At 35.9% G+C, this 72,089-nt stretch overlaps 2 protein-coding genes across 2 annotated transcripts; both read left to right on the top strand.

The window, feature by feature from the left end:
- Window positions 1-19,474: 19,474 nt before the first annotated feature.
- LOC104884450 (probable linoleate 9S-lipoxygenase 5) lies at window positions 19,475-40,514 on the top strand. The gene is made up of 9 exons (XM_010669098.4): window positions 19,475-20,034; window positions 29,722-30,008; window positions 37,447-37,687; window positions 37,832-38,167; window positions 38,299-38,384; window positions 38,485-38,592; window positions 38,698-39,002; window positions 39,108-39,371; window positions 39,472-40,514. Exons 1-9 carry the CDS (start codon window positions 19,743-19,745, stop codon window positions 40,067-40,069), a joined length of 2,517 nt encoding a protein of 838 aa, XP_010667400.2. The 5' UTR covers window positions 19,475-19,742; the 3' UTR covers window positions 40,070-40,514.
- Window positions 40,515-40,637: 123 nt separating this feature from the next.
- On the top strand, window positions 40,638-41,926 carry LOC109134327 (uncharacterized). The gene is made up of 2 exons (XM_048640344.1): window positions 40,638-40,808; window positions 40,880-41,926. Exons 1-2 carry the CDS (start codon window positions 40,638-40,640, stop codon window positions 41,924-41,926), a joined length of 1,218 nt encoding a protein of 405 aa, XP_048496301.1.
- Window positions 41,927-72,089: the final 30,163 nt, after the last annotated feature.

Here is a 72,089-nt window from a genome sequence, read left to right as displayed (position 1 = left end):
TCGTTTAATTCCTCTCGATATATACTTTCAAAATATCAAATCTTTATAAATTCTACATGTAAAAAAATAGAGATATCAATAGATAAAGTTATGCATTGGCAAACGAACATGGAGAAGTCTGTTAAGTGTTTTGAAACGGAGGAAGTATATCATATGCATGCATGCCTATATGTTTTATTGCTTTCTCACCTCATATGTTTATTTTTGCTAATCAAAGACCTAATCAAATGTCCCAACATAATATCATATAATTTGGACAACTTGTTAGATTCCTAGTAATTTGATTGCTTAATGAACATATCACAAAAATCAGTCTTTAGCTTGTTTAATAAACTAAAATAGCTTAATTTTCAGAATGCATGAACATATTGTTTGATTTTTTAATTGCATAAAACTATAACATGAATCGATTAAGTAGAGGCCAGCAACGGGGGAATGTGATTCCTGATCATGTTCGTACACTAACCGTCGAACTCCATATTGGCTAACCAATTATGAAGTTGTGACGGGAAAATCTACATTGGATAAGTCCCTAAGTAAGGATGGCAATGGATCCTGAACCCATTCTAAATTTGTGGATCCTCATCTATTATAACATATCACCCTAAGAGAACGGATCTAGGTAAGATTCGAATCTAGGGTTTGGGGGGTCGTAATGGGATCTGAATCTCAATTTTGAGATCCATATTCGACCCGTACGTGGATCCTTTTTTATTTTATAATTACAACATATGAAATGAACTAAGTGATTGATAATTATAATAGCCAACATACACTTAATTAATAACGTATTTTATGATACTTATTATAGCCAAGTTAATGGTATTGTGTTGTAAAATGTAAAATGGATTAATGATTGATAATTATATTTACAATGATAATGTTTTAGGTGCTTTTTTTTTTTCTTAAGTAAAAATTATATAATTCACGTGGATTCCTATATAGATATGTGGATCCACGGATTAATAGATCCGAATCTGAATTTTTTAGATCCAGAGGATTCGGATCCATGTATGAACATGTGGATCTAGATATGGATCCACTAGAATCCAGTAAGATACAATATATTGTCATCCTTAGCCATAAGATGTCCATATGGTTTCCCAAATATCCAATTAGATTTATGACTGTTGGCGACTTCTTTTTCAAAACTTAAAAAACCTTTATAATGGGTTAGTCAAATCCGCGCTCATACCGCATATGCCAGAAAAATGCTTATAAGTTCCAGCTTACGAATTTCAATTGTTCTTGAAATTTTCATTAAGAACTTCCTTCTTGGCCATGCTTATTAATATATGAACCTTAAACACATAAAGTTCAAAACCATGTCATTCATTACTTTAGGGGGCGTTTGGTTGTCATGGGGTAAAGGAAATAGAATCAAGAAAGGGGGTCGGGGGAAGGTAAACAAAACCCTTGATTTAAAGTATTGTTTGGTTGGTGCAACATCATTCCTCTTGCTTCCTCCTGTGAGTGCAAGTGACACTCAAGAGGGGGGGGGGTGAATTGAGTGTTTGTCCGAATGTTGTAAATTTTTCGATTATAGTAAGAACTAGTAAAGGAACATTTCTCTAGCAGCAGAAATAAAAGCAATGAATAAACAACACAAGGATTTAACGAGGTTCGACTTCTAATAAGTCTACGTCCTCCACTCACTCACTCTTTTATTAATCAACTCAGAATAACAAAAGAATTACACTCAATCACTTATGCACCTATGCACAAGATGATTCCCCAACTTCCACCTATGGAAGTTCGACCCAACCACCAACTATGATGGTTCAAATGAAGTTGATCCTCGATCAACTTCCCCAGCAAACTGAACTCACAATTTGCTCACTTACAACAAGTTTTCTCTCAAGAACAAACAGCCTAACACGCTTAGAATGAGAGTAGTTTAAGATCTATGTGGTATTAGGGTTTGTGCTAGGTTTGAGAGCTTGAGAGAGAGAATGCTTTTGCTTAGAGTATATGAAAATATGCGTGCAAAAGCCCCACCGTTTGTGTGCTAGCAGAACTCCTTAAATAAGCCTTTGGTAAGTAAATGCTACATGATATTATGAGAGTACATTTTCCTCGGAAGTATGGAAATTATTCCAAGGAAAATATACTCACTTATTTTATTTGATATCAAATAAAATCAGTATAATATCATAACATACTTACCATACTTAAGAAATCTTTCTCACACAACAAACCATGCATTCGTGTATTTTGAAAATCAATTTTGCGCGGAAAGAAAAATTTCCTAAAATATGAATGCATGAAATAAACCCTAGAGGACTGGTTCAGATCTGTTCCCAGACTGTTCCAATCAACCAAGTTTACTTGTAGTTGTGTATGACAAGTAACCGAGGTTTCTTGTCATCCACAACTAACTCATCTCTCTAGTTTCAAACCTTTATAGTGCATCAACACCTTTATACCACTTACATTGCATCTAAGACCTAAATGCTACAACATGATCTTGGTCTTCATGCAATTCTTCAAGACTTGGCTTCACAAGCTTCGTCTTTCTATCCATTAAACTCGTACTTTGGCACCTACACATGTAAACAGAAACATGCATGCAATATGATAGTTCAATGTGGTTTGTCATCACTCAAAACTCAAAACAGGGAACTCAACACCTCCTCTTAGCATTTGTTCCACCATAGCGCCACTATATCCTCCTTTTCTTGCTACGCCCCACCACCCCTTCCCACTCTAATATCACTCTACCCTAGTACCATGTTGCTACACACATTCCAATCTCGTTGCGCCGTCTCCCCTCAACCTCCCTTTCCCCTTCAATTTCCACATCGTTATTGTCTCCCCCCCTTCCCCTTGTGTCGTTGTCCTGTCCCCTCCTCATCCCACTGTTGCCACCTTTTCTCGTCATCTACCTTCATCTCTATTATTCCATTTTTTTTTCTCGGGTTGTGGTTAAATGGTGGTTTATGTGGTGGATGGTAGTGGTGATGTTCAAGTGGTGGGTGGGTGGATTGGTTGAGTTGTCGATGGTTGGGTCACTTAGGTGGGTGGTTCTGGTGGATGATTGAGCGGTGTGTGCTGGTTGTTGTGGCCAGAGGGTCAGGTGGTGGATGGTGGTTGAGTCAGATTGCGGGTGGTGGTTAAGTGCTGCTAATTGAGGGTAAGGTGGTGGTACGTGATTAGGTGGTGGTCGAGTGGTTGGGTCAGGTGGTGGTTAGATCGTCAAGTAGATGGTCAATTATGAGTCAAAGAAAGGGTAAGTTAAATCTTGGGGGTGGGAGAATTAGAGTAGAGGTATTTGGGAGTAAGAAGAGGGTAAAAGAAACATTAAAGTGTGCAAATGAACAACATGTAAGGGAAAGAAGTAAATCAATTCTCTTACACTTTCAAATAAACCCCCAACCAAACGTCTTTTTAGATTGTCATCGTCAAGGCCATTTGGGTCAACATCTTTCAACAAGTACTCACTAAAGCGGTTATATCACAATTGTCAAAATTCAGGAAGTGATAATGTATACGGACTCCTAATGTAATAAGTACGTTAGTAAGTAACCAACGGGGTTGAGAACTGAGAACAACTCATATATCTAATCCACAACTAGATATCTGAAATTGTGAATATGATGTTCGTATCCAATAATTTTTTTTGGACCGTAACATTAAATATCCAATATTCAATTTTTATCGTTTTTAAATGAAAAATATAATAATTTTTTTTCCAAAAAGGTAAAGTTCAAGACAATGCGATACATATATCCATTATTTTGGATATTAGATTCGAAATCTGCTACCCATTATCCGTTCATATGTCATATATATTTTAGATATTAGATACTTCCTCCGTTTTCTTTTACATGTCACACTTTTAAAATCACGAACTTATAAGCAATTTTTGGACATGAGGGAGATAGAGAGAGAAAGAAAAAAAAAAAAGGTCTCATGTATGTGAACATGTGATAAGAGACAGATAGAGATAAGTTATTACCCCAAATGAAAGTGTAAAATCAAACTTTAAAATTACTAAAATAGAAAGTGTAAAAAAAAACGGAGGAAGTAAATGAATATCCAAAAAACAATATTTGAATCGATATTAGGTATCCGAAATTTCGAATCAGATTTTCGATGAAAAATACTTTTTTGATAGAATATCCAAAAAACTGAATTTGATCCCGATCGAATCCGGATCGGATTATCGGATTATTCATATAGTATTACTTAGCCCTAGTTATATGTTGAGGTAATGATTAGTGTTACTTTGTAAGAATAAATTCATGTAAACGTATACATTAATGACTAATGAGCATTAAACTCCGAATACTTCCTCCGGTTTTTTTTATATGTTACACTTTTCAAATCACGGCCTCCTAGGCAATTTTTGGAGAGGAGAGAGAGAAAGAAAGAAAACAAAAGGGTTCCATGTGAACATGTGATAGGAGAGAGATAGAGAGAAGTTATTACTCAAAATAAAAGTGTAACATCTAATTTGAAAGTTTCTAAAATAGAAAGTGTAACATGTAAGAGGAAGTATATGTTTTTCATCAATTTCAAATATATTGAAGTAAGGGTGCGTTCTCTTCAACTTATTGATCCTGAACTTATCTGAACTGAAATTGAACCTGAACTGAACTTATTGGAACTTATTAAACCTGATTGGACCTGATTCATCTTATAGGACCTGATTGAACCTAATTGGAGATTATTGGACCTTATGGGAACTTATTGACCTGATTGAAACTTATTAGACCTTATTAGCCCTGATTGAAACTTATTGGACCTAATTGAAACTTATTAGACCTTATTGGACCTGATTGAAACTTATTTGACCTTATTAGACAAAAAAAATTGACTATTAATAACATAAATATTACCCCTAACGTAAATACTACCCCTTAAAATTTATTATGAAGTAATAATTATTAAAATTCGTCCTTTAAAAACTAATGATTATTAATTATTAATTATCTCTTATGATAATTAATTTAACAAAAAAAATTACTATTTATATATTTGCCTATATATAACTTTCACCACTAATATATCTTATAGTCTTGTTTTGATTTTATAAAGCAGTAGTAGAAAATCAAAAGTTGATTAACCTTAATTATTTGACCATGATTATAATATTATTTAATAATAATATAATCAGCTAATAATAATATTAATTATCAAATACTAGACAATAATACAAGTATAATACTATACATTATGGTGCTTTAATAAAAAAAATTCTAATAATAACATAATCAGCTAATAGTAATATGAATAATAAAATAATAGACATAATGCAAATATTTAATAAAATAATAGACATTAATACAAGTATAATACTATATAATCATTGCCGTAATTGAATTAAAATTCTAATAATAACATAATCAACTAATAGTGATATGAAATTATGAAAAATAAAATAATGGATAATAATACAAATGTTTATTGAACATTGACTATTTGGACCTTATTGGAGCTTATTAGACTTGATTGGAACTTATTGGACCTTATTGCACCTGATTGGAACTTATTGCACCTGATTGGAACTTATTGGACCTTATTAGACCTTATTGGAACTTATTGCCCTTATTAGACCTTATCGCAACTTACCTGAACTTATTGGACCTAAAACTTTTTTAAGTTGAGGAGAACGTAACCTAAGTGGAACTAAAAGTTGGTAAGGAAATCACTTGCATGGAGATGGGATTTCATTACCAATTTACCATTGTATTGAATAGAGATTTTGCTTCTAAAACTTATTATAATTTCATTATCCTACCTCATACCAGCTAGGCAGCTACCACACCAGACTAGAACCCTTAGAGTAAGTAATACTATAGAAAGCGACAAATGATATTTGGTACAGTTGATTGACAATTCAAAGGTTGATTACAAAAATATTATACAAATAAGAAGATAAGAGGTACAGCCGTACAGCTAGATAAAGCAAGCTGTATAGGATTTTAGGAAGCAGGCCTTGATTTTAAAAAAATAATCTTTTAGGATTGAGCTGGATCGACATAAGAGATATGGGTAAAAAAAAGTCCTTGTTTTCGAAATAGAAATATTAATTATGATTTACTTTTTCTCGTCTTTATTAGTTTACCTCTTTCTTTTGCATAGTAAAAAAAACTAATATGAATCCAATGTACATTAACTTAGTGTACACCTTATCCATCTCACGTGAGTTTTAATGATTACAACTTTCCGTTTTTGCCGCATTTAATGTTGCATGTTATAGTGTATTTTAAAATGATAATAGCGTATTTTAAAATTATACTGTTTTGTTGAGTTTTTTGGCATGATAGTGTTGCATGTTATAGTGTATATTGACATGATATAGTGTATTTTGAAATGATAGGGTGTATTTTGACATGATAGTGTTTTGCTGTGTTTTTTGACATGATAGTGTTGCATGATATAGTGTATTTTGACATAACATAGTGTAATTTGAAATGTTATAGTGTAGTTTATTTGTATATTACACAAAATTATCATAATCGATCGTTATAGTGTTTGACATGATAGTGTATTGTGACATGATATAGTGTATTTTAAAATGATATAATGTATGTTTGTTCTGAACAACTGTTTTTGTTAAAATTTTAGGGCGAGAGAATCTTATTGAAGAGAGAGAAAACCGCACAGATTTTGGAAAGCGGGAGTGACTAGTTTGTAGTGGGGCACGTGTCTGGGCCTGGTCCACACTATTTTTAATGTGAACCGGGTCCACACAAGACGAATTGTTTGCATAGAGTTTTAGGAGAAATAATATTGTGAGTCATTGAAAGAAAGAAAAATTATTATTTTATATTAAAATTGAATGTATGTGTGATGAAAAATTATTGGTCCCATTAGAAAAACAAAAACAAAAAAGAAGGATAAACTAATAATGAACATCCCAAAAAGAAATAAGGATAAACTAATAAAAATCGAAGGAAATAGATTACTGAATTCAACGTTTATGTCATTATATGCCTTTTGGAATTTTGTGCCATGCATATTAGCATAGTTAAGTCATTGTTTTTTGGAAATTTTACACGATGGTCTTTTACTTTGGGTTTTTTTACTTGGTGATAACCAAAAAAAATTTCATACAAAGTGACCTAGATTTTACTTTGACTAATTATACTTAATGATCTTAATTCACTTAAAATATAACTAATCTATCATTAAATTTACTAACTTAACCCACAGTTAATTAATCTAATTCCAACAATATCAAACAATCAAATGTCCAACTATAAGACCCTAAACAATTATCATCATCACAACTTCACAAGTATAAAGCAATAAAGCAATAAACCCATTAGCAAGGCTTCATCTCCCTCCTTCAAAGTTCACAATATCATTAAGATCAAGTCTGGCCGTCGGATTATCATCATCAAATGATTGACGCATATAAAATCAGGCATCAAACCCTCCCCTTTTTGTTTCAACTTCTTCACTACTAACCAATGAACTCAGTAGCCCCTGTTATTGATACATCATACAACCGTGCGATTGTCCTATGAAGAAACAGTGAAACAACAAGAATAAGTACTAACATAACCAAAAATCATACAAAGTGTCGTCTAAATAAAATTACTAACTTGTAATTGAAGATTTATGAGAAATGCAGCACATTATAAGAAGGGTCTGACCCAATAATAGACTGAATTTTCTGGTATCAAAACCATGTAATAATTGGACAAAAATTAAAAAAAAGAAAAGGCTAGAAATTGTATGAATTTTAGAGAGAGTAAAAAAAATTAAACCTGAGAATTGGGGGAGAATTGAAATGAAGGGGGCTTAGTGAAGGAAGTAGTCCAAGACAAAGGATTAGTTGCTCTAAAAACCTCCATTCATGAATCTTCAACAGCGAAGAATTAAAGCTTGAAACTTTTTATTTTTTATTTTTTGGGTTCCTTATACTATAGAATTTGTGCGATTATCAAAACGATGCAGGTTCTTTGTTTGAATCGGTGTTCCTCATGTAAGAATTTGAGTCAACAACTTTTGCTAGTTCTATCTTTTTGTTGTGCCTTGCCTCTTTTGCATCCTAAATTAAAAACAAAACAGTTGATCTTGTAAAGGCTGGAGTTTTAAGAGAGAATAGGGGAATTTTTTAAAAATTATAACAATCCGTTTGCATGGACCCGATTCACATTAAAAATAGTGTGGGCCAGGCCCAAGCACGTGACCAATTAAGAAGTACTCACTTATACACTATATCAAAAATAGATACACTATATCAAAAATAGATACATAGGTACACTATATCAAAAATAGATACACTATATTATAACTACGTACACTATATCATAACTAGGTACACTATATCCTATAGGAACACTATATCATAACTAGGTACACTATATCCTATAGGAAAATATTTACTTAAACGTATTACAGATTCATACACTATATCAAAAATAAATATACTATATCAAAAATAGATATATTATATTATACATAGGTACACTATATCATTTTAACATACACTATATCATATCAATATACACTATCCTAAACTCACGTGATATGGATCGGGTGCAAACTAATTAGTGTGGACCGGGTTTATATTAGTTTTTTTAAAATTATAATTAACTAGAGGGGTAGGTTAGTAAATTTACTTTAGATATGAGTTCTTCTCAAAGGTAATGCATGGATAAAAATATCAATCAGAAATAATACGGGTCTGGTCAAGCTAATACAGAAGAAGAAAGTTTGGTCCATCTACAAGCCTAAATGAGGTTTCATACTAAACTAATTGGTAATAGTAGAAGTACATCCTTTAACTTATATTTTAGTACTTTATCTCCTTCTTCTCCAATTTGGCATACTTCACCTGTGTATAACACATATGAAGTCAGGTTCGGCCCTGAACAGATCCAAAATGAGACGTTGAATAGAGCCTTATTTTGTAAGATAGAGATCTCAAATTTATAAATTGTAAATGAGAATTGTATCTCTGAGGTAGAAAATAGCTCAGCGGTCAAGAGGGTGAGATAAAGACCTTGTGTTGATGGTGGTTGGAGTTTGAATCCTGAAGCCATTTTTCTCCTGCTCTCTTTTCCCTTCCTTTATCTTTTATTATTACTATACTACAACAACAATTTTTTTTTATGAGGGGATACAACAGCATAATACTGCATACCTGTTAGAAACTTAGAACTTAAAATCCTTGGACGAGTTTTTTTTCTCATTGTCTTCTATTTTCTTTTCTTGTTTTTTCCCCTCCTTTCATCTACTCTCGTTGTATTGCTTTCTTTTATAGATGGAAGCTTATTTGTTATTTCTAGTTCTTCTTTTCCCTTATATTTATCCTTCCTTTTCTTTATCTCTTCTTTTTATGACTGTATTTTATTGACTAAAACCAAAGTATTATGTTAGGTTTCTTATTTTGGTTTGTTTACTTGTGTTTTTTATATTTTCATATACTTTGAAATCCATACTGCTTTGCCTAGTTCACTTATAGGCGAATTTCTTTTGAATTATAAATATTTTTTTAGGGGGATCCATTTTTTAACGTCGGATTGTGCATGTCTACATAAGTTATGATGATGATAAACAATATATTTTATAATATGTATGACTGTAATAGTGGTTCGAGAAAGTGTATCAAGCTTCGAAGTCAATGAAAGGATGAATACTTTGAAGAAATAAATACTCAAGATTTTGTTACATGTTTAGTTACGATATGCAAATGTAATATATTAGAACTTTGTGATATATTTTGTGTGCCAAAGATAGAAATGTGAAATTAGGATGATTATTATTTTCTTAGAGTTAAGGAAATAAATAATCATATTAATTTCATATATCTATATTCAAAAGAAAAAAAATAATTCGAAATTTAAGATTATCAAAGAAAACGGTTTTGATAATGTTTTGATGAAAACCGATTTATGAGAGGATTTAAAAAAAAACCAAGCTTAAATAGTTATTGTAAAAATAACGGATTTAAGAAAACTATTTTGAAAAGAATTTCGAAAATAAAAGGAGTTTGAGTAAAGATAAATAGAAAACTAATTTTGCATTAAAGTTTTAGATAAACATTGATTTGAGAAAAAACTTATCTTCTTAGAATTAAAGATAAAGATGAAGAAGATAAAGATAGTTTTCCTAAAGCAAAAAGTTTTATCCCTTAATCTTAGGAGTAAAAGATAATTATCACTTGGAGAATAATTTTCGTTCAGAAAATAGACTATATAAAGGATAGAAACTCGGTTTCACAACGCACGTTTTTAGAGAAAAAAAATCAGAGATTTCAAGAGTTGAAAACAGCTTCCTAAGGCACAAGTATAACACAAAGTTCTAGTCAGTTTTGGTAACTAGTCAACATTTGTAATTGTCCTATAATTTGCTTGAATAAAAAGCACGATTTTGAGGATTTACTCTTTCTGTAATTTCATTATTATAGAGAGTGGCAACACTTAGAGTTAACTGTTGGGGGCACTACTTGGGTTAGTAGTGGGGGAATCTTATTGTATTAAGAGTTTGATATATTAGGATTCAATTAATAAAAGAGTTTTTTGTGTGGACGTAGATCTCAAACGTGATATTGAACCACGTTATTTCTGGTGTTTGATATTTGATTTTATATTGAGTTACGTTTTAGTTTTCTCAAAATACAAATCGGAGAATTGCGAGCGAAAAACACTGTGTTAGGCACAATGCTATAACGAAGTTTGTGCGAAAAGCAATTAGATTTAGTCACTCAATTCAACCTCCCCTTTCTTGAGTGTCACCTTGTACTCCAACAAGTGGTATCGGAGCAAGTTATTCTCGAAAGACTAATCTCTAGATAATAGAAATCATGAATATGCAAGATGACTCTCTCGAGAGACACTCAAAGTGTCCAATTTTCGATGGAAAAGACTACGGATGGTGCAAGGCAAGGATGAGGATCTACATTCAAGGATCAGACTATGAATGCTAGAAAACCATAAGGAAAGGCCCGATCCTCATCCAAGCCAAAAATGCTGAAGGAAACATGATTGACAAGGATGAAGACAACTATGACTCACTCGACTACGTAAAGGCCGAGAAAAATTACAAGGAAATAAGCATTCTTCATTTCAGAATTGGACCTGATGAATACTCAAGAATCTCGGCTTGCACTACTATAAAAGAAATATGGGACACACTGGAGTTGGCCCATGAAGATACAAATGAGGTAAAACAATCTAGAATAGATTTGCTTGTCCAACAATATGAATTGTTTACTATGAATAAGGACGAATCTATTAAAGAGATGTTCACTAGATGTTCACTAATCATTAATGAATTGCGTTCTCTAGGCAAAACCTATTCTTCTGAAGATCTTGTAAGAAAAGTATTAAGAAGTTTAACTAATCGCTCTTCCTAAAATAACTATCCAAGAGGCTAAAGATTTGACTAAACTCTCATTAGAACAACTAATTGGCTCATTAATGACTCATGAATTGGTTTTAGCTTCCAAAACTAATGAACCAAAAAAATAAAGGTCTAGCCTTGAAAACTTAATTGGAAATTAAAGATAGTGATAGCAATAGTTATGATGATGTTGCGCTTCTCACTAGAAGATTTCAGAATTTTCTCAAGAAGAAAAGAAACAATAAGGCACAGTGCTAGGATGACTCTCACCTATGCCTGATGGAAAAAGGTTCGAGCTCTCTAGAAGAAAGCGAAGAAAGTGAGGTAAGCTTACTATCCCTGAAACCCTCAATTCACCTTCTCACAAAGAATCAACTTGTTACCCTGCTTGGAAATGTTATAAATGAATTTTCAAGATATGAATAATAACTTTTCTATCATGAAAAAGGATATAAAGAACTTTACCAAGCAAAAGAATGGGTTAGAACTTGAATTTAAAGATCTCTTAAAAGAACATAAAATGCCGATGAAAAAGATTGATGAACAAGAGAAAATCATGAAGAGAAAGATAATGAAATAAACGTACTAAAAGATACGAAAAGTCTCTTGCTAACGAAATCGTAAATGACATAGTGCCATACATGCACGTGTTAGAAGCTGAAAATTGAATCGCTAAATCATGAATTAGTTGAACTTAAGAATTCTAGACATAAATCAAAAATTGTTCCACTAATGTTGGCTAGTGATGCTAAAGTAAGTGTAGAACTTGATAAAGAAAAGAGAGAATTAAAAATTTCGAGAAAAAGAATTAGTGATTTAAATACCTCAGTAGAATTCTTAGAATCACAATTGTCTATTGCTCGAAAAATGTATGAAAAATGGACTAATAGACTGAAGGCTTTCATTCACTTGACTAGCACAACAAATAATGTAAATAGAACTGGTTTAGGATATATGGGTCAGCAAACAGTGTACATTGCCAAAACCTTTGAAAGAGACTTTCGTAAAAGAAAATACGTTGATCTTCCTGAATATTTGATTTGCAACTTCTATGGGAAAAATGGCCACTTAATAAATGACTGTAATATCAAGAAAAAAAGTATTGCAAAGAATGTGAAATATGTAAGTCAAATATGGGTAAGGAAAGATCTATTAGAAGCTCAACAAAAGAAAAAGGGATCCAAGCAAATATGGGTTCCTAAAACTAACAAGTGTTCTTTTTGCAGGCAAACGTGAGAGCAAGCAGCCTATGGTACCTCGACAGTGGCTGCTCAAGACACATGACTGACAATAAATCTCAATTCCTCTCACTAGTAGCCCATAATGGAGGATGCGTTACATTTGGCGACAACAAAAAGGGAGAAATAATTGGAATTGGAAAGTAAATCCATAACACACTTCATCGAGAATGTAATGCTAGTAAATGGTTTAAAAACACAATTTGTTAAGTATCTAACAACTGTGCGATCGAGGTAATATTGTTGAGTTTCAAGCGAATATCTGTAAAATCATTAAGAAGGACACTCAGGAATTGGTCTTGGAAGGTAAGAGGTTAAATAACGTCTACTTAACGCATCTAAACACCTTACCTAACAATACAGTTTCATGCATGAGTGCACTACAAGATAACCCTCTACTTTGGCATAAAAGACTTGGACATGTTAGCTCTAGACTGTTTGACAAATGAGAAAAATGGATTCAGTTAATGGCTTACCATCTATACACTTTGACTGGGAAGCACTTTGTAACGCATGTGCAAAGTTTGACTGGGAAGCAATTTGTAATGCATGTGCTAGATACAAACATGTTCGATCCTCTTTTAAGTCAAAAACTTTTCTTAGCACCTCTAAACCCTTGAATTTAATTCATATGGATCTTTGTGGTCCAATGCGAATAAGGAGTAGAGGTGGTAGGAAATATGTATTAGTTCGTGTTGATGATTTTTCTAGATTTGTATGGACTTTATTTATTGGTGGAAAATATGAAACTTTTGATATTTTTCTAGTCCACATTCGAAAAGTCCAAAATCAAACGAATTGCAAATTGTTATCTGACTGATCATGACACTGAGTTTGAAAATACAGATTTCAAAAAGTTTTGCAATGACAACGGAATTGATCATAACTTCTCTGCTCCAATGACTCCACAATAGAATGGAGTTGTAGAAAGGATGAAGTGCACTTTAGAAGACATGTCACGAACCATGCTATTACATACTGGGTTGCTTAGAAATTTTTTGGTTGAGTTAGTAAGTACTGCATGTTACATATATGACAGGACTAAAGTACGATCCATTTTGAATAAAACTCCATATGAACTTGCCAAAGGTAGGAAACCAAATATATCTCACTTAAGATGCTTTGGATGTACTTGTTATGTTCACAACAATGGCAAAGATAATTTGGGTAAGTTTGATCCAAGAAGTGATGAAGCAGTTTTTGTTGGATACTCTCCTCATAGCAAGGAATATAAAGTTTATAACAAGAGAACGATGCGTATGGAGGAGAGTGTTCATGTTATATTTAATGCAACTACAAAAATTCTCAAGAAGTGCAGGTAGATGATGATGAATATTTCTCTATTATATAGAGAAACATTGGATGCACTAGAAGATCGTAATGCTGAAAAATGGCCAGAGACACCTTCTGGATCACAGAGCTTGGCACAGTCTGAAGAACAAAATAACAACTCAGACGAGCAGGAACAACACACAGACGAAGTGACCGAAGTGGCTGAAGAGCAACCTATTGAGGAACTCATATAGGTTGAAGGCATGTCAAGAATTGAGAAAAATAGTACCAGCTCAGAGCATGGCACTATGCCATCGAACGCGTTTTTCAATCCAAGGAAGTGGAAACATCAAAGCTCACATCCTACTGATCTAATACTCACGTACATTGCCAAGGGAGTTCAAACTTGTTCATCTCTTCATAACTTTTGTGTTTTCAATGCTTTTATATCTGAAATTGAACCTACAAATTATAAAATTGCATTGACTGACCCTGATTGGATTCTTTCCATGCAGGATGAACTTAATCAGTTTAAAAGAAATGAAGTTTGGCATTTGGAACCACGTCCCACTAATCAGTCCGTTATTGGAACAAAATGGGTTTTTCTAAACAAATTGGATGATAGGAGGATGACAGTTCGAAATAAAGCCAGACTAGTGTGTCAAGGATTCAATCAACAAGAAGGAATTGACTATGATGAAACGTTTGCTCCTGTGGCTCGTTTGGAAGCCATTAGAATTCTGATAGCCTTTACTGCCTTTAAGAACATTAAGCTATTTCAGATGGATGTCAAAACTGCCTTCCTAAATGGCTACTTGAAGGAAACTGTGTATGTTAAACAAACTATTCGCTTCATTGGTCCAAATTTTCCTAACCATGTTTTCAAACTTGATAAAGCTCTTTATGGTTTCAAACAAGCTCCTAGAACTTGGTATGAACGCTTATCTATCTTTTAAATGGAAAATGGATTTAAACAAGGCTCAGTAGATAGAGCACTGTTTCTGAAAATTAAGGGGGAAAAATTGTTGATTGTCCAAATTTATGCTGATAATATTATTTTTGGGGCAACAACAAAACTATTGTGTCATTATTTTGCTGAACTAATGAAAAGTGAATTTTAAATGTCTATGATGGGAGAATTGTGTTTCTTCCTAGGTTTACAAATTAAACAACATGAGACAGGAATAATGATACATCAATAGAAATATGTGAAGAAGCTCTTGAAAAAATATGGTATGAAGGACTCCAAAATTCATTCTACACCTATACCTACAGCAATCAAGTTAGATCTTGATGAAAACGGTAAAAAAGTATATGAGACAATCTACAGAGGTATGATCGGCTCCCTTCTTTACGTAACTTCAAGTAGACCGGATATCCTACATAGTGTATGTCTCTGTGCCAGATTTCAGCCATGTCCAAAAGAATCACATTCCAAGGCTGTAAAACGCATACTTAGATATTTATGAGGCACAAATAACTTGTATCTATGGTATCCCAAAGGAGGAACTTTTGACTTGATTGGTTTTTCTGATGCAGATTATGCCGGATTTATGGTGGATAGAAAGGGCACTTATGATACAACTACTTTCTTAGGTCCTTGCTTAATTTCATGGGCTTCGAAGAAACATAATTATGCGGCTCTCTTAACTGCCGAAGCTGAATACGTTGTAGCTGCTTCATGTTGTGCACAGGTATTGTGGGTAAGACAACAACTTCGAGAATTCGGAGTTATGATTGATATTGTGAGAATTATGTGTGATAATACAAGTGTTATAAACATCTCAAAGAATCCAGTTTAACATTCACGCACTAAACACATAGAAATAAGATATCACTTTTTGCATGATCATGTCGAAAAAGGTAACATAGCCCTTAAATTTATTTGTACTGATGATCAAATAACTGATACTTTCACCAAACCACTTGCTCGTGAATGATTTGAAAAACTTAGAGTAGCATTGGAATTGATTTCTGGAACTTAGTTGAATCATATGTTTCGTTGACCTCTTTTCATATACTCATTTAAAGTTAAAAAGATTATGATTAAACTTAGTCAGAAATTATCTCTCTAATAAGCTAAGACTCACAAAAAGGCTATGGATGCTTTTTTGATAGTTAACACCTAAATTACTTCATGAAATTCCCTGAAAAATCACATACGTGTCACAATTTTTTTAAAACTTACAGCGATGTTGCTTTGACTAAAAACACAAAAACTTCTTTCGAAAACTTTTACAAAATTTTTTTAAAAAAATTTTGAAGGCCCGTCTATGATTCAATGTGTAGCCTTTACCCTAACCCTCCGTCCCTAAACAGAAAAACCCACGCCCAACCCAACATAAAAATTCCGGCCCAAACACAAAACCCACACCCCTCCCATTCTCCCTCATTTCAAACTATCCTCTCCTTCTCCCTCTAATTCTCTCTCCCTTACCAAACCCTAAACATGGTGAAAGTAAAAATCAAATGCCATCGTTCAAGAAAACCGCCACCTCCACACCGGCGACACCCCCATCTTCTTCCTCTTCTGCCACACATCCGTCCTCTTCCAAAAACAAAACCACCACCACTCCTCCTCCTCCTCAACCCTTCGTCTCCAAACCTTCCACTAGACCATCTCCAAACCTCCTCCAAAGAAACCTTATGTCTGGAAACCCTCCACTCGAAAAACTCCGGCTCCCACTCCACCACCTTCCACACCTCCTTCCTCTCACATTCCGCCGCCATCTACATCTACTGCTGCGCCTACTGTTTCGCCATCCACTCAAAAATGTCACGCCTCTGCCGCCGCTGGTAAGTCTGCCTCCGCCCCTTATACGTCTAAGAGGCCAACATTTTCCGCCTCCACGTCTGGCGTGAAAGTCTTGCCCGGCCGTATCTTTCCGGATACTTGGGTTTCCTGGCCCGAATTTAAGTTTTTGTCGAACTATCTCACTTCACAGGGTTGGTTAAATTTTAATGATGCTATATTTGAGGTAGAAGTTAGGGAGTTCTATCAATGGTTGGTTTTTGATGACAATTTGGAAATTACTTCCACTGTTAATGAGATTGAAATAAGGTTGTTAGTTGAGAATTTGGCCCAAATTTTGGGAGTTCCCTATGTGGGTTTTATGGACTACACTTATCAGAGTTGGTCGTTTGTTCCTGGAGTGGACAACGCCACCATCTGCCGTACCTTGTCCGACCAGCCCCTTCCTTACGCCTAAATGTTTCCGGCCTCCATGCTTTCGGCCAAGAACAAACTCCTTCGCAACTTGATTACTATAACCCTCATTCCCCGTATTGAAAACCGCAGGGATTGCCTGATCATGGATCAGGTTCTCCTTTTGTTGCTTTCTTAAGGCAACCCTATTAGCCTTCCTCATCTTATGCTTCTCCATATGCGCCATCTTCCCTCCTCTCCCAGTTTCTATCCCTATGGTTTGTGGCTCACTAGAGTATTTCGAGCCTATGATGTGTTGACCCCTGCCTCCAAGAGCGTGAGTTGCAAAGATATCATGGGGGATGGAGTTTTATGTAAGATGGAACTCTGTGTTATGGGTGGAGAGCTGTTGAAGAAGGATTTCTTGGGATTTCAACCCAAGGAAGCATGTGATGGGTGTTTAAAAATGCAAGATCATGTGGCTCAGGTTAACAAGCAACTCTAGCAGCTTTTGGCACGTGATCGTGCACGGAACCAAATGGTGGGCCAGGAGCACCGACAGATCATGTCAGCCCTCTCCGTGCTCCTCAAGCCTCCAGCTCATTGATCCCTTGTTGTATTTTGTTTTGATGATGGGCCTTGGTTTTTTTTTTGAACTTGTTGTTTTTATAACTGTTTTTATGGTGATATTGTATGGTTTATTTTGGATATTTTTGTGTTGATTGTGAATTCGTGTTTCCTTTAGCACCAATTAACATCCTGATTGTTTGAGGTATTAGTATTGTTTTCGATATTTCTAACTTTGTGCAATTTTTTTTGTCTTTTTGCTTCTTTTTGAAGATGTCAAAAGGGGGAAATTCAACATATAATATTTGACTTTTGACACTAAGAAACTATGTCAATGATTTGCTAGGTTGTTTGAATATAATATGAAATTATAGTATGAAAGCATGATAGGTGCTTATTTTGAGGGGGAATAATTGAATAATTGATTATATTATATTGGTTATTTGTCATCATCAAAAAGGGGGAATTCATTGTGCATGTCTACATAAGTTTTGATGATGATAAACAATATATTTTATAATATGTATGATTATAACAGTGGTTCAAGAAAGTTTATCAAGTTTTGAAGTCAATGAAAGGATAAAGACTTTGAAGAAATGAATACGCAAGATTTTGTTACATGTTTAGTTACGATACGCAAATGTAATATATTAGAACATTGTGATATATTTTTTGTGCCATGTATAGAAATGTGAAATTAGGATGATTATTATTTTCTTAGGGTTAAGGAAATAAATAATCATATTAATTTCATAAATCTATATTAAAATGAAATAATAATTCGAAATTTAGGATTATCAAAGGAAACGGGTTTGATAAAGACTGATTTATGAACGGATTTTAGAAAAACCGAGCTGAAATAGTTTTTGTAAAAAAAGTCGGATTTAAGAAAACTATTTTGAAAATGAATTTCGAAAATAAAAGGAGTATGTGTAAAGATAAACAGAAAATTAAGTTTGTTATCAAAGTTCTAGATAAACATTGATTTGAGAAAAACCTATCTTCTTAGACTTAAAGATAAAGATGAAAAAGATAAATATTATTTTCTTAAAGCAAAAGGTTTTATCCGTTAATCTTAGGAGTAAAAGATAATTATCATTTGGAGAAGGATTTTTGTTCAGAAAATAGACTATATAAGGGATAGGAACTCAGTTTCATAACTCACGTTTTCAGAGAAAAATAGTCGGAGATTTCGAGAGCTGAAAATAGTTTCCTAAGGCACAGAGTATAGCACAGAGTTCTAATCAGTTTTGGTAACTATTCAACATTTGTAATTGTCCTATAATTTGCTTAGATAAGAAGCACGCTTTTGAGGATTTACTCTTTCTGTAATTTTATTATTATAGAGAGTGATAACACTTAGTGTTAATTGTTGGAGAGCACTACTAGGGTTAATAGTGGGGAAATTTTATTGTATCAAGAGTTTGATATTTTAGGATTCAATTAATAAAAGAGTTTGTTTGTGTGGACGTAGATCTTAGAGGTGAGATTGAACCACGTTATTTTTGGTGTTTGATATTTGATTTTATATTGAGTTACGTTTTAGTATTCGCAAAAATACAAATCGGAATATTACTAGCGAAAAACACTTTGTTAGACACAATGCTATATCGAAGTTTTTACAAAAAGCGATTAGATTTAGTCACTCAATTTAATCCCCTTTCTTGAGTGTCACCTTGTACTCCAACACGTCGGCTCGGAGCCTTTATATTATTTGGACCGGCACGGTATGAAGTTCAGCACATGAAGATAGAGTATATTATATTGTGGAAGCCATTTACGTTAAGGAGAAAATAGAAAGAAGTTGTACAGATGAACAGATAAAGCAAGAATCAGGTGCTTTAATTTGCTCTTAATAAAGAGATAAAGACTAAAGGCCGCTATTCCTAATGACCCCACAAATCAACATCCATCGTGTTACACACTTAAAACACATAGATGTGACCAAATCCCATCCATCGTCCAATAATCACCAGATCTCACTCATATTTCTATCACTAATTTCTTTACTACTAGCTGTCTAGCTCCCCCAGAATAAGGAGAGAATAAAATAGCAATGCATTTATAATGTCCTATTAAATAAATGCTCCTAAAATCAAGGCAAGTATATTTCATATTGGCATAAAAAACATTATATCAGTGTCGCTGCAACAAATAAGCAAATTGCGTTTTTTAGTTCTCTCTGGCAGCTCAATAAATGGGGTATTTGCCCTACTATGAACATAATAAAAAAGGCAGCGGAGACCATGATTTGCGGCCGAAAAAGTGCTTACAAGCAGGTGGCGGAAAATGGCGTTGGTAGCAAACAGCTTTACAACGACGGTGGTGAGAACAAAGAAGGAGACACGTATTGTGAGAAGATGATAATAAAAGGGACAATAGTTTTGATGAAAAAGAATGTTTTAGACATGACTGATGTCTCGGCTTCTATTCTTGATAAAATCCATGAACTTGGGGGTAAAGGCGTTTCTCTTCAGCTCATTAGCGCAGATCAGTCTAATGAACCAGGTATGGACTCATGTGCAATATACTCACTCCGATCTTTATTAATTTATCTATTTCTTTTGCATAAAATTTTAGTAGAAACAATAGTGTGGAATATAAAAATAAAGCGAAACTATTATTTTATGTTAAAGTTAAATGTATGTGTTATGAAAAGTTAATGGTGTCATTGAAATGGCTAAACTAACAAAGACGGAGGCAGTATCTCTTTATCTATCCTCCACAACTTTGTTTGATTCACGAGTTCAAAAGTTAAATAAAGTGGCGTTATGTAGATATATTGATCATTTATAAAGCTTTATGTTTCGCCAATATATATTAGTATTTACTGAGCCTGTTCTTTTCGGCATAAAACAACTTTAACTGAATTGAATTGAACTGAACTAAATTGAACTGATATGAATAATAATATGTGAGAGTAAAAGTATTGTCCAAAGCTGAACTGAATTAAACTGAACTGAATTGAACTGAAAATAAGCTGGAGAGAACAGACCCTGTGTACCATTTCTCTTTTTAATGGTGGAGAATATGCCTATACAAGTATATAAACCCAGATTCCATCAAACTTTTGGCCATGATGTATCATGTGCATAGTAGAAGCAAGACAATTTGGTTGTTTGAAGTTGCTGAGCCAAATTAAAAAACTTGTGCTAGGTGTACTATGTTCCTGTATATACGGATGCATGTACTGATGTACAATAGAAATGGCTAGATCGTATAGGAATTTAGTAATTTTAGTATAGTATACTATTTCATGTTGAGGTGACCAAGGCAGATTTGGGTGGGTTGGGTCGCGGGCTGGCCCAACTCGCCATCACCTAAGAACAAACCATGAGGGCAGGCTGGTTTGGTTGGCCAGTTTGATTGGCCCACGATGGTTTGATCTGGGTTTGGCGGGCGATGATTTAGATTTGTTGGACCCAATTAGTTGGGGTTTTTAGAAAATAATTTTTTTAAAACAAATTAATTAAGCATAAATAAGTCAACGAGCATTGTTAATGATATATTTATAATTTTTGTTACCAAATATTAAAGGAAATATATTACTTGAAATAAATAAGGATGTGTAACTTTTATGATTAATACTCCTTCCGTTTCAAAATATAGTTCCTACTTCAATTTTTTCACGAGAATTAAGGTAGGTAGAATCTAGGAGGGATAATTAAGATTTTTTATTCATTTAAATATATGTTGTATGTGAAAAGATGATTTTAGGAGAGAAAATAGAGAATAATTGGTGAAAGACCATTAAATGTAACCATTGGGTTGTATAATCAAAGCAATAAACTAAATTTTAGGCAAATAAGTGATTTTTTTTTTTTTTGGAAGGAAGGAACAACTAATCATTAAATAGAAATAAGGTTCGATACATCCGATTGTGGGTCACTAGTGTGCCCTATCGGGTTAGAAAACCTGTTTAAAGCGAAAGTTTTGTCATCCAAGTAAATATTATTACAAACCGAGGGGGGGGGGGTACACAAAATACAAAAGCTATTGAAACCATCAGTTTTTCCCTTGGCATTCCTAGCCACGCTATCAGCTAACTTGTTTGTTCCTCTTCCTTCGAATATCAGCCTAATATCTCCTCGCTCTTGGAGCAACTCCCTGCACATAGCAATATCATTTGATTCCCTGTTATTAAAAATTTTTCCTTGTAAAATGATCATAGTAGCTCTAAGACAATCTGTGGAGACTATCACATTTTTCCATCGATTCGATGTAATCCAACGCAAAGCTAGTAGGATAGCTCTGACTTCGGCTTCAAAAGCAGAAATGGTAAAGGTAGATGCTTGAAACCCCTCGACCCAAGTGGCGTTATTATCCCGACAGACTGCCCCCATGTAGGCTTGCTTTGAGGCGAAGACGAATGATGCATCAGTGTTGACTTTTAGATGGTTTATGGGTGGGGGAAGCCAAGTGTGGGTTTGGCTATTGTTTTGTAAAGTGTTAGGTGCTTTTCCCACTTTAGGTTGGTTCTGGGTAAAGAACCATTCAGTGGCGGCCCAACTTGATGATTTAAAGAGGACATCAGAAGTGATGTTAATTTTTTTTAAAAGTCCAAGAATTCCTTCTAAGCCAAAGGTGCCAAGATGTAAACACAAAGATTGCGCCTAGGGGCACGGTAGATATTGGGTGAGCGGTGGTGGAGGTGATGTTCTTTTTTAGCCAAGTTTTAAAAGGGGTTTGGGGTTCAATGTCAATTTTTGCCAGGTCCCAGACCTCACGAGCCCTTGGGCAGTTTCTAAGGATGTGGTTCATATCTTCAATAGCCATGGGGCAGAAGGTGCATGTTTTTGGGAGGTCTTTTACTCTAAAGTTCAAGTTAGCATTATTAGGCATTCTCTCCCACCAAACCTGCCACACGAAAAAATTTTGTTTCGGGTGACCAGCAGCTTGCCAGATCCAGTCCCAATCCCCTGAGATAGTCTCATGGTTACCTGCTATTTCCTTAGTTGCTAGTTTAGAATTGAAGCTATTAATGTTGGTCCAGGTTGAATAGGTATGATCATCACTATTTGTGAAGGAAACAACATTGAATCTTTGTATTAAATTGTCTGGGATATGAAAGGTTAGAGTTTGGGTAAGATCCTTATTCATGATGTCGCTCAGGTGAAGATTATTCTCAGTTATTGTTGGCGGACCTATTAATAAGGATCTAAGGCTCTCACCATTCAACCATTTATCGTCCCAAATTTTTATACTAGAACCATTCCCAATTTTCCAAGCTAAACTTCTACTATAAGTCTCCCACCCGTAACCAACGCTTTTCCATAAGTGAGAGCCCATCTTAAAACTAGTGGGTTGAAATTTTTTATTAATATATTTTTCAAATAAAATTTGAGCAGCCCACATGGTATGGTTATCAAGCTTCCAACACAATCTTGCAAGGCCCGTCTTATTGATATCCTCATTTAGGGTACAACCTATTCCGCCGTTGTTCTTAGGTTTACACAAATGCTTCCAAGCAATCCAAGTAATTTTTTTCTCATTATTATTCCCATTCCAAAAGAAATTACTACAAATGGAATCTAGCTTGTTAGTGATGGATTTAGGAAAGTGAATAAGGTGCATGTAATATCTCGGGATCGCTTGAAGGGTGGAGTTTATTAAAATCATACGCCCAGCTTTAGAAAGGGCTTTGGCCTTCCAAGAGGCCAGTTTGTTAGACATCTTATCAATGATGAAGGATAACTTATTTTTTGAGGGTTTCCTGTGGCAGAGAGGAAAACCAAGGTAAGTACCAAGATCATGAGTACTCATAATGTTCATTTCCTGTTCAAATTCATCCCTGATTTCGATAGAGGTATTAGGAGAGAAATAGAGCATGCTTTTGGCATCATTAGCTTTTTGGCCAGAAATGGAATAGAAGTTATCCAGGATAATCTTCATAGTAGACAAAGTTTTTTGGTTTGCTTCCCCAAAAAGGAGAATGTCGTCGGCAAAAAGTAGGTGTGAAATTTCAGTACTCCCTCCTCTGATTTTGAATGGATTCCAGGCTTTACAATTACAAGCTTCATGAATTTTCCTTGACAGGTACTCAAGGCAGAGGATGAAGAGATAGGGGGAGAGAGGGTCCCCCTGGCGGATTCCTCTAGAGGGTAGGAAGGAGTCCGTTCTTTGACCATTAACTTGGATAGAGGTATTGTGGGAGGAAACACAGCTCATTATAATCCTAGTGGTGGCTTCGTCAAAGTTATACATCTTAAGGCAATGTCCAATGAACGACCATTCTAGCATATCATAGGCTTTTTCCAAATCTAGCTTAAGAGCAAACAACCCCTTTTTTCCTTTTTTCTTATTCATGGAATGTAGGATCTCAGTAGCTATGATGACATTTACCTCCGTACCCCTACCCGGGATGAAACTACTTTGGTTTGGGGAGATGATATCATGGAGATGGGGCCTTATACGATGGACAAGGATTTTTGCTACTGTCTTGTAGGTAGTATTGACCAAGCTAATTGGTCTAAAGTTTTGCACTCTCAGGGGGTTACTGATTTTTGGAATGAGAGAGATCAAAGTCGTGTTTATGTTCTGAGGAACTACATTGTCATGAAAAATGTTTTTAATTAATTCAAAGAACTCCAAATTAATATCCTCCCAAAACTGATGGAAAAATATTGCATGGTACCCATCATCACCCGGAGCCTTAGTACCACCAATAGAGAAAAGGGCGTCCTTGGTTTCGACTAGGGAAGGAATTTGTCCACAGTTAATGGTTTGAAGGGACAGAAAGCTCTGAGAGATGGGAAGGTTACTAGAAGTAAACAATGTTTTATAGTAACTTAGGAACATTTCTTCAATGTCAATTTGGTTAGTCAATTGATTACCAACGTCATCTTTTAGCATGTTCACCCTATTAGAGTTGCGTCTAATTATAGTGGATATGTGAAAGAAATGAGTGTTCCGGTCCCCTTCAAGCAACCAATTTGATCGGGCTCTAACCTGCCAAAAACTCTCTTCTTGATCCAGTAGAGTTTCAAGGTCCTTGTTGATTTTTGCTTCAAGATCGAAAAGGAAAGGGTTTAAAGGGTCATCTTGAAGCGCTAGTTGGGTTCCACTAAGGCGGGCCATGATTTTCCTTTTATTTTTGAAAAGATTGCAGTTTTTATCAACCCACATTTGGATATCCTTACCAAGGTCCACTAGTTTGGAGGTGAAAGTATTATTTTTTCCAGCCCATTTCCCTTTAACCCACGGTTGAAACCCCGGTTCAGCTAGCCAAAATGGTTCAAACTTAAAGTGACGGTTTTTTTTTACCTGGGTGCAGGGCTTTAAAGAAAGCAAAATTGGGTTATGGTCTGAAGTGAGTCTAGGGAGATTATTAGCCACGGCTAAGGGGTAGTCAAGCATCCAATCTGTATTAGCCCAACAACGATCCAATCTCTCAAAAATGGGATTTTTCTTTCTCTTGTTAAACCACGTGAACTTGCTCCCAATAAAACCAAGATCCTTTAGATGACAATTATCCATAGTCTCCCTGTAGATTCTCATTTTATTTTCTTTAGGTTTATTACCCCCAATTTTTTCATGAGCATAGGTGATTTCATTGAAATCACCCAAAACTAGCCAAGGTAAGTCAACGGTTCTAGCAAAGTCTTCCAGATTTTTCCACATTTCAAGTCTACCATTAAACTTCGTATTTGCATAAATAATAGAAATAATAAAAGGGTTATTATTGTTTACCTGGATGACTCCATGGATTGCACGGGGTTCCTTAGATATAGTGGTGAAGGAGTGGAGTCCTTTGTTCCACAAAATAAGAATGCCACCGGTGTACCCCATTGGCTCCACGGTTTCAAATGAGTTGAACGGCAAAGTCTCTGCTAACCCCTCAATATTTGGACGGCTGACTTTAGTTTCAGTAATAATGACCATCATGGGGTCATGATCTCTAATCAGTTGGTTGATGTTTCGGCGGAAGCTAGGCCTCGCCACACCTCTTGCGTTCCAGAGCAGAATAGACATACCCGGGTTAATGGGGGGCATCCTCAGAATTTCTTCCGCCACTGCTGCCGGGGTGCGAGCAGTGAGGTTGATCATCTCTTGGGCCAAGCTGCTGTATACAATGTCCGAGTTTATCTTGACTTTTATGCCCGACATCCGTCCCATTTTCTTTGAGTGGCCCCAAGCACATTTGAGAGTCATTTGGTTGCATGGTTTGGTGAGGCGAATCCATTTGACGTTGTCGGTTCCGCTTAGAGCTTGAACCATGAGCCAATTCTTTGTAATTGACAGTGCTTTTCGCTCTTGTGGAAGAACGGGTGCCGGGTCGCAAAGGAATTCCAAGTCCCATGGAACCGGGTGGAAGTTGAATTCTTTTGCCAGTTGGTGAGTCCACCACTTCAGTATAATCCCCACTATTGTGGAGAAACTCCCTACATCCGATAAGTCCGGCACGTGGGCTGGTACCAGGCTCATCGGGTCTTCCGGAACTATCATCCTCAAGCTGCAGAATTGAGGGGGTACTGCATGGGGTTGAAGAAGGATGTCCCGAAGTAGCCATGGGCTTACTCTGCCCCATTCTCCCAAAGTATCCTGGTAAAAGTAACTGAATTTGTTGATCCACACTTCCGGGAATGTCAAATGAGGGCGGGTTTTTGTAATGATAGATGTTGCTTGGGATAATATTACATGAACTGGTTTCGGGTGTGGTGTTGGTGGCATCAAGAATCCTCGGTTGTAAGTTGGGTCGGATAGGTATCGAGGGAGTTCCTTTTCTTGCGAAGGAAACGGAGAGGCCATGGTTTTGTTTTCCTGGAGATTGGTTTTTTGTTTTTTGAATTGTAAAAGTAAAATGTGACAAGTTTGTGTTTAAAGGGGTAAAGCTGTTGAGAGTTTTCGGGCATATTGCAGAGGATTTGACAAGTTGGGTGTCTTCAGAACTCTCCAAAGCAGTAAGTAAAATCTTAGAGGAAGGATTTGCGTCAGTCCTAGGTTGAGAGGAGTAGGCTGCAGTACTATTGTCTTTTCCCATAAAGTTTGTAGAGCTGGAATCACAAAGGGCAATGAATTTGTTTTGATGTAATGTCAACGTGTTCAAATTTTTTTTCAAAGTCTCAGGATTGGGGGCCTTTCCTCCCCCCTCTCCCTTTTCAAGTTGGGCTTTTATGTGTTTGGGTTGGACAACCGTCCAATTGGTTTCTTTTTGACCTTTGGAGTTTATTGAAACGGTTTTTTGTAATGTTCCTGAATTGGGGACCGGGTTTTCTTTTGGCTCAGGGTGGTTTTTTGTTTTTTGTGGGAGCTGGATATTTGTAAACGGTTTCAAGGTACATTCCTTTCCATGGTTGTTAATCAACAAACATTCTCTACAGAAGGAGGGCCATTCATGGTATACCAAAGGTTGTTTTATACTACCCAACCAGACATTCTCTTTTTTTTTTCCAGGGATATATCAATTAAAACTAAAATCCGAGCAAACCTGAATTTGTTTTCCGAGATGGATTTCATATCCGCTTTGATGAACGTTCCCAGGCTATCCCCTATTTTTCTTAGCACCTGTTCAACAAGAAATTCCACAGGAATTTCCGGTAAGTCGATCCATATTGGTAGGAGTGAGACCTTAGCATCAGAGGCTCGGAAACCCGGCTTCCATTTTTGGACTAAGATAAACGTTCCATTGAGGAACCACGGGCCAGATGAGAGAATTCTTGCTACTTCCTCACTAGAGGAAATCTTGGAAATAAAGAACCCTTTCCCGATGGAGGAAGTGGTATTTGGGGATTGAAGCTTCCAAATTTTGGAAATTGACTTTGCGTAGTAATCGGAAGAGAAAGAACCACCATTAGGTTTTGAAATAATGGCATTTACCCATGGAGAGCAAAGAGATTTGTATGTGTCCTCCGAAAGGGGAATGAAGGTATCATGGATTTTATTAAAAGCCGGCGGTGGGTTAATGGCAGAGGGGGTTGGACCAGAAAAGGGAGAAACAGAACCTAGGGATTCTTTGAATGATTTCGACGGGGTTAGCGGAGCTTGCTCCGCAGACTCAATCTTGCCGTTCGACGCCGACGGGGTACCTGCAATCACAATAGAGTTAGAAAATCCAGGGGTTGGGTTTGTGGGAGGGGGGTCTGGAGGTTTATTTAGTGGGATTTGGGTGGTTTCTGTGTTTGGGTTTTGGGGTGGGGGAGGGAGAGAGAGCATTTTCTCTCTCTAGAATACTTTGTCTATTAGGCAAATAAGTGATGGGGACATGGTTTTTCTAGGCAAATTACGAAAAAATGTGGAACTAAATTTCGAAACCAAGAACTATATTTCGAGACACCTAAAATGAAAATAGTAACAATATTTTGGGACTAACGGAGTAATATTTATATTTCTTATCATCACATCTTACTCAATCATGACAATCTGCACTTTTATAGTAATCTCTATTATATAAGGGAAGGGGGGGGGGGAGCTATGGTATCTCCGAATGAATAGACTATTTTACCCCTCTTTCCTTTCTAAATTACAAATCAAAGAGGGCATTCAAACAAAAATATTAATACTAGAAATAAAATAATAACAGTCACTCACAAGTCAAATAAAATCATAGAATTGCATAATTTAAATTTTATAAATCACTCAAATGAGGAAACTTTACAAAAAAAACTAAACAATTCACTTACAAACTGCAACCATTACACTACAACTTCAATACATACTCACAAAAATATTGACAAAAACTTGACTTGAAATCAAAGTTTTCACTTTCTTCCCAATCTATAAATTCAATAAAATTTTTGTTTTGTTGGTAGAATTTAACTATGAAAAGTAAAAAAAAAAAAAAAAGACTAGTGAGAAATTAACTTAAGTGACTTGGGTTGTCTCAAACAAATTTTGACCAAACAAATTTTGCAACTAAAAAAAATTATACTTCGTATGTCTCAAATTTTGACTATTACTTATGTTGAAGAGTTTATGTCTCGAAAAAAAGCCAAGAACGAAAAACTGCTAGTTTAAATTAAAATGAAGAGAAATATCAATGGTTTTGGGGTTTGGACTGACTTGGGTTGTTTTGCTAGTGGGCTTTCATCGACTGGGCTAAAAACAAACAGATTCGTGGCCCATCCAACAATTTCATGGTTTTGGATCGAGTTCGTAATAGGACTGGCCTCACAGCCTACGAGACAGGTTGAGTTGGCTGGATTGATCCACGCCGTTGGCCACCTCTGATTTCATGTTAACAAGCCTTTCCCCATCATTGATTGAACAAGTCTAATAGCATTTGGATTTACTTGAAGAAAAGTTAGACTTGTATATATTGAAACGACTTATTTGATATATTATCGTAGTGGGAACGATTTCAATACATAATTTATCTAATAAGTTACAATAATGTTTTCAAAGTATGTATTTTTCTTTATTATTCTCGATAACATTCATGACTATGTAAGACCATAATATTCTATATTAAGCAGAATTTAAGAGAAAAGTACACGTAAAATGTATCTCATGCATTTTAGTTGATCAATTACCTTACATGAGTTTTCATACACGTATTTTAATCAATATTTTACACTATTGCTTTTAATTATCGTTGTCCTTAATTTCTATATATTCCGGGAAGAAACTTGTCAACTAAAAAGATCAATATTCTATTTTATGTAGTTGTTGATCATTGAAACAAAATATTATGAATAAATACAAAAATATAAGACATAAAATTTGTATAGTCATTCATATACTGTCCAGAATCAATAAATAAACTTGTTTTTATAAACATTAGAAACTCATAATCAATGATTCAAAACATTTTTAAAAAAAGCTGGCTGGTGAGAAATTAAAAACAAATCTTATAAAAGATAGTCAACAATTAGATTGTCTATTAATTATTTTTTTAAAAAACTAAAAGTCGCTAAATATTATTTAAACGGTTAATAGTTGCGAAAATCGTTTTAAAAAATTCAATAGCTACAAGATAAATACTCAAAAATTAAAACAAAAAATAAAATCAATACGGTACTGTCTAATTAAGGAAGACGATCTCGATAACAACTCAGCTGTATTTTTGTTTCATGTTTGTACGTACGTTATATATATCTTACTCCAACGACATGATTCTAAGATATAGTCTATTTGTCCAACGATGCACCATAACAAAATATTCTCTAATGAATGTTAGTGAACTAAATTTTCGACTAGTACATACTACGTAGTACTTATTCTCTGACAAATTATGTCCTATTGTCATGTTTTATGCAGCAAGGATTTCACGTGGAAAGTTGGGGAAGGCATCTTACGTAGAGAAATGGGTTTCAACCATAACCCCACTAACTGCTGGAGAAACAACATTCAATATAACATTTGACTGGCATGAAAGCATGGATGTGCCAGGTGCTTTTATCATAAAAAATTATCATCGTAGTCAGTTTTACCTCAAAACTGTAACGCTAGATGTTCCTGGACATGGTGGAGTTCATTTTGTCTGCAATTCGTGGGTTTACCCAACCCATCGTTACAGATACAATCGAGTCTTCTTCTCTAACAAGGTATTGATCGTTAGTGAAAATAAGATACTTACAAATATCTCATTCCAACGGGTAGATATATCTAATATATATAATTTTTCGTATAACAAATATTATTTGTGTTTCATTTAACAAATAAGGAAAAAAACACGAATAATATTTGTGAGTACACAAAAAATATTTGTTATATACACATATACAATGTATCTAATATTCGTTAGAGTATGAAACCTCTGTTTCTTTTACCTATTTTTTACCGTTTTTATTATCATGAGTGTTCATTTTGGGAAAAAAGATATTGGGTATTGCCTTGTGACATATTGACATTAATGGCAAGAACTGATAAGTGAGAAAGTGTGGAAGTTTTCAAGTTGCCACCTTAGGTTTAACTTATTGAATGGCACAAAGATTGTTGCCACCTATAATTAGGTCATCAACATACACTAGGATCACTGAAAGATTACATCCATGATGCTTGGTGAAGAGAGAATAGTCTGATTTGGATTGTAGGAAGTCATTAGCTTTGAGGGCTTGACTCAATTTAGAGAACAACTGCTTGGGTGCCTATTTCAACCCATAAAGTAATTTCAACAGCTTGCGAACAAAAGGTGATGAGTTAGGATATATCTCCCCCTCAAGTGATGCTTGAATTCTGTGCCCTGAACCATGATATCCAGTTGGTAGCTTCATGTAAATAGTCTCCTGCAACTCACCACGAAGAAAAGCATTTTTAACATCCATTTTGAATAGAAGCAACACCAAGTAGGGATCTAACAGTGGTCATTTTGGCCACAAGAGCAAATGTCTCCTCATAATCTACCCCATATGTTTGTCTATTGCCCAAAACAACAAGTCTGGACTTGTGTTTGTTAATGGTTCCATCTGTGTTGTACTTGTTTTTGTAAAATTCACTTGTAGCCTATGGCATGTTTGTCAGGGGGTACATGAGTGATTTCCCATGTGTGATTGTCTTCAGGGAAGACAATTCATCATTCATAGATGCAACCCACTCAGGATGTTTAACAACTTCTTTGAAAGAGGATGGTTCAGGTATTTTTGTGGTTTGAGAGAGGAAACAAGTGAATGCATAAGTACATGAGGCTGTTGTGGTGTTGTGGATGTTTTTGATGTTATGCTGGTAACATAGTCATCAAGCCATGTAGGTGCTTTATGGGTTCTGGAAGACTTCCTAACTGCTAGGACAGGCTCAGGCTCATGTTGAGGTTGAGTTGGAGGTTGAGGGCCAGTTGGAGCAGTAGGATTATCATCAGGTAGGGTAATTATAGGTTCTTCAGAAGGAAGTAAGTCACTGTTGGAAGTCACTTGAATAGGAGAGGAAGGAAGGCTAGCAGATGGTGTACGAAAGATTTTGTAAGGATGTATGCTTTCATAGAACGTCACATCTCTACTGACAGATAGGCTATTAGTGATAGGATTTAGCGGTCTATAGCCTTTTTGGATTTGTGGATACCCTAAGAACACACATGGGACTCCTCTGGCATCAAATTTATCTCTACTTCTACTAGGATTACTGACCATGGCAAGAAAACCAAAGATTTTCTAATGATTATACACAGGATCAATTTTAAAGAATACCTCATAGGTTGTCTTATTATGCATACGAGGGATTGGAAGCCTATTTGTGATGTGTACTTCACACAACACACAGTCACCCCAGTACTGAATTTGAAGCCTTGCTTGAAATCTAAGAGCCCTAGCCGTCTCAAGAATATTTTTGTGCTTTCTTTAGCCCTTCCATTTTGTTGGGGCCTATCAACACATGAGGTTCGCAATTTCCAAATTCTTAAAGAAAGGTTTACAATTTTTGTCATCAAATTCAAAGAGCATTGTCAGACCTCACTATCTTCACTTCTTTCCCATATTGAGTCTTTCCCATCTTCACGAATCCTTTTATTGCATATATGCATCAAACACATCATATTTATGCTTTAACAGTTGTACCCATGTCATTCTTAAGTGATCATCAACCAAGGTAACGAAGTATCTATGATTATGCCTTGTTTTGACCCTATATGGTCTCAACACATTAATGTGAATAAGTTGAAGGATATTTTCTGCTCTAGATTCACTCAGTTGACATGGAATGTTGGTGAATTTAGCTAGTGGGCAAGGGAGGCATCTTCTCTACAATCTTCCTTGAAATCTTTCAAACCCTTGATTCTGCCTATTTTCTTGAGTGGGCATGACCCAATCTGCTATGCCATAAGGCACTTCCTGTCAGAGTTGTAGTACTTTCAACTCTTGAAGAGATAGTAAGATCAGTTGTTGTGTTCATGGCTTTGAGTTTTGGTGATGCATCTTCTCCTGTTACTTGTTTCATGTATTCATGGATTATGTTTTAGAGTGGCTGGTTACAAGATAGTAAATTCCATTCCTGGCCTTACCAACACCTTGAACCTCTCTTGTTATAGCATTATGTATGACACAGAAACCTCGGTGAAAGTTCACCTTGCAGTTAGCATCTTTAGCCAACTTTTGCACAGAGAGAAGGTTGTGATTAAAAGCTGGCACATAGAACATTCCTTCAGCACCACTTGGTTAGCTAAAGTCACAATACCACTATGAGTAGTGAGGGAAGTCTGCCCAGTTGGAAGATTAATTTGTTGCTTTTCCCCCAAAGATTAACATCTTGATTCAATAGCTCAAGGCTCCCAGTCATATGATTTGAGGCCCCTGAGTCTACTATTCATTCCATTTTTTCAACATCAGCCAAGTTGCAACTCACCATACCCGAGTAATTGGTGTCCATTTCTTCTTCAATGTCTGACCCTCCTTACTTGGATGGCAGAGGGAGCAACTTCATAAGTTGTTGTGATGTAATTGCACTGGAACCAATATTACTTGTGTTTTGCCCATTTGTCGCAGTTTTGCCTCCTCTGTTACCTCCATCAACTTTGTCCCATCTCCCCCCTCTACTACTACTTCCAATATCCCTTGTTCTCATCTTTCCATCTTTAGGTTTTCCTGGTGGAAAACCAACTATGTACAAACCAACAAGCATCCTTGATGTGACAAGGTTTTATTACACACACTACAAACATTCACATCCTTACACTTGCTATACATAGCAACTGACTCAACTTCTTCCTTTACAAGCTTAAGAATTTCTCTTTGATTTTCTTCTTGCTGAAGGGTACTACATGCTATTTCCACAGTTGGAAGACTTGCCATCATGAGCAAGTTACTTCTCTGAGGTCCATAGATGTCATGAAGACCATTTAGGAATTGAAATAATTTTTGTTCTTCCTGCTGCTGGTTTAGAGCTTCTACAAAGGTTGTCACTTCATTTGTTACACTTGTTATAGGAGGAAGAGAGTTCAGAGTGTCCACTTCTTCCCACAACACTTTCATCTCTGTATAGTAATCACTAATGGTCTTGCCATCTTGCTTTGTCTCATAGATATTCCTATTCAACTTATACTTCCTTAAGTCATTGCTCACTATATACCTAGCTTCCTACTGCCTCCAGATTTAGGATGAGTTATTTACAACCATAACTGACCTTTTTATAGAGTCATATACATTTGAGATTATCTAGGAGATTACTATGCTATTGCAGGTATCCCATGCTTCCTGTTTCACATTATCACTTGCATCTCTATTAACTAGCCCTGTCAAAAAGCCTAGTTTTCTTTTAGTTGCCAAGCTAATTCTAGGGATTGTTTCCATGATCTATATTTGGATGAACCTTCCAATTTCCCAACATTTATGGAGGTGCTACCACCTGAGAGGTGCAAGTAAAGGGGACTAGTTGTATCTATAGTGGTTAGCATTTTTATCACTTTCATAAACAACGAGAAGAGAAACAACATGAAACTTTTAAGCTGACATTTTTAACTCAGAACATGACATAGAACCGTAAAGAAAGAAGTTTTCGAGCAGATTTAAACATGGATGCTCTAGTACCATATTGACATTTATGGCATGAACTAATAAGTGAGGAAGTGTGAATGTTTCCAAGTTGACACCTTCGGTTTTTTAATTAGCTATTACATGCTATTTAAGGATTGACGGCTAAGGGTCACAATCCCTAGGTCACTAACCTTAACCTGTAGGAACATGCCACCTAGGCTAGGGAATAGAAGACTGAAAAACCAAGTTAAAGTACTCCCTCCGTCCCATAATATAGTGCTTACTTCTCATTTTTCACGGGAATTAAGGAAAAAGGAATGAGTGGTAGGATTTCCAATAAAATATATTTAATAAAGTGCTTTTTTTGATACTTTTGTATTGAAACTAGTTATTTATTTTCTTTTTTCTTTAAATAAAATCAAAAGGCAATAAATATTTCTGGGAATGGTGTAAAGCAATAAATGGGGTCACATGTTTTGAGAAAAAAGTAGGGGTATTTTGGAAAGTTTGTGTAGAAATTAAGGATAATTTAGTCCAAATAAAGTGACAAAAAAGAAAATAGGCACAACATTTTGGGACACCAAAAAAGGAATGTAAGCACTATATTATGGGACGGAGGGAGTATTACAAAGCCGTTTATAAGTAGTATGACCATTATGAGCCTTTGGAGCTTAGGACATGAACCTATAAACATGGGCCTATTTTCAACATGACATCATGATCATTTTACCAATCCACATTTATAATTTCTAGTGAATTTACTTGATTAGCTTTAAGATGAGTTTATGATTCTTCACACTATTGCACAGGAAATTCTTTGAACAATGAATTGTACGTAAACATAAAAGATGTTTTGTTAATCGATAATGTATTGTGAGCAACAAATTAAATTGGTTAATTGAAGAATAATAATATTTCTCCTGTTGAACGTTTGCTTTTTCACGCAATCAAATGCGCTTCTTTAATCATTAATATTTTTAGTTGTGTACAAGTTAAAAAAAATTATAATTTTATAGTATGCATCGAGACGAATCTAACAAGATGCCACTTGCCTATGTTTTTATTTATATAATGGCGATAAATTGGAATCAAAATTGATTAGTGAATAATGTCATTTCACTCAATGTTTCATTTGAAACAAAACGGAGGAAGTATGATAATTTAAATTGTAACTTTTTCTATCTTTCAAATAAATATCTATGTTTGAGTAAGTAAATAGTTTTTGGGTATAACTTTGTTATAATAGATTGGAGTCTTGAACTTAAAAAAAAAATTGTTATGCAAGGAAGAGTTAGAATAATTGATTAGTATGATTTTTCTCTATTAACATTGGTTGTCAAATTGGAGTGGTGGCAAAAAATCTACCATATCAAACAGGAGGTTGTGAGTTCAATCATTATCAATACTTACATGTACTTGCTTTATTTTTGTGGGGAAGGGTCTAGGTTTGGCGCCTTGATAGGGGGTGGGATTAGAATCATACCCGCTATGAATGATGGAACTGATGTAGATTTGGAAATTTTGCTCGCGATGAACACTAGTTTTAAATATGAACAATTGTTCTAAAACTGTACTTGCTGGGGCAAGGATGGATTTGAAAATTTTAGCTTCCATGGATGTTGGAGTGGGGATAGGAATGTGATTTGTATGTGGATACAAGTATGTAGGCACTATCTTTATGTGATTGGAGTTAGTGTCGTATTTTTTTCATTGAAGGAAAGAAAAAGTTGAGTATCTTGTTTGTTGATAGTGATAGAGTGTAAACCAAAAAAGGTGTAAGAAAACTAATACAATAATAGTGGGACTATACAAAATCTGAAAATGATCAAACTAATATATGACAAACAAAAAAAAAGTGGTCAAAATATTATGGTACGGAGGGAGTATAAGTATTGTGTAACATTGCCTCATCATTAAATTATGGTAATAACATAACTTTGTTCTCTAGATAAGTTAATTTGTAAGATAATAGTATCACTCTATAAGTTAAAGGGATAATAGGTCACCTTATATCTTTAACCGGTCACTTCTATTATAAGTGATCTATTTAAGCCATAAAGTTACCCTTGCCTTACCATAAATCATGACTAGCAATTTACGCACGCGATGCGTGCCTCATTTTTAAAAAAAAACAAATTCTACCTTTTTTGGACATTAGCAAGGGTTAAATTTGATCCATGATCCCAAAATTGTAACCGGAAGTATAAACTAATTTCAGTTTTTTTTTCCTTGTCTAACTTCTAAATTCTGTTTTCACACATTAAATTTAAAATTTTCATCATTTTAAATTTGTCCTTTTCTAAATTTTAACACTTTGAGCTTCAATTATATTTGAAATGAAATTTTAAATTTTTCATACACAATTTGATATTGTAATTTTTTTTAGAAAAACAAAAATCGTTACTTTTCGCAAATTAATGTAGTTTTTTTTTTGAAAATGGATTTTTGCAAAAGTTCGAAATTGTTTTTATTTTTTCAAAATTTATTTCTGAACATGGATTTTTTGCGGGAAAAATTTTAATATTGGCATTTTTTAAGAAAAAAATAAATTTTTTATATGAAAATGAATTAAATTTAAGTCTGATTGTATAAAAGCCCTTTTGAACTCATTGCTATCATCTCCATTTTTTAACTACATAACAGTCGACTAAGTTGCTATTGTTTATTTCATAATATAAAATAATTTTGAAGGTTAAAAGATTATGTACCTTTTTGAAAGTTCGCAAATTGCCGATGGATGAATGTGTGATATCGCCGTCAAAATCTTATATTTTTCTCAGTTTTGTGTTTATAGGTAACTTTTGTGAGTATGTAATTATTGTGAATGGTTCTTGAGAACAGTGATTTGTAAGAAATTTTTGTAAATGTTTTTGTATGTATTGACATTTAGGTTATTAGTTTTAGTTTATATGTAATTTTAAGTTTTAATAAAGTTTCCTGATAATTTGAGTGATTTGCGCGATTTTTATAACGTGATTTTCTCAATTGTATGAGTGATTTGTAAAGTTTCTTCTTTTAAGTAATTTGTGAGTGAGTGTTGTAAATTAATTTTCGTTAGTTTTCTTTAAGTGCCGATTTTGATTTTAACATTCCTTTTGTAATTTAGAAAGGGAAGGGGGGCAAAATAGGCGTTTCAAAAGAGGACACCATTGCTCCTCCCTTCCCTTATATAATAGAGATATGGTAGTTTTATATGAGATTTTCTAAGTTAGTGTCATAATATAGTATTCACCTTAACAAAACAAATGTGTTACAATAGAGCAAAAGTTTAAGCTGGTTGTTAAAGGGAAACTAAGTGTTGCTTAAGAAAGCTGCTGTTGTTGATGGCCTGGTAGAGCCATTGTTTAAGCTGATTTGGTAGTTTTAGTTGTAGTTTGTGTTTTAGGCTTTGTTTTTCAATTCTAAGCTGTAACTGGTGACAAGGGTGTGTATTTGGGCGTAGGGCTCTAGGCATACTTTAGTTGTTTTGCGCTCTAATATAATTTCTTTATCAGAAATAAAGGTAGGGGAAAGAAAGTTTTGATGTTAGCAAATAAAAATAAGATCAATTATTTCTAACATTTAATGTATGCTATTTGTACAACAGACATACCTTCCTCATCAGACACCAGAAGCATTACGCATATATAGGGAAGAAGAGCTTGTGAATCTACGAGGTGATGGAAAAGGTATGCTCAAGGAATGGGACAGGGTATACGACTACGATTATTACAATGACTTAGGAATGCCTGACAAGGGAGAAGAGTATGCCCGCCCTGTTCTTGGGGGATCTACTGAGTACCCATATCCGCGCAGAGGGAAAACAGGTCGTAAACCAACAAAAGCTGGTTAGTATCCATAACTTACTGCTTTCTTAGCATCAAAGCTGATGTTAATGAATAAAATTTAAGTCCACTAAGCTGCATTGCTGCAATTCACTTCCAATCTCTCTGAATGAGTTATGACGAAAGTTGGTGAACTGTGTTTCACAGATCCAAACACAGAAAGCCGCTTGCCTCTTCTTAGTCTTGACATATATGTACCACGAGATGAGCGATTTGGACATATCAAATTTTCAGATTTTCTGGCATATGCCATGAAATCCATTGCCCAGATATTACTCCCTGAACTGAAATCTATATGTGATAAGACGCCTAATGAGTTTGACTCATTTGAAGATGTCATGAAGCTCTATGAGGGAGGTATCACGTTACCAGATGGCGCACTCAAGAAACTTAAAGATAGGATCCCATGGGAAATGCTCAAGGAACTTTTTCGAACTGATGGTGAACAATTTCTCAAATTCCCCATGCCGGATGTGATCAAAGGTATATTAAAACCTTAATTTTCATTTGATTTTGTTTTTACATAAGATTATTGGCTTTATCAGATTTTTGGCATGTAATCTGGGAATAAACATTGGCTTTAAGTACTGGCTTTTTCTTGTTATAAATCTCAGAGGATAAGTCTGCATGGAGAACTGACGAAGAGTTTGGACGCGAAATGCTAGCAGGAGTGAATCCTGTTCTCATACGCCGTCTTGAAGTAATATAAAAGCTTCTGTAATCTAGCTGCAATTTTGGATTAGCGTATTTTAGCTGTAAAAACTAAAAAGAGATATATTAACACCACCATTAAATTGCAGGAATTTCCTCCAAAGAGCAAGCTGGACCCAAAAGTCTACGGCAACCAAAACAGTTCAATAACCAGGGAGCATATAGAAAAGAACATGGATGGATACTCTACGGAGAAAGTAAACCTGACACCTACAACCCCCTTCATAATTTGTCATGGATTTTTTTTTTTTTTTTTTTCTATTTTATCTTACGCCATCTGTATGCTTACAATAAACGTGCAGGCAATCGAAAGCAACAGGCTGTATATATTAGATCATCATGACTCTTTAATGCCATACATAACGCGGATAAATTCCACCCCCACAAAGACATATGCGACGAGGACAATCCTATTCCTGAAGCATGATGGAACACTTCAGCCATTGGCAATTGAACTCAGCCTACCTCATCCTCAAGGTGACAACTATGGAGCTGTCAGTCAAGTATATACGCCAGCCGAGGAGGGTGTTGAAGGCTCAGTGTGGCAATTAGCTAAAGCTTATGCCGCTGTTAATGATTCTGGATATCATCAGCTCATAAGTCATTGGTATAATCCTAACATATGAAGACAAATGTTGAACATAAAAATTAGTTCATCGATTAATACTTGAGGCACCAGAATATTACTATAACACTCGGCTGTTCATTGCAGGTTGAACACTCATGCAGTGATAGAACCATTTATCATCGCAACCAATAGACAGTTGAGTGTGCTACACCCAATATACAAGCTTTTGCAACCTCACTTCCGTGACACAATGAACATTAATGGCTTAGCTAGGCAAATCCTCATCAATGCTGGTGGGGTATTGGAAAGAACAGTTTTCCCAGCAAGGTTTGCAATGGAGATGTCATCATTTGTATACAAGAATTGGGTTCTCACTGACCATGCTCTCCCCGTCGATCTTCTCAAGAGGTATCTACATGTTCTCATTATTATTAAGCACCAGTATGTAACTTTTTTTTTTCGAATTTTTGGCGTTTTTCAATCTCTGACATTATGCAATATTTTGTAGAGGCATGGCAATTGAGGATTCCAACTACCCCCACGGCCTGAGGCTTCTGATTGAGGATTACCCGTTTGCAGTTGATGGGCTTGAAATTTGGTTCGCAATTGAGGCATGGGTTGGTGATTATTGCTCTTTCTACTACCCCAATGACAATCTAGTAGAAGAAGATCCTGAACTTCAATCATGGTGGAAGGAGATACGCTATGTGGGCCATGGTGATAAGAAAGATGAATCATGGTGGCCTGAAATGAAAACTAGGCATGATCTTACAAGGACATGCACCATCATCATATGGGTGGCATCGGCCCTCCATGCTGCTGTCAATTTCGGGCAGTATCCTTATGCAGGATACCTGCCAAACCGCCCTACCATAAGCAGGCGGTTCATGCCTCAGCCTGGCACTTCAGAATATGCCGAGCTCGAGTCTGATCCTGAGAAAGGCTACCTGAAAACAATAACAGCTCAATTCCAGACACTCCTAGGTGTATCTTTGATTGAAATGTTGTCGCGTCACTCAACAGATGAAGTTTACCTTGGGCAGAGGGATACGTCCGAGTGGACTTCAGATTCGGAACCACTAGCTGCTTTCCACAGATTTCAGTAGAGGCTACTGGGTATAGAAAAAAATATTACAGAAAGGAACAGTGATAAGAGATTGCAAAATCGAAATGGGCCAGTTAAGATTCCATATACGTTGCTGTATCCAAACTCATCAGATTACTCAAGAGTTGGGGGAATTGCAGGCAAGGGAATACCGAATAGCATCTCAATGTGAAGTGTAATTAATTAGGGAATTTCAGTTTGGGGTGTTAAGCTGTAAATCATCAGTCTTATTGTGTGATACTAAAGGGTGATGTTATATAAGATGTATGTATAACTTATATTAATCCTAGTCAGCACATTCTGTTATAAGTTTGTTATTCCTACAACAAACTATTGTATAAATAGATAATTTGATCAACTGTAAACATTTGATTCAGTTTTACAGATTAATAAACACTTCTTCTCTTCCTTCTCTCTATTTTCTTGTTCTTGCTGATATCTCAGCTTCTTCATGGTATCAGAGCTTTATCTCGATACTGAGATAAAGGTTTAAAGATTCAGTTCTTAAAATTTCATGATACATTGAAATTTTGAATTGAGGTTTGATAATTGATTCATAATAATCAAAGATGGTGCAAGATTCTGAAGTTTCATTGAATAGTGGAAATGCTGGAAATAGAAATTCAGGAACTGAAAATGGAGGTATTGATCCTTTATTCATATCTTCATCAGATAATCCTAATTCTTCACTTGTTGTTACTATATTTTCTGGTAATAACTTCATGCGTTGGAGTAGAAATGTAAGGAGAGCTTTGATAGCTAAAAATAAAGAAGGTTTCATAACTGGAATCTTGAAATGCCTGATGAAAAGGATAAAGATTTCCAGAAATGGAAACGTGCTGATTACATGGTTATGAGTTGGATTTTGAATTCTATGAGTCCTGAATTGGCTGATGAATTTGGATTCATAGAGAATTCAACGGATTTATGGAGTGAATTACAAGAACGTTTTGGTCAATCTAATGGACCTCTTGTATATCAATTGAAGAAAGAAATCAGTGATTTAAAACAAGAGAATCTCTCAATAGTGGCTTATTATGGCAAAGTTAAGAAACTTTGGGATGAATTACAGAGTTTGAAAATGTTTCCTATATGTTCTTGTGGTGCATTAAACTCATGTTCTTGTAATTTTTTAAAGAAATTACAAGATTTGGAGGCTGAAGATAAATTGATGCAGTTTTTGCTTGGATTAAACAGTGGTTTTAATTCTACTATTTCTAATCTTCTGTCAATGGATCCTATGCCTACAATAAATCGTGCTTTCTCAATAGTCCAACAAATTGAGAAACAACAAGAAGTTAGTGCTGGTGTTGTGGAAATTGGTGCAGAAAGTAGTGCCATGGCTGCACAGAGGAATTATAAGGCTGCTCAGTCACAGAAAATTTTCTTTAATCCTATGAAGAGAGATTGGAGAAAAGATAAAATGGACAAATTTTGTGATCACTGTAAAAATAAGGGTCATTCTATTGATCAGTGTTTTAAATTGATTGGTTATCCTGAGTGGTATAACACAATCAAGGCTGGTAAGAAGGGAGGGCAGAATGTTCACAAAATTGTGGCAAATGTGCATACTGCTAATCAGGATACTCCACTGGATACTCATGATAATCAGCATGAAACTCATAATACATATACTGGAATTGATTCAGATATGTTAGCTGTTATATGTCAACAAGTTATGAAGAATATGAAGGGCAAACAGATGACATCTGATGAAGGAGCATCATCTAGCTTTGCTAGTTTTGCAGGTAATAACTCTATTACTTGTTCTGTCTTTAAATCTCAAGAGCATGTCAACTGGATAATTGACTCAGGTGCGTGTGATCATATGGTATATGATATTAATATGCTAGTTTGATAAAGTGGTATTAAAAACTCCAATTAAAGTAGGGATGCCTGATGGGAGCTATTGTTTGGTGAAATTAACTGGCACAGTCATTTTGGGAGATGGTTTGGTTTTACATGATGTGCTCTTAGTAGATAATTTCAAACATAATCTCATGTCTATAGGACAACTCATTGATAAATCTGGGATTACAGTAGTGTTTACCAAAACCGGATGTTACTTTCAGGACCTTACTAGCAAACATATTATTGCTGTGGGCAAGAAGCAACATGGTTTATACTACTTCAACTCTTCCTCATTGCTGAAATCAGGAAGAGAGGATAAGATGATTGCTGGAGACAATTCATGTAATGTGGCTGTTACTGAATCTTTTGTAAATACTAGTACTTTACCTAATAAAACTAGTACAAGCATCAAGAATACAATAAGTGGAGAACTGAATCTTGATATAATACATGCTCGTTTGGGACATGTTTCTATGTCTAAAATGCAGCATATTGCTGTGTGTAATTGCAAAGGTATAAGGGAATATAATTGCAATGTGTGTTTTCATGCAAAACAACATAAGTTGCCTTTTCCTATTAGTCAAAGTAGAGCTGTTGACTGTTTTGATTTGATTCACTTAGACCTATGGGGTCCTTACAAGGTGAAAGCTTTAAATGGGGCATCTTATTTTCTGACTGTGTTAGATGATAACAGCAGGGTAGTTTGGACCTTCTTGTTGCATAACAAACTACAAGTTGTTAAGACAATTGCAGATTTTCTGGTTATGGTTGAGACACAGTTCAATAAGAAGGTGAAAGTTATTAGATCTGATAATGGCACTGAGGTGATAAAAGAACAATGTTTACATCTATTTGCTGAAAGAGGTATCTTGCATCAGAAAAGTGTTCCATATGTTCCCCAACAAAATGGAAGGGTAGAGAGAAAATATCAACACTTACTAGAGATGTCTAGAGCTTTTAGATTTCATGCTAATCTTCCCAAGAAATTTTGGGGAGATTGTCTCTTAACTGCCACTCATGTTATCAACAAACTTCCAACTAAGGTGTTAAACTGGAAGTCTCCCTATGAAGTTCTATTCAACAAAGTGCCATCCTATGATAACTTGAGAGTTCTTGGTTGCCTATGTTATGCTTATAACATGAATGTTCAGAAGGATAAATTTGATGCTCGTGCTAGAAAGTGTATTTTCTTGGGATATCCATATGGGCAAAAAGCTTATAAATTATATGATCTAGTTACTCATACATGTTTTGTGTCTAGGGATGTGATTTTCTTTGAAACTGTATTCCCCTATTCTACTTTGGTACATTCTCAGCAACCATTACATATTCCTCTTGTTCAATTTGGTGATGATTCATGCCATCCAAGGCAGATTACTCATGATGCTTCAAGTAATAATGATTCTTCTTTTCACATACACACTCCCTTTCCACCTGTTTCTCCCATACTTCCCTCTAACACACAGATTGATACTTCTATTCATCACCTACCTTCTTCTTCTCAGTCAGCTTCTACTTCTTCTTCTAATTCTATTCCTTTCATTCCTAGACATTCATCTAGACACATTAAACCTTCTACTAAATTGACTGATTTTATTACCACTTATATACCTCATAAAACACAAATCTCTCCTCCTTCCCTTTCTACCTCTTCTGCTTCTTTCAATGTTGATTCACAGCCACATATAGAACCCAAACACTATAACCAAGCTAAAAATAATCCACATTGGATTACAGCAATGAATAAAGAGATAGAGGCTCTTGAAGTTAATCAAACATGGGAGTTAACCTTTCTTCTAGCAGATAAGAAGGCCATTGGTTCTAAGTGGGTATACAAGACAAAATTGAATCCTGATGGCACTATTGAAAGATACAAGGCTCGTTTGGTTGCTATAGGTTATCAACAGGTGGAAGGTCAAGACTTTACTCAGACCTTTGCACCAGTTGCTAAACTTGCTACTGTCAGGGTTTTGATTGCTGTTGCTGTTGCAAAGAATTGGCCTATGTGTCAATTAGATGTGAATAATGCGTTTCTGCATGGTTATTTGGATGAGGAAGTTTATATGATGCCTCCTGCTGGTTATGATAAGGCTCTTCCTGGTCAAGTCTGCAAACTAAAGAAGTCCATATATGGACTTAAACAAGCTTCAAGGCAGTGGAACAAGGAGCTTTCCAGATTTCTCATGAGTCTTGGTTTCTTCAATCTAAGCAAGATTATTCACTGTTTACAAGAAAGTTAGATGGTGAATTTTTAGCCATCCTAGTCTATGTAGATGATATGGTTGTTACTGGTACTCATATGGCTCAAATTCATGCTGTTAAAACTGCTCTTGACAGGGAATTCACTATAAAAGATCTTGGTGATCTCAACTATTTCTTGGGTGTTCAGATCACTAGAAATTCATCTGGTGTTTTTTTATCACAAAAGAAATACATTAATGACATCATTGTTGATTGTGGAATGGTGTCTAGTGATCCTTCTCCTGCTCCTCTACCAGTTGGGTTAAAGTTGTCTACTGAAATTGGTGATGTTCTGGAAGAACCTGAAGTTTACAGAAGATTAATTGGGAGATTGTTATACCTAGGTCTTACTAGACCAGATCTTTCTTATTCGATTCAGCATCTCAGTCAATTTCTTCACCAACCTAGAGTGCCTCATCTCAGGACTGCCTTACATGTTGTGAAGTATTTACAAGGTACTAAGGATTGTGGTTTGTTTTATCCTGCAAATAACAAGCTTCTAGTCACTGCTTATAGTGATTCAGATTGGAGCGCTTGTCAATTCTCCAGTAGATCATTAAGTGCTTATGCTGTATGCCTTGGAGACAGCTTAGTTTCTTGGAAAACCAAGAAACAGTCTACTGTGAGTAAATCCTCAGCTGAGGCTGAGTACAGGAGCATGTCATCAACTGCTAGTGAGGTAGTTTGGCTACATGGGTTATTAGAAGACTTGCAAGTTAATGTTTCTCTTCCAATTACTATGTATTGTGATAATACATCTGCTGAGCACCTAGCTCTTAATCCCAAATTTCATGAGAAAACAAAGCATCTTAAAAAGGACATGCATTATGTTCGTGAGCAAGTAGAGGCTGGATTCTTAGCTACATGTCACATTCAGAGTTCAGCTCAGCTGGCTGACTTACTCACCAAAGCTTTAGCTTCCAGCAACATCATCTTCTGTGTTCCAAGCTTGGTCTTGTATCACAAGTCCAGCTTGAAGGGGGGATATAAGATGTATGTATAACTTATATTAATCCTAGTCAGCACATTCTGTTATAAGTTTGTTATTCCTACAACAAACTATTGTATAAATAGATCATTTGGTCAACTGTAAACATTTGATTCAGTTTTACAGATTAATAAACACTTCTTCTCTTCCTTCTCTCTATTTTCTTGTTCTTGTTGATATCTCAGCTTCTTCATGTTATGTCCATAATTTTAAGATTCACTACTAGTTTGTGGATCATTGTGAAGGTTTTTTTTAGTTTGGATTGTCATGCATGTTGTTTATTGAAATACTACAAAGTACAATGATTTTACTATTATCTATCTATATGTAGAATTTGAACACAACCGCTTGAACTGAAACAAGCAGTCTCCTAAAAAGAATTTACAAATTCGTCTTTATCTTTGTTTTAGAAGCGTAAATAAATTTTTTAGTTACAAATATTTTCGATCCCTTACTATTTAATTTTGTTATTTTTTTTTTAAAGGTCGAAGGGGGAAATTAGGAAATCTCTTTCTCAAGAAAATCCCTTACTATTTAGATTGATATGTCTATGTAATGATCTTTTTGGTCATCCTTTAGGTATGTATAGGCTATGTCCCTACGAGAGAGTGGCAAATCTAGTATGGGTTTGAAAGAGTATAGTGGGTCAATGGTTTTGCTCTGCATTTTATGATTACTTCAGTAAGAGAAGGTCGCAAATGGAAAGCCTATTAAAGGACTGGGGAGTATTAACCATAAAGAGGTTAGGATTTATGTGAAAAGATTGTAAAATCAAGTCAGAAATTGAAAAATTACCTTTTGTTAACCAAATTAAAGCTCACATCTATTGATTTATGGAAGCGCAAAGAGTTGGAGAGTAACCAGGGGTGAGATTTCTTTTGGGATAAGGGTAGCAATTAAGAGTATTTGATAGGCTATCGTACACCTACCAAAGATATAATCCTAACAAAACTTTATAATAATGTAGTAGGGTAAGTTGGGTCTAGCTTTCAAGGTATGAAAAAACTAAACAGTTCACGCATTCGGGGTGGAAGATAAATACTCCCTCCGTCTCTAAATAAAGTGACCATTTCTTTTGGGCACAAGTATTAAGAAGAAATCATGTGTAAGACCTTAGTTGTATTTGACCATAATTAAATATAGAAGTTGATATACTTTTTATACATATTTCTTTAAGGAGAGATAATGTGAACCATATGGGAAAATGGGTAATGTTCCGTAGTGCTTGACTAGTAAATACACTGCTATTCCTCAACAGGTTCTTCGATAAAGACTTCTGCAACGATATCCCGATCAAATAATTTAGAACCCGAGCTTCGTTCCCGAATCTGCAAAAGGGATCCACCCTAGAGGTTTGGATGATGGCTCCCCCTTCGAAGCTTAAGTAAGATATGAGGAGTAAAAATGAAAAGTTTAGAGAGAGAAAGTAGAGAGAGTTTTCACAGAGTAATAGTACACACTACTATGAAAAATGTACCTATCTCCCGATTTCAAGGACTATTTATAGTGTTTGGAGTGATTGTTGTACTTCGAGGCCCCCCTAATTTCAAGACACCTGATTGGATGAACAAGGAGAACATAACACGTGGCGGACAATGATTGGGAGGTACACATCATCCAATCATATGCTGATGTTTTTTGGGGCTCTGGGCTTGAGTGTATGCCAGGCCAAAGAGATGGGATGGTTGTAACAAGCTGGTTTCTTTAAAAAGGATTTATTAAATACTAATTATATTTGTTGAGTTTATTATATTTCGAATATTCTTATTTTATTTGAAATTAAGAGTATGGTTATTTATTTTTGTATTGTTTGTAATAAATTTAACTAATTTTAAAAAGTTTTTATTAATGTCATTATAATATATTTTGTGTTACGTGCGGAATTAGTTGATCGGTATTTGATCAAATAGGAAACTACATTTGATTTCTCCAGAAACATTTTCTTACTAATTTAGGAAACCTCAAACTCTACACCTTTGTCGCTTTACTTAATAAACCACACATCCACCCCATCTTCTTGATTTTTCATCTCACAACAACAAAACCCCAAACCCATCCCTCATTCTCTCTCTCCGTGTTCCCACTCAAACCCCAACCTGTGAAAATCGAAAACCCAAACCCTCGCCGGCGTTTCTCTCAGGCTCGTCGGAGTTTCCCTTTGCTGCCGGCGTTTCCCCGAACTTTTTGTTTTCTCTTCGCTACTGTGCGTGCGATGCTGGTTGCGAGCCCCCGCGGTGCTGTTGTCCCTATGTTTCTCTCTCCTCCTTACGCGCGGATTACTCGCGGCTGGTGCTGCAACGTTTGTTGGTGTTCGGCGGTGGATGACAGTCATCGTATGATTGTTGATTTTGTTTGGTAGTGCTGTTATCAGCGCTCTCCTCTCCCCTGTACTTGTTCATCGCTGTTGTTGTAGCCCTGCCTTTACCACAGTCACTCCAAACGTGTGCTGGTGGTTCGAAGAGTACCATAGGTACTAAACCCATCTCTCCTTCCTCCGTCATATTGATTAATTAAATGAGTAATTATGAACTGGGTACTTGTTTATGATATTTGTGTTGGAACATTTATAGGGTAATGGGCTTGATACTCATATGGTTATATACTAGAAGAGGAGGAGGTCTAGTATGCAAGAGATTAGAGTACATCAAGTGGCAAAATCACGTGGAATAACCAAGGGAGACAGAAGACTGGTCGCGGGTCGCGACACCCGTCGCGGGTCGCGACCTGGGCCTCGCGACTCGCGAGCTTCTTCGCGAGTTGCGACCTGTCTTTTGCCTTGGAACGTGATGTGTCGTATTTTTATATAGGTTTTAGTTGCATTTAGGTTGCATTCTAGGAACATTTAGGTGTATTTTAGTTCATAATTGCACGTCTTTACTTAATTTGCGAAATGTTACTCCTCTTGTGCGTTTTTGGTACTCCTTGATGAATTTCAGGTATCGAGAACATAATTGGAGCATTATAGGGAAAGCTTGAGTACTTAGGATCAAATGGAAACAAACTACATTGATACGGATCATTTTGGATGTATTTGAGTGCAAATTGGAGCTCAATTGGAGTTGAAATTCATTGATATAATTGCGGAAATTGAGTCATGCTCACTCTTTTATCAATAACTTCTGACTCGATACTGATATTGGGCTGATTCGAAAAGAACTGGAAAGTAGGCTTGAAGAGCTTTCCAACGATAGGCTGCACGGCCCAAGGCGAGTTATATTCTAAGAGATATGGGCCTTGCAAGTTGGCCCAGTTTCGCTGAAATTTCCTGGGCACGCGGACTGCACGATTTCAGACTCTTAATGATTTAATTAGATCTTCCTTATCTTGTAATTAGGGGAGGGCCACGAGTATTAAAAGGAAATCATCTTCCTTATCTTGATTTTTGGAGATTCCTTGAGGGAGAGAAAATCACATGAGATTGGTTTTTTACTTCTTCCTCTTGGACGCTTCACGTGATATCACGCCATTCTCCATTTTTTTCTTCAAGTCTTGGTTTTCGACATTCAAGTTTGCAATTTCATGAATTAATTCAAGTATTATTTTCTCTTCTCTATTCTATTTATTATTATTGTTAATCATGCTTTCTTTTAATATTTATTTTGTTTATTCAATCATCATGTGTGAGTAGTTTTCTATTCTAGGGTTAGGTTGAACCCTAATATGAATTGATGCTTGTTTAATTCCCAATTCCCGAACTTTGATTAATTTATGATTCATTTATTTTAGGGTTGGTTTTAATTATCAATTTATGACTAGAAATAGTATATTTTGAATGTGATTATTTTTGCAACGAAAGTTGAATCTTAATCGAGTCTAGAATCCTAATTTAAGATAAAGGAAATCATCACGAAAGTAGTTGATGGAATTTGTTAGGATGTTAGGATGCTATGTCTAAAGTCCTTAATTTGCATGATTCCATGAAAATAGGCATGATTGCATTGTTAGGGAAGCTATTGATTGATCGAAAGAAATCCTTAGTATTATTAGGGCGCGTCTATCCTATGAGTTATTTATTAGTTAATAAGGGAAAAGGGATTGTTTGTGGCATTAATTCGTGTTAGTGGGGATACTTAAACCTAGATGTCTTTAGTCTTTGATTCACTCTTGATAATTTCATTTGCTTTAGTTACTTAGATTAGTTCATCATCACTTATTTAGGATCACTTGCTTAGTATTAATTAGAGTCAATTTAACTACTTTGAATCAGTTAGTCTCTTGGGATTCGATCCTTACTTGCCCGACTACATTATTTAGGAGGAATAGTTAGGTTATTTTTGTTAGGTACGCGATAAGCCTTTCAGAACGCGAAAAGATGCCTTAACGGTTTTAGCCGTCGTGATGTTACGTTTTCATTTTAATGACTTTTAAGGTCCTTAAATCAGTGGATTAAAGGTCTTTGATTAGTGATTAAGATGGGGGTTATGTGATTAACCACTCTAGTCTATGAAGGGGATATTTTCCTATATAACCTTTGGATTCCTATGAGTGAAGGGTTGGGAAAAATCAGAATTTTCTATACTCTCTTAATCTTCTTGCTTTGCTTAAGAGAAACCTTGCAAACTTCTCTTGAGTGTTGTACACAAACACAAAACACAAGTTTTTGTTGATTCACTTAGAAGATCATCGAAGTGGATTGTTCTCTCCATTGTATCTCATTAGTTGTTTCGTGATAACTCGGTGATCCTAGAGGGGCGAAATTATACTAATTGGAAAGCGTAGTTTCCGTACCTTGGAGTGGGATATCTGGTTCTCTTGTTGATCACCTCTAACAATCTATTAGTTTAACTTTCTTTCTTTTCGGATATGGTTCAATCACTCAAGGACATGACTATGAACTTTCAAAAGTTGGATAAGTTTGAGGGGGTAGGTTATCGAAGGTGGCAAAAGAAGATGCACTTCATGTTGACCACTTTGAATGTGATGTATGTTCTCTCAACACCCATGCCACCATTCCCGAAAGATGGAGAGGAACAGTCCGTGGAGACTACCAGGAAGAGGACAAAGTGGGAGAATGATGATTACATTTGCCGGGGTCACATTCTCAACTCTCTTACCGACCCTTTGTTCGATCTCTACCAAAATGTGGAGAGTGCAAAGGAACTTTGGGATGCTCTTGAGGCCAAGTACATTTCGGAAGATGTTTCAAGTAAGAAATTCCTTGTTAGTAATTTTAATTCTTTTAAAATGACTAATGATCGGCCTATTGTGGAGCAATTCCATGAGGTTCATCACATTTTGAACGAAATAAGATCACATGGTATGGTGATGGATGAGGCAATTGCGGTTGCCTCAATCATTGACAAATTACCAAATTCTTGGAAAGATACAAAACATCTTTTAAAACATAAAAAGGAAGACATGTCCATGGAGCAATTAGGAACTCATCTTCGTATTGAAGAGGGGATCCGGGCTCAAGATGGGGTTAAGGATACTACTCCTAGTATTCCTAAATCTACCGTTAATTTGGTAGAGGTTGGTGGTCTAGTAAGACCAAGAACAACAACAACAACATAACAAAACCAATGTTGCAAACAAGAAGAGGAAGACCCTCTCTTGTTGGATATGCAATGGTCCTCATCTTAAGAGGGATTGTCCTTCTAACAACAAGAAGAAGACAAAGAAACACAACCTAGTGTTGTTCAAAACCAAGGTAAAATGCACATGTTAATGTAATTGAAGAAATGCATTTTGTTGCTATGATTTCTGAAATTATGTGTGTGCAGGTTGATGATTCTTGGTGGATAGATTCGGGAGCCTCTAGACATGTGTGCAATAACAAGGATTTCTTCAAGTCTTTGAAAGATTTGGATGATGGTCCAATCTTGTATATGGGGAATGATTCTACGGTAAAGGCTAGAGGAATAGGCCAAGTAGAATTGTTGTTAACCTCGGGAAAGACTTTAACTCTCCGGGATGTTGTTATGTACCGGAAGTTAGGAAGAATCTTGTGTCGGAGGTCTTGAATAAGTATGGTTTTAAAGTTGTTTTTGAGTCGGATAATTTGTACTTTCCAAGGGTGGTATTTTTGTTGGACAAGGTTTCTTTTGTAATGGAATGTTTAAATTTAGTATTGATAATAAAATTGTACTAGTTCTATTTACATGCTTGATGTTTCTTCTCTATGGCACAATCGTTTATGTCATGTGAATTATCGTAGATTATATGACATGTCTAAAATGGGGTTATACCTCCTTTCGATTTAAAGTTAGAGAAGTGTACACTTGCGTGCTAAATAAAATTACAAAAAATCCTTATCCTAGTGTGACTAGACAAACGGTATTGCTTGAATTGGTGCATAGTGACTTGTGTGACTTTCATAGTTCACCTTCTTTAGGAAATAAAAATATTTGTAACTTTTATTGATGATTTTTCAAGGTTTTGTTACATATATTTATTATTTACTAAAGATGAAGCACTAGAAAAGTTTAAGACCTTTAAAATCGAAGTGGAACTCCAACTTAATCAAAAGATTAAAAGACTTCGAACGGATAGGGGTGTGAATATATAATCCAAGTTATTTTAGTTCCATTGGTGTAATTCATGAAACAACCGCCCCATACTCACCTCAAAGTAATGGTATAGCGGAAAGGAAAAATAGGGTCCTAAAAGAAATGGTTAATACCTTGCTTTCTAATTCGGGTCTTAATGACGGTTTTTGGGGTGATGCAATTTTAACTGCATGTTACATTTTAAATCGAGTTCCTAATAAAAGGAATAAGACTACCCCTTATGAACTTTGGTGTAAAAAAAGCCTAATCTCAATTACCTTAAGGTATGGGGTTGTAGGGCAATTGTCAAATTGACGGAACCTAAAAGGAAAACTTTAGGTGAAAAAGGAATTGATTGCATTTTTATAGGCTATGCGGTACATAGCAAAGCCTATAGGTTTTATGTCATTGAGCCCAATGACTTTGTCTCTATTCATCCGTGATAGAGTCAAGGGATGCAATATTTGATGAGACTAGATTCTCATCGATTCCAAGACCAAAGGACATGATACCTAGTACTAGTTCCAATGTTGTAGATGACATTTCTAAATGATCATGATACTACAACACCGGAAATTAGGAAAAGTAAAGAATTAGAAAAGAGAAATCTTTTGGACCGGATTTTCAACTATATTTAGTTGAAGGGTCAAGGGAGTCAATTTCGACTCAAATTTCATATTGTTACAATATGGAGGAGGATCCTAGGTCCTTTGATGAGGCTATGAAGTCTCATGATTCTGCTTTCTGGAAAGAGGCAGTGAATGATGAAATGGATTCTATAATGGGTAATCACACTTGGATTTTAGCTAATTTACCTCCCGGTTGCAAACCCCTAGGTTGTAAATGGATTTTTGTAAGGAAAAAGAAAATCGATGGAACCATACTAAAACATAAGGCCCGGTTAGTGGTCCAAGGTTTTAGGCAAAGATATGGTATCGATTACTTTGATACTTATGCTCCAGTAGCTAGAATAGCTACTATTAGACTATTGATAGCATTAGCTGCGATTCATGGTCTAGTAATTCACCAAATGGATGTAAAAACTGCTTTTCTTAATGGTGAATTGGAGGAGGAAGTGTACATGAATCAACCTGAAGGGTTTGTGGTTAAAGGTCAAGAAACTAAAGTTTGCAAATTAGTTAGATCTTTGTATGGTCTTAAACAAGCACCTAAGCAATGGCATCAAAAATTTGATGAAGTTGTGTTGTCTAGTGGGTTCAAAATAAATCAGTCCGATAAGTGTGTATATAGCAAATTTGATAATAACGGTAAAGGAGTTATAATTTGCTTATATGTTGATGATATGCTTATTTTTGGGACTGATTTGGAACAAGTGGAAAAGACCAAAGTCTTTCTTCCTCTAGCTTCTCCATGAAAGATTTGGGTGAAGCGGATGTTATTCTAGGTATTAGAATAATAGAGGGAAAGGGTCGTTTTCTTTATCACAATCTCATTATATTGAGAAAGTGGTCAAGAGGTATAATGAGTCAAATTCGACTCATTTTGCTACTCCTATGGATCCTAGTATTCACTTGGTTCCGAGTAGTGGTACTCCAATTTCACAATTGGAGTATGCAAGCTTAATTGGAAGCTTGATGTATGCTATGACTAGCACTCGGCCGGATATAGCCTTTGCTATTGGCAAGCTCAGTAGGTATACTAGTAATCCTAGTATGTTGCATTGGCAAGCATTGAGAAGAGTGTTAAGGTACTTGAATAAGACCTTGGATTATGTCATAACATACAAAAGAGAACCTTCTATCTTAGAAGGTTACTCGGATGCTAGTTGGATTTCGAATAAGGAAGATTATTCATCCACTAGTGGTTGGGTGTTTCTTCTTGGAGGAGGTGCCATTTCATGGGATCCAAGAAGCAAACATGTATAACGGATTCCACTATGGCATCGGAATTCATTGCTTTGGCTTCTTGTTGCCAAGAAGCGGAATGGCTAAGGAATGTGTTGAGTGAGGTGGACTTATGGGTAAACCAATGTCACCTCTTGCTATCCATTGTGATAGTGCATCAACCATAGCTAAAGCATATAGTGAAGTCTACAATGGCAAGTCAAGGCACATTGGAGTTAGACATAGCTATGTGCGGGAAATGATAAGGAATAGTTGTATAACTATTAATTTTGTTCGGTCTAGTTTGAACTTGGCGGATACGTTTACAAAACCGTTGTCAAGGGAACTAGTGAACAAAATGAACAAAGGGATGGGTCTTAAGCCTATTGATCAACCTATGGTGAAGGAAAACTCTATTTGATGTCTAATACAACGTTAGATCTCAAATTCAAGGAGGATAGTACTCTCTAAGAGGTTGGGAGCACTTGTTTAATACATCCCGAGGTTAGTGCTTGTTGCTACAATGATAAAGAGGTTGAATTTTATTCTTAATAAATCTTTGATAAGGTGCTCAATTGTAGGAGCATGTTCGGAAAGATTTACCTAGTAAGCTAGAAGTTTGGCCGCTTCATCAAGTCAAGGCTTGACTTGGAATGCTTATGAATGGATATGGACACCAAGGCTTCATAGGTGTCGGAGGTTTAAGAACCTAGTTTATGTTTGTGTGTATTAGTAACTTCAATAATTTGTAATGGTTATATGATTCAAAGCTTTGTCTATCATTATGATCTAAATTATTGTAAAGTTACTTTTACTAAATGGAAATTCAATCGTTAGATATTTCCATGATGCATGAACATGAGTGTTTGCGATTTATAGCAAGTTAAAACTTTTCAACATTACCCTATAAATGGGAGGAGGATTGTTGAACATTTATAGGGTAATCGATTTATACTCATATGGTATTACTAGAAGAGGAGGAGGTCTAGTATACAAGAGATTAGAGTACATCAAGTGGCAAAATCATGTGAATAACCAAGGGAGACAGAAGACTGGTCGCGGGTCGCGACGCCCGTCGCGGGTCGCGACCTGGGCCTCGCGACTCGCGAGCTTCTTCGCGAGTTGCGACTTGTCTTCTGCCTTGGAACGCGAAAAGATGCCTTGACGATTTTAGCCGTTGTGATGTTATGTTTTCATTTGAATGACTTTTAAGGTCCTTAAATCAGTGAATTAAAGGTCTTTGATTAGTGATTAAGATGGGGTTGTGTGATTAACCAGTCTAGTTTATGAAGGGGATATTTTCCTATATAACCTTTGGATTCCTATGAGTGAAGGGTTGGGAAAAATCAGAATTTTCTATACTCTCTTAATCTTCTTGCTTTGCTTAAGAGAAACCTTGCAAACTTCTCTGGAGTGCTCTACACAAACACAAAACACAAGTTCTTGTTGATTCACTTAGAAGTTCATCTAAGTGGATTGTTCTCTCCATTGTATCTCATTAGTTGTTTCGTGGTAACCCGGTGATCCTAGAGGGGCGAAATTAAACTAATAGGAAAGTGTAGTTTCCGTGCCTTGGAGTGGGATATCCGGTTCTCTTGTTGATCACCTCTAACAGTTTGTATTGTGGATTTGCTTTGATTCTATAGCTGTAATATTGAACTGTGTTTATGATTTGGATTTTGGTTGCAATTTGCTTGTAGCTTACTAAGATTAAAGATTGAAAAATCTTCTTGGACTATTGAGTTAAAATTAGTTTGAATTTCATATTATTGATTTATATTACATATTCAAGTTAAGCTGTTGTAAAATCAGATTATGTTAGATTTAAGTTGTTGTTTCAACATAAATATGGTCATGCTTGTAATTTAGTTTTGGTACATTATGAAATGGGATAAACTAGAGTACTTTCTCTTGTGATAATTATTGTTATTGATGAATGAATTAATGTTAATTTGTGAGCGATTTAGGTTGGTTAAGTCATAAATGAAGAATGTGAGTAATTTGGTACAATGAATAGCTTTAAGAAAGCTTAACTAGACTAGAATGTTAAGAAATTTATATTTGTAATTGCAATTAAAGATGAGAAATCTAATTGTAAGATCAATGAAGTAATTAGATCTTATAAGAGATGAATTTAACAACTTTCTTTCATGGAGTTGAATGTTTATACTACCATTTTCAATTTCAAAAGTATCGGTAAATGAAAGAATGATTATGGAACTTAGTTTAGTTATGATTTTATTGTATTATATGAAGTTGTAAAGTTAGCTCATGTATTGGTATGTTAGATGTTGTTACTATTACTTTTGAAATATAAGTTAAATCAACTTTTGAATTGGATTTCCTGCTCAAAAGTGCGTCGATTACTGGTTGAATTGTAAGTTGATATTATGTTTTATGGTTTAAATGATCATAGTTAATGTATAAGTTAACATAAGTAGCAAACAAACTAAAATACGGAAATTCAAGCTACTGGTTCTTTTCCTAGAATCCCTGAAATTGTGTTATGTGTTGTTAGTATTGGTTCATATTACATTAAGAAATATACTACCTAGTAGGGGAAAAGATGTATAAGCATGAATTGTTGGTTTGTCAAGGTATTTATTATAGAAAGTATTAAGGGAATTAACTTAATTAACATAGTAAACTTATAACGATGTTGTAGTCATATATAGATTGTTGAGTTATTATTTAAGAAGAGGTTTAATTAGATAAAAGTTTACAGTATAGTGTTCATAAAGTAAAAGCATTAGTTAGTAAAAAGAGGATGTAATTGGATTGGAGTCGTGAATGGTGTTATAACGAAGAATTTCTTAACTAGACTTTAAAAGTAAATAAAATAGATAGTTTTCTCACAAAAAGTTATAAAAGGGATTGACTAATTATCGTTGATAATGAAGATATTTGAGATAGTTAAACTAACTGTGGACTAGACCCCTGAGGTGGTGTTTTTAGGAAAGGATTTGGTTTAATAACTACAATTGGAGTAACATAATAAAGTGGACTATCCGAGTCGTATTTGCTAAAACGAATTAGTGTGTGAGTTTTCGTAAATAAGTAAATACAAGATTAAGGATTACCTCAAGGGAGCTTCATTTATTTGATTCAGACATTCTATAATTAGGAAAAAGGTGGACTCGTCCAAGTAAGTGTGAGTAAGATTTCTATATGGGTTCATTGTTGGTCACGTTCATTATATTTCCACTAATGATATAACTAGAACAATATTTAGTCACTTTAATCAACCTTTGACCTGTGAAACCTCGAGTTGTGGAGTTTATGTTAACTCTCCTTAGTTAATTCTAAGAGAGAGACCTATTGTAATTGTAGTGGTTATTTGATAACGATTATTATCATTGCTGAGGTAAATGAAGATTGATGATCATAAAGCTTGTAAAAGAATATAAACTATTTATATGCAAGAGTATGAGTTAAGTGTAGGTGTTTTAGTTACTCTCGTTGGTTAATTCTAACTAAGAGACTTTTGTCATTGTGATGAATATGTTGTTAAATTTGATTATGGTTATAAGTTTTATAATTGGAAACTGAGTTGAACGTAAATGCATAATGTAGTGAGTTCGAAATATGTTTGAAGGTATTATGATAAATGAGTATAGCTCTTTAAAGTAAAGTCCGTTAGTGTGGTTGGATGTTAAAAAGATGATAAGAATCACAAATATTATTGGATGAGTTATATGAATGATGTGATTGAGTTATGAATGATAGTCGAAAGGAATCTAAAAGGGGAAAGTAGCCTCGTCTGAGTCGACGGATGAGGTTACACGAACAGTGCCCCATGGTTTGTGAACCTTGGGGGACCCATAGGGAAACCTGCCCATTGCTATGTGGGGTGAAATCGGGCGATATATTAGGTAATGTGAAACGTATGGATGGCTGATGAAATCAGTGGAAAAATGTACTATGGACTAGTCGCGATTATTGTTCAAAAGTAAAGCGACTGGTGGGGTGACGACCCCCACTGTCGGAGTGTAAGCTTTGTCTCATCCGCCACGTTCTTTTTCCCCCTGGTTAAAAAGAATTTTATAGCAAAGTATGAAAGTTATACTGATAATGGATTCCCAATAAGGAATCGTATCGTGCTAAGTTATTTCGATATTGGATTCACGATAAGGAATCATATCAGGTAAGTTATGAATGTTTATTCAAGTACTTGAATTGAATATTGATATTGTTTTCCTGATATTGATATTGGTTTCTGATAAGGAAGCATATCATGGTAAGTTACACAGATGTTGGATTCCAAATAAGGAATCGTATCTTGTTATTGGATTCCCGATAAGGAATCGTTATAGTGAAAGTTGTTATGTTATTTATTGCATGATAAGGGTTTGTGTCTGACAGTATAAGGGAAATATTGATAGAGTATAACTAGTAAATACACTGCTATTCATCAAAAGGTTCTTCGATGGAGACTTATGCAACGATATCCCAGTCAAATAATTCCGAACTTGAGCTTCGATCTCGAACCTGGAAAAGGGACCCACCCTAAAAGTTTGGGTGGTGGCTGCCCCTCCGAAGCTTAAGTCAGATATCAGGAGTAAAAAGGAAAAGTTAGAGAGAGAAAGTTGAGAGAGTTTTCACAGAGTCATAGTACACACCACACTGAAAAATGTACCTTTCTATTGATTTCAAGGAATATTTATAGTGTTTGGAGTGAATGTTGTACCTTGATGCCCCCTCTAATTTAAGGGCAGACAATGAGTGGGAGGTACACACCATCCAATCATATGTTGATGTTTTTCGGGCTTTGGGCTTGAGTGTATGCCAGGCCAAAGAGACAGGCTGGTTGTAACAGGCCGGTTTCTTTAAAAAAGATTTATTAAATACTAATTATATTTGTTGGGTTTATTATATTTCGAATATTCTTATTTTATTTGAAATTAAGAGTATGGTTATTTATTTTTGTATTGTTTGTAATAAATTTACCTCATTTTATAAAGTTCTTATTAATATCATTATAATATATTATTTTGTGTTACGTGCGCAATTAGTTGAACGGTATTTGATCAAATAGGAAACTATATACGATTTCTCCAGAAACATTTTCTTACTAAATTATGAAGCCTCAAACTCTACACCTTTGTCGGTTTACTTAATAAACCAAACATCCACCCCATCTTCTTGATTTTTCATCTCACAACAACAAAACCCCAAACCCATCCCTCATTCTCTCTCCCCGTGTTCCCTCTCAAACCCCAACCTGTGAAAATCGAAAACCCAGTCCCTCGCCGGCGTTTCTCCTAAGCTCGCCGGAGTTTCCCTTTGCTGTCGGCGCTTCCCCGTTCTTTTCTTTTCCTCTTCGCTGCTGTGCGTGCGATGCTAGCTGGTTGCGAGCCACCGCGGTGCTGTTGTCCTTGTGTTTCTCTCTCCTCCTTACGCGCGGATTACTCGCGGCTGGTGCTGCAACGTTTGTTGGTGTTCGGAGGTGGACGACTGTCATCGTACGGTTGTTGATTTTGGTTGGTAGTGCTGTCGTCGGTGTTCTCCTCTCCTCTGTACTACTTCGTCGCCGTTGTTGTCGCCCTGCCTTTACCACCGTCACTGCCGACGTGTGCTGGTGGTTCGAAGAGTACCATAGGTGCTAAACCCATCTGTAACACCCCGATAATTCTCTCTTTTTAGAAAATACTTTTATAATAAACCTTAGAGAATTACCCAGGCATTATCGCCCGTGTGATAACGTATCGGCTTACTCAGAATTTTGCAGCGGAAAACACCTTACTAAAAACAAATTTTATTAAATCTTATTAAATAAATGACAAATGTCTGAAACTAAAACACACCAAATTAAATAAACCTCAAACTGAAATAAAGATGTTCCTACGAAAACAATTTAAACCACGCTAGTAATATAATTAGTCTCTCCATTCCAGGTTCCCAATGAGATGCATCTGCAAACCTGTAATGTCAATGCAATACCGACTCTACTCACCAGAAGTATCATCACAGGATCAATAGGCAAAGCCATGATCACACACACAACCAAGCACGTAATTAGCAAAGCTGAGTACTACATATCTGACATAAATAATCCTAAACATGATACTACAAAAATAACATGCAGGAATAAATAATAACATAAGTATATAATAATCTGCAGACAACTTTTACTGAACTAAACTTAAACCAACTTTTTATCACTTAAATGGAATAGTTATTGGAACGAGTTGTCTTGCCTACTAATGTGAAATGCGGGCGTGACTCCGCATTTTAGAGTGACCTGCGATATCGAGGAACCTATGAATTAAAGAAGGATGGTGATCAATCCATTCCTAGAAAGGCTATGGCACACTCACCATAACCCTAACCTTATGTCCAACTCTAGACGTGCACTAGTCTAAAGTCTATAACTTATTCTCGTTGCACTTTACATTAATTACATTTTATTACTTGTGTTGACACCAACCAATCAAATAACACATAATTAATAATCCCACAATCATAACAGAATTCCTTTTTATCTTTGGATTAACAAGTGATCACAACTTATCAACCAAGACTCTTTTTCCTTTTCAACCTTTACCAAGTTACTTGTTGAACCTAGCCAACAATAAACTTTACCTTTATATAGGTATACCTTGTAACTTACCGAATAAGGTCCACGATCCTTATAAGATAGTAAATAATACTCAATGAATACATGTAACACATGATTCACCTTAACTTACATTAATTCACTCACGAATTAATAAATGAACTACTCAACATGCTTGCATCAAACATTCCATACAAACACTTATAATCTGATAATATAATCACTTCTCAATCACATGCTGCACATAGGTACATAACATGTAAAATAAATTCCAACATCCACATATATGAACAAACATGTTCCTATACATGATACTAATACTGAAATACTCTTAGAGCATGCTTCTAAATCATATAGCACGTGGACAATGTACGTACCTTGTATATACTAAGCGGTAGGCCACTTTTAACGCGTTAAAAGTCTCCTACAACGAAAACTCCGCCTAGAAAATAAAGTAATGAAAATTAATAACTTGAACTAAAAATTCCAGCAACTTTAAAACGATCAAAACCCCCTTAAAACGTGTTTTAAAATCGTTTTTACGTGCCAACTTACGTTATTTGTAATCCGTAGTATAGTACAACTATTCTAGTGATTAAAAATCCTTTAAAACTCTCTAAATACTTCTTTTCTGAAATTACAACACTTATAATATTTGATAAATCTTCTGAAAATATACTCAGCACATTTAAAACTACGTACTAAGTAAATGTCATGATTTATACTTTATATATATAGTTTCTAGTAATTAAAAACCCTAAAAACTATAAATTTCATGATTAAAATTAAAATAAAATTAACATAATAAATCTGAAATTTATTATAATAATAATCATGATATTCGAAACTTATGTACATAAATAAAACAGTATTTTTATTCACAAACATGATAAATAACAATTTAATAACATAAAAACTAGTATTTTAATGGAATCTTGGAGAGGAAGAAAGAAAACAACCACAACAATGGAGGAAAAAGGGGCGCCGGACAGCAGTGGCAGCAAGGAGTAACCGGCGGCAGCAAGATTTCGGCTCTTGAAAAGATTTGTGACGTTTCTTGTTGAACAAGAAGTTACTTGAAAAAGAAGAAACAAACTTTTGGGAGAAAAACTGAAGAACGACGCACAACCAAGAGGAGAGAGAAAAAGCCGAGTAGAAGAGAAAGAGAATGACGTGAAACTTGGAAAAGTAATGTGTAGGGTGAAAATATTTTGGGTTTCTAGGATATTTATATAAGGGCTTTTACTTGTGGGCTTAGGAAAAGAGATTTTAATTAATGAAACTTGATGACTAATAAGAAGGGCTATTTAAGACTTTAGTCATCAAATGACTCTTTCCCTTTTTATCACTTTTGGGCTTTCGATTCCATTAAACTTTCTTTTCAATGTACTTTTGAATATCTAAAACTTTTATTAAAACATGCTTAATTAAAATATTTCAAATTTTATTAAGCTATGAAAAATAATTTCACTTGACCCTTAAAATAGTCAACCCTCTTTAAAAGTAAAACTATTTTCCAAACTCATTTGGATTTAAATATAACTACATAAATACTTAAATATATTTATAAAAATTCTTTAAAATTGTGGGGGATTACACCATCTCTCCTTCCTCCCTCATATTGATTAATTAAATGAGTAATTATGAACTGGGTACTTGTTTATGATGTTTGTATTGTGGATTTGCTTTGATTCGATAACTGTTATATTGAACTGTGTTTATGATTTGGATTTTGGTTCCAATTTGCTTATAGCTTACCAAGATTAAAGATTGAAAAATATTCTTGGACTATTGAGTTAAAAATCAGTTTGAATTTCATATTATTGATTTATATTACATATTCAAGTTAAGCTGTTGTAAAATCAGAATATGTTACATTTAAGTTATTGTTTCAACCTAACTATGGTCATGCTTGTAATTCAGTTTTGGTACATTATGAAATGGGATAAACTAGAGTACTTTCTCCTGTGATAATTATTGTTATTGATGAATGAATTAAAGTTAATTTGTGAGCGATTTAGGTTGGATAAGTCATAAATGAAGAATGTGAGTAATTTGGTATAATGAATAGCTTTAAGAAAGCTTAACTAGACTAGAATGTTAACAAATTTATATTTGTAATTACAATTAAAGATGAGAAATCTAATTGTAAGATCAATGAAGTAATTAGATTTTATAAGAGATGAATTTAACAACATTCTTTCCTGGAGTTGAATGTTTATACTACCATTTTCAATTTCAAAAGTATCGGTAAATGAAAGAATGATTATGGAACTTAGTTTAGTTATGATTTATTGTATTATATGAAGTTGTAAAGTTAGCTCATGTATTGGTATGTTAGATGTTGTTACTATTACTTTTGAAATATAAGTTCAATCAACTTTTGAATTGGATTTCCTACTCAGAAGTGCGTTGATTACTGGTTGAAATTGTTAGTTGATATTATGTTTTCTGGTTTAAATGATCATAGTTAATGTATAAGTTAACATAAGTAGCAAACGAACTAAAATACGGAAATTCAAGCTACTGGTTCTTTTCCTAGAATCCCTGAAATTGTGTTATGTGTTGTTAGTATTGGTTCATATTACTTTAGGAAATATACTACCTAGTAGGGGAAAAGATGTATAAGCATGAATTGTTGGCTTATCAAGGTATTTATTATAGAAAGTATTAAGCGAATGAACTTCATTACATAGTAAACTCATAACGATGTTGTAGTTATATATAGATTGGTGAGTTATTTTTTAAGAAGAGGTTTAATTAGATAAAAAGTTACAGTATAGTGTCATAAAGTAAAAGCATTAGTTAGTAAAAAGAGGATGTAATTGGATTGGAGTCGTGAATGGTGTTATAAAGAAGAACTTCTTAACTAGACTTTGAAAGTAAATAACTTAGATAGTTCTCTCACAAAAAGTTATAAAAGGGATTGACTAAATATCGTTGATAATGAAGATATTTGAGATAGTTGAACTAACTGTGGACTAGACCCCTGAGGTGGTGTTTTTAGGAAAGGATTTAGTTTAATAACTACAATTGGAGTAACATAATAAAGTGGACTATCCGAGTCGTATTTGTTAAACCTTTGAAGAACGACAAGCTTTTATCTGCCGACCTAGAAAGCAAACGTCCGAGTGCCGCTAAGCAGCCGGTTAGGCGTTGCACTTCTCGAACGTTTCGAGGGGATTTCATCTCCAGTTGTGCTTTGATCTTGTACGGGTTGGCCTCGATTCCTCTTTTGTCAACTAAGAATCCGAGACATTTTCCTCCCTTGACCCCGAAGACACACTTTTTGGGGTTTAACATCATGCGAAACTTTCTCAACGTGCCTAGGGTCTCCCTCAAGTCTGTCGGATGATCCAACTGAGCTTTGCTTTTGACTATCATATATTAGACGTATACCTCAATATTCTGACCCAACTGGCCACTGAATATCTTGTTAACCGTTCGTTAATATGTAGCCCACACATTTTCAAGGCCAAACAACATCATTTTGTAGCAGTAAACCCCTTGAGGAGTGATAAAAGCCGTGTGAACTCTATCTTGCTCGGCCATGGGTATTTGATGGTGGCCGACGTTTGCGTCCATGAAGCTGAGAAGGGCATTCCCCGCCGTGGAGTCGACCAACCTGTCGATCTTTGGCAATGGGTGGTTGTCTTTTGGGCAGGCTTTGTTTAAGTTTGTGAAATCCACACACATTCGCCATCCCCCGCTTGATTTTTTGACCAAAACCACATTGGCCAACCACTCTGAGTATTGGCATTCTTGGATGAACCCTGCTTCAAGTAGCTTCTTGACCTCAGCGGCCGCCGCTGCGTTTCTTTCGGGCCCCAAGTGCCTCAGCTTCCGCTTGCTCGGCCTAAACCCCTCTTTAATGTTCAGCTCATGGCACATGAATTTTGGGTCGAGCCAGGCATTTTCATGGCCTCGTACGCAAAGACGTCCTGGTACTCCGTGAGCACTTGGATAATTTCTTTTCTTGTTTGAGGATCCCTGGCCTTGCCTACCCTCACCGTCTGGCTAGGTTCTGTGTCGATCACTACCTCTTCGTCATCCTCGGCTGGTTGAGGGCGCTCGTACTGTTTGGGCTTCTCAGTGATATATACCCCGAGGCCGGTTGAGGGCTGACCCTCTTCTCGCTTTCTTTTTTTCGAGTCCTTTTGGATGTCGTTATTTTTTAGGCTATTCACATAGCACTCTCTTGCTGTTTGCACTACAAAAAAAATTGGTTATAAAGGCACGTTGTTTGGCCGACTTGCCTCTAAAAGCCCCTTTTACCATCACATAAACATGGTTGCCCCTAAATTATATGGTGTTTGGCGTCAACTATATTCTGGTGCCTCTAAAGATACATTTCACCATCAGATGAATGTTTTGTTAAACCGTGTGCTCAACTCTTACATGTGTAGCATAATGAAATCAAAACATCAGAACGGTTTGGGGTAAGTAGTTGCATTCCTAACTTGCCAAGTCATATAAGTTTTTCATGTCGGATGATATGCCAAAACAAGAAAAAAAATAATTTAGTAACAAAGAGAGAGCTAGACAAGATTACTAATCGCGAGAACTAGGACCATAGTTCTTAGGGTGAGACTTCCAGATGTTTGAGTGCCCCAATTTTATTTTGCTGCTACTGCTACTTCTCAATTTGATAAAAGCGCCATGCTACTTCTGGCAAAACACTAGCAACCTTAACAGGGAAGTCGAGGAAGGTATAGGTATATCCCAATTCTTTCCAAACATTATGTCATAGGAATTGTGTCCCATGATTAGAATGGACATTGTTATAACAAGATAGTTTATGGGAATATGAGATACTACTTCTAACACAAAACCTCTACAACATACCATACCCGAAAAATGAAGATTATGTTCACTATATAACCTTCTCGATTCTATCAGGTTATAACGTAAAACCAAAATACTCTCTTTTAAACATCATATAGAATCTGAAAATCTAATTAATTCACCATACCAACCTAGTAATCACCATTGTAAGAATAATAACATCAATAACAACAGCAACAAACAATAGTTACAGGAAAAGCACATACCACTAGTGGAAAAAACATCAAGTGCTCCGGTTAAAAATCATACAAGTGCTCTGTATTTGACCCGTAGCAGACCCCATACGAGCACTTGAGTATTTAACATAGCAGATTAAGAGGGCAAAATTTTAATGAGAGATAACATAGCAGATTAAGAGGGGAAAAGACTTACAGTTTCAATTTCCATTGATCACAACCAAAGGAGTATTCAACTGGCTAAAATAAAATATTACCAACACCAAACCAACTATAACCAACTATAACCAGTCATATAACATGTTTTGTTCTCCTCCCCCACACTTAATGTTGCAATGTCCTCAATGGAACAAAAAGAAAAGTAAGAGGAACTTAGCTGGTTATATGAAGGTGAATAATTCTGTCTGAGCTGAAAGTAGAAAGAATCAATGTAGCTCATGTAAAATCTGGTAGAAGGCGAGCAGGTTATATGTGTGTGTATGCTTATACTGACTGCCTGCTCATGTAAAAAGAGTCAAACGTGCCCTTAAAAAACAGAGTTGTCAAGTTGGAAGATTGTTCTGGACAAGGGGGGCATGAAAAAAAAACGACACAGAAATCGCACATACATAAAAAGAGAGAGCTCACATTAAGCAGCCAGCAGAAATAAAATTCTTAAGATATCTAATCATATAACGTCGAGCTGTTGCTTCAGTCTAAGAAAGCGCCATCTTTTTGGGGTTTGGAAGTGGAAGGAAGGTCCTTTTAAGAACATCATTATTTGCAGCAATCACACTTTAGGTTATAGTTCATCCACCGCCATATATGCCGAGTTCAGGAAATGGAAACACTTCAGGGAACATCTTCTGTTATGATGTCTCTTACTTTTTACCAATATCTATTAGGTTTATAGAGTTATGAATGGTCTTCTACTTTACTGTTTGGAAGCTTCAAAGGTATTCAAGGGAGTCCAAAATTAATATTTTCACAATATTTGAGGGTTGCAGGGAGTGAAATTTTACTCTTCAACTGGTTAAATTATTTTTATGAATTTCTCAAGTTGGGAATTTCACACCCCCACCCCCCTTCTTCACCTGACATCATAAATTGAAACTCGAAGAAAATAATGTGCACCAGTGATATTCCCAGAGTCTGGACAACAAAAGATACAAAAAAGTAAGAATGAAAGCTCTTGAAAGTGAAGAAGAGCTCCAGAGCTCGTTCTATTACTAGGCCATGCTCATGTAATCTAACACATGGAACCTCTTTTGAATGCTAATGTCCCTCTATTTTTTAAGGAAATAAAATATTGCTTACATGAAAAATACTTCCTTCGTTTTTTAATACACTAAGTTAGCCATTTAAGACATTAGAGATGGTAAATGGACACATTCACAAAATACAACTTAAACACCAGTTAGAGGGAAGGGTTATTATTAATACTAATTTGTTCGTTTACCATCTCTTCTTGTTTTGTTAAACCGTGTGCTCAACTCTTACATTGCAATTATTAAAAATGGGAAAAGTATTTGATCACGCTAACCATTTTCTACTACTCGCAACGTAAAAGTTAGTATGATAAATACTTTACCCATATTTCAATACTTGCAATGTTGAAATGTACACAAGGATAAAGGAAAGGAGAGAGATAGTGAAAGAGAAAGAGAAAGGAGAATATATATCCAAAGATCAACCTTACAAGTAATAGACCTTCCTAAAATGGAAAAAATCACTAGGGGAAAAAATCGAAAGGGCTGCGCAAGTAGGGCTGCGCATTTTAAAAAAGCGCAGCCCTATTGATGAAGGGCTGCGCTTTTTAAAAAAAGCGCAGCCCTTTTGTATGAAGGGCTGCGCTTTTTAGGAGGCGCAGCCCTTCACATGCAGAAGGGCTGCGCTTTTCTAAAAGGCGCAGCCCTTCTATGTGTAGGGCTGCGCTTTTTTGAAACTAGCGCAGCCCTTCATTCAAATTTTTTTTTCGATACAAGCAATGTAGCGCGCCTTACTTCATTATTTTCCCACCATTTCTCTCTTCTTTCTTACTACCCCAAGTGCGATTTCCTTATCTCTCTCTCACTCTTCGAGTTGCACCACCACCACCACCACCACATTGTGCCCTAATTCGCGCACCACCACCCCCTTCACGCACCACCACCCCCTTCGCGCACCACCACCCCCTTCGCGCACCACATTTCGCGCACCATCACCCCCAATTCGCACACCACATTTCGCGCACCACCACCCCCTTTGGCACCACCCCCTTGCGCACCACCCTTTGCGCACCACCCTCGTTCTCTTCTCTTTTATTTTCTTCTCTTCTCCACCATTTGAGTGGTTAATTAGGTATGGATTAATTTTGTTTTTAAGTTACTTTTTTTTGTTAATTGAATTAAATGTTAATGTGCAATGTGGGTTTTGTCAATTGTAGGAAGAAGAGGCTAAGGAAGGCAAGTAAAGTTCCAAGTATCTCTTTTCTCTTCATTGCTCGTCGTTGGTGTTAAGAGGTAACTAACTTTAACATGTAGACAAAGTTGATAATTTATTGAATGTATATGTATTTTTTATAATGTATATATAATATATATTTGTTGATATGAGATTGTATGAAAACGCAATGTGATTTAGCTATATATATGAAAATATATAAGTAGTTGTTTGAATCATCATCATATATGCCTAGATACCCGTTCAAGACTTACTCATTAGGGGTAAGTCTTGAATAGTCCCCGGTTTGGGACTGTTCTTGGACGTTTGATCTCACTTAGGTGGTGAATGTGTGTCTTCTTTTCAATTCTGAGGAAAATCTTGGCTTATCGTTTCGCTACATTGTTCTCTGGGTACATATGTAGATAAGCAATTATCTACATTGTGTACTTGGAGAACTGTAGGGAAATGCTGCCGGATTTTCCTTAGAATTGAAAGTTGGCATATATTCACTAGTGAGATTAGACGTCCAAGGATGGGTTAGGTTGGAGTGATAAGGACCTTTGACTGCATGCATACAATTGAACATGTGACTATCTTAGCTTGTTGTATACGTGTGTGATTTGAATATGTGAGTGTAGTGTACTTTAATAATGATTGATGCATTATAATGAATGTTGTGTTTAATTATTAGAGGTGGTCTTCTTGAATGAGATGGATCGTACTTGGATGTATGGTAGTCGTGAATCGATTGAGTTTGTGAATGGGGTCTCGGAATTCTGTAGAAGTGCATTAGAATATCAAACATCCTCTGGAGCAGTCGACTTTTATTGTCCTTGTTTGGATTGTAGAAATGTGAGCAAGGTTAGTAGTATACATGTGGTTAGGGAGCATGTATTTCGCCGTGGGTTTAGGCCTCAATACCATGTATGGATTTGGCATGGTGAGCAGGGGAGGTATATGGGAAGCTCTGGATTAAAGAATGATGTATGTGAAGAAGAAAAAAGAAGGATGATGATGAGTTAGGGGATGAGAATTTGGATGATGAATTTGGAGATGATGATAGGGATCGGGTAGACGAGATGATACACGAGGTTGAAGATCAGTCGTGTAGACGACCTCGTATTTTTGAGTCTATGTCTAAGGCTGCTGAAAAGCCGTTGTATCCAGGTTGTACAAAGTACACCAAACTTTCTGCGTGGTAACACTGTTCAACATTAAGTCGAACGCTGGTTGGACGGACTCTAGTTTCACATCGTTGTTGGAAGTTTTAGCTGAGATGCTCCCTGAAGGAAATGAACTGCCAAAGTCGTACTATTATGCGAAGAAGTTGATGTGTCCTTTGGGTTTAGAGTACGAGCGGATACATGCTTGTCCTAACGATTGTGTGCTTTATCGTAATGAGTATGAGCATTTACATGAGTGTCCACGTTGTGGATTGTCGAGGTACAAGCGTGAAGGAGCTGGAGGTAGTGAAGGACCACCAGCCAAGGTGTTGTGGTATCTACCCATAATACCTAGATTTAAGCGCATGTTCTCAATGAAAGGAGATGCGAAGAATTTGAGGTGGCATGCAGATCGTAGGAAGAAAGACGGTCTGCTCAAGCATCCGGCTGATTCGCCTGAGTGGAAAACTATCGACAGGGTGCATAAGTCATTTGGTAATGAGGATAGGAATCTGAGGCTTGGATTATGTACGGATGGCATGAACCCTTTTGGCAATCTCAGCTCGCAGCATAGCACATGGCCAGTAGTTTTAGTGGTTTATAACTTGCCTCCTTGGTTGTGCATGAAACGAAGTACATGATGTTGTCGCTTCTTATATCGGGGCCCAAACAACCTGGAAATGACATAGATGTATACCTTCAGCCGCTTGTTGAAGATTTACAGAAGATGTGGAACGAAGGAGTGTTAGTATTTGATGCGTATGCTAATGAGATGTTCACTCTGCGTGCCATGCTTTTTTGTACTATGAACGATTATCCAGCTTATGGGAACTTATCTGGGTATAAGACTAAAGGAAAACAACCTTGCCCGATTTGTTTAGATGACATGAAATCTACACACCTTAAGGGCTGCAAACATGTGTATATGCGCACACGAAGGCTCCTCAGCCGCGACCATCCCTATCGGTTTAAGAAGAAGGCATTCGATGGGACGGTTGAAGAAGAAGTTGCTCTCAAGACCATTAACTGGTACTGAAGTTTATAATCAGGTGAAGGGCATTGAAACAGTCTTTGGTAAACCTGCTAGTGAGGTTGATAGACCTACAGGATTATGGAAAAAACAGTCCATTTTTTGGAAACTCCCATATTGGAAAGATCTAAAGGTCAGACATTGTTTGGATGTCATGCACATAGAGAAGAATGTTTGTGAAGCTATTATCGCGACACTTATGAATATTCCGGGTAAGACAAAAGATGTTAAGGCGTCACGACTTTACTTGGAACAAGAGGGGATTCGACCAGAGTTGTGGGCTCAGAAAAGGGACGGAAGAAGAAGAAGAAAAGAGGGGAGGAAAGGGTTGATGATGATGAAACACAAAAAGTAAAAAGGTGGAGGATTCAGAGGAATTATTTGCCACCAGCTTGCTACACGATGTCGCGTGCAGAGAAACGGATTTTTTGCGAGTCATTGTATGGCATTAAGGTCCCTACTGGCTACTCATCGAATATGAAGCGCTTTGTTACCTTAAATGGTGAGTTGAAGTTATCGAGTATGAAATCGCACGATTGTCATGTCATGATGCAAGTATTCTTACCGATTGCAATTCGTGGGATACTTCCAAAGCATGTGAGGCACACCATTACAGAACTGTGTTCATTTTTTCATTCAATCTGCAGCAAAGTCCTAGACCCGTCGACCCTCGATTCCTTGCAGACTAGAGTAGTTGAAACTCTATGCAAATTTGAGATGTATTTCCCCCCTGCATTCTTTGACATTATGGTCCATCTCATTGTCCATCTAGTTCGAGAAATTAAGCTGTGTGGTCCAGTGTTTTTGAGGTGGTGCTATCCTTTTGAGAGATATATGGGAACTTTGAAAGATAAAGTTCGTAATCCTGCACAACCAGAAGGTAGTATAATTCAAGGGATTGTGGGTGAAGAGATCAGTAATTTTGTGGCTGAGTATTTTGCTAGTGTTGATCCTGTTGGACTTCCGACATCCCGACACGAGGGCAGACTTGAGGGCAAGGGTACAATTGGTTCAAAATTGATCACACCTTCCGTAGAAAAGCGTAAACAAGCTCACTTATTTGTATTGCATCACGTACCAGATGTCCATCCTTATTTAAGTGAACATATGGAGGAATTACGTGTTAGCAATCCTGGAAAAGGAGTGAGGGCATTGACGCAAATGCATAACAAGACTTTCATTGATTGGTTTCATAAACGAGTACTCAATGATTTGGATGAAAGTGTTCCTGAAACAGTCAAGTGGTTAGCATTTGGTCCTCGTGAAGCTGTACGCTCTTATGAGGGTTATGATATTAATGGGTATACTTTTTGGACTGAACGTCAAGATCTCAAGTCAAGATCGCAACAAAATAGTGGTGTTTCACTTGTGGCGTCGTCTACACAATATGCAAGCTCGAAAGATAAGTCGCCTGTACATGCTGAAAGCAACTACTATGGGCGAATACAAGAAATCTGGGAGCTGGACTACTGTACATTTAATATTTGCCTCTTGTGTTGCACGTGGGTTGACAATAATCGCCGTTGTGTAAGAAACGATGATCCTTGCGGTTTCACCCTTGTTGACCTTAGTCGTTTACGTGAAACTGAGGAGCCATTTGTAATTGCATCACAAGTGAAGCAAGTATTTTTTGTAACTGATCCTGCTGATCATAAGTGGTCAATTGTTGTACCTGGTAAAAGGAGTATCCTCGGTATTGGTGATGTTGATAATGAGGAAGAATATGATGCATTTGAGGACCTCCCCCCTTTACCTATCCTGAAATTCGTGTGGAAGATGATGTAAATATGTCGGAGAATTATATGCGTGTAGATCACACGGAAGGGATACATGTACTTGAGGATCCTAAGAAAAGGCGGAAGCTCAATGAATCATGAGACATAAACTCAGGTGTGTGTAATTTCTCCAATTTTTAGGCTTCAATTTCTTGTTGGTTGCATTTTGGGAACGAAAAGGCCATTTCCGGCCCATTTTGGCCTATTTTGGCCTTTTCGCTCCCAAAATGTACTTATGAAGTGATTTAACCTCAAATTCTTTTTGAACATGATCATATGATGTATAATGTAACTAGTATGTAGATTTTTAGGCTTTAATTTCTTGTTGGTTGGATTTTGGGAACGAAAAGGCCATTTCCGGCCTATTTTGGCCTATTTTGGCCTTTTCGCTCCCAAAATGTACTTATGAAGTGATTTAACCTCAAATTCTTTTTGAACATGATCATATGATATATAATGTAACTAGTATGTAGATTTTTAGGCTTTAATTTCTTGTTGGTTGGATTTTGGGAACGAAAAGGCCATTTCCGGCCTATTTTGGCCTATTTTGGCCTTTTCGCTCCCAAAATGTACTTATGAAGTGATTTAACCTCAAATTCTTTTTGAACATGATCATATGAGTATAATGTAACTAGTATGTAGATTTTTAGGCTTTAATTTC

The sequence above is a fragment of the Beta vulgaris genome, chromosome 3 (genome assembly GCF_026745355.1).
Source record: "Beta vulgaris subsp. vulgaris cultivar EL10 chromosome 3, EL10.2, whole genome shotgun sequence".
Lineage (NCBI taxonomy): Eukaryota > Viridiplantae > Streptophyta > Magnoliopsida > Caryophyllales > Amaranthaceae > Beta > Beta vulgaris.
The sequence above is the reverse complement of the archived record's forward strand: the minus strand, read 5'-3'. Positions and strand labels throughout refer to the sequence as shown.

What these genes read in the sequence shown, in the direction of transcription:
- LOC104884450 (XM_010669098.4), top strand. Translation starts at nt 19,743, where the DNA reads ATGAACATAATAAAAAAGGCAGCGGAGACCATGATTTGCGGCCGAAAA. An exon ending in TCGTAAACCAACAAAAGCTG is followed by an intron (nt 37,688 to 37,831) that starts GTTAGTATCCAT and finishes TGTGTTTCACAG; the next exon opens with ATCCAAACACAGAAAGCCGC. An exon ending in CCCGTCGATCTTCTCAAGAG is followed by an intron (nt 39,372 to 39,471) that starts GTATCTACATGT and finishes AATATTTTGTAG; the next exon opens with AGGCATGGCAATTGAGGATT.
- LOC109134327 (XM_048640344.1), top strand. Translation starts at nt 40,638, where the DNA reads ATGGTGCAAGATTCTGAAGTTTCATTGAATAGTGGAAATGCTGGAAAT. An exon ending in TCATGCGTTGGAGTAGAAAT is followed by an intron (nt 40,809 to 40,879) that starts GTAAGGAGAGCT and finishes CCTGATGAAAAG; the next exon opens with GATAAAGATTTCCAGAAATG.